Source organism: Rattus norvegicus, chromosome 3 (assembly GCF_021556685.1).
Source record: "Rattus norvegicus strain SHRSP/BbbUtx chromosome 3, alternate assembly SHRSP_T2T, whole genome shotgun sequence".
In the NCBI taxonomy this organism is placed as follows: domain Eukaryota; kingdom Metazoa; phylum Chordata; class Mammalia; order Rodentia; family Muridae; genus Rattus; species Rattus norvegicus.
In genome coordinates this window covers 95,449,532-95,510,479 of record NC_141536.1, presented here as the reverse complement: position 1 = coordinate 95,510,479, position 60,948 = coordinate 95,449,532, and the positions used below count along the sequence as shown (strand labels likewise).

At 40.9% G+C, this 60,948-nt stretch overlaps 1 pseudogene; it reads left to right on the top strand.

Annotated features, from left to right (window-relative positions):
• The first annotated feature begins 17,826 nt into the window (after positions 1-17,826).
• LOC147995627 (glyceraldehyde-3-phosphate dehydrogenase pseudogene) lies at positions 17,827-18,709 on the top strand (annotated as a pseudogene).
• The last annotated feature ends 42,239 nt before the right edge of the window (positions 18,710-60,948 follow it).

Here is a 60,948-nt window from a genome sequence, read left to right as displayed (position 1 = left end):
CACAGTGAAGTCAGTCTGCACCATAACATTCCCTGTCTCAAATAAAACAAAACAAGACAAATGCCAGCTGCTGTCTAGTCTTATCCAAAATTGATTCTGCCAATGGCATCTTGGCTTTCTTTTGATGGAACCACCTGTTCCCCTTTTTAAGTTCCTGTGGTCTCAGCTCACTTGACCCACCTACCAACCCCTCAAACCGAGGAATGAGTACATATCTCAGACCAGGCTAGTAAAAGATTCCCATCTTCTAAGGCAGTAGGACCAGATAATAAACTGTAGGTATGACAGTTCTGATCCAAATGTCTTCCACACGCTCATGTTCTAAGTGCTGCTCCTGGTTTAAGGAGATATTTGAGGAAAGGTGGACCTGGTGGAGGTGGCTGAGTGGAGTAGGTTACTCAAGTCTTTAAAGGTTATACCTCAGCCCCTGGTTCCTGGCAGCTCTCGTTTCCTGTTTCCTGTATATAAGAGGCCTTAGCCAGATTGCTCCTGCTGCCCCAAACCCACACAGTGTCTTCTCCCATGATGGCCTGAAATCTTCTGAAGTTGTGAATCAAAATGAATGATTTCTCCACTAAGCCGAACTGCCAGGCATTCTATCAGACAGTTGAAAAAGTAGAATGGTGTGTTCTCTTTAAGCTTGTTGAAAGATGGATTCTTGCCCTCCCTTCCTGGACTTTTAGGATCCATTTGAAGTTTTTTCATGCCCCAACACACACACACACACACACACACACACACACACACACACACACACACACAAGAGAGCTTGCCTGTGAATAGAGCGAACAAGAAGACAGAGCTGAGACACATACTGATACTGGAGTTCATCATAAAGGGGCTAGATTATCCCTGGATATTTACTATAGTAAAATTTGTATGTATGAGGAAAGTGGGATGGTGAGAGGAATGAACTTAAAATTACATGTTGTAATGCATTCATATTTACAGACATGTAGAGAGATAATGCAATATAAACCCTGACACTAATAAAGCATCACTAATCTAGATATTGGCCTTACTTCTGCACAACCTGTTCCACTCTCCTCAACTTAGAGTTTATTGTTTTAACCTTCTGTTTTCTCTTTTAAGATGTGTATGTGTAAGGCTAGTGAGACAGTCCAAAATGTAAAGGCATTTGCTCTTAGTGATATAATTCTGGCAATTTCCCTGGAAGCCCATAAAGGGAGAAGGCCAAACAACTGACTCTACAGTGTCATCCTGAAGTGGAAGTTGCTGGTCGTGTTGTTTGATGCAGACTCATGTGGTATTTTGCTTAGGCAAGATCCATGAGAAAATGTGTGATGATGGAGAGAATAGAAGTGGGACTCAATGAACAGCGATGGCACATTTGCATAGCTAGCCTTGCAATGTTTTGTTGGTCTTGAATCTTCACTTCATCGAGAGAAGAAAGGCTAAGAGCCTCTCCTGGCTTCCCAACTGGTTCTGGTCACTTTTGCTGACTCATGCCAATTTGGTGGAGGCCTGACTGTTTCTACTGGATCATGCTGATTCCTGTTTGGTATCCTGATACTGAACTGAACTGCTGGTATCTTGACAGAGATTGGAATTGCCTCAAAGAACTACTTCTAAATGGGCCTACATCTGCTTGTCCTAAAAGATGGATATCTTTTCTCTTCTACCTTGGGTCGGTGGGCTAAAAGAGGGGGGATCTAAGTGTTTGAAAACCCTTACTAAAAGTAGCTTTTTAAAAACAATCTAAGTCTATGTCATCCTCTGACCTCCACACATATGCATATATACTAACAAAAAAATTGAAAAGAAGATATTCATGTATTCATGAGATTTGTTGAGATCTATCCTTTCAAATTATACATTCAGAGGACTGGAGAGATGGCTCAGCAGTTAAGAATACTGCTTGCTCTCCTAGAGGACCTGAGTTCAACACACATGGCAGCTCACAGCCATCTGTAACTCCTTTGCAGAGGATCTGACACCCACTTTTGGCTCCTGTGATCACTAAACATGCACAGACATACATGTAAGCAAACCCTCATGCACATAAAATGTGCATAAAATGGAATTAGTGTGTGTATTATTTTATCACTTCCTTCCAATATTATAGTTGTGAATTATTTTTCTTCCAGTGTGTGCTTTTTAAAAAACAACTTTTCTTTTATTGGATTTTTTATTTACATTTTAAATGTTATCCCTTTCCCCATTTTCCCTCCAGAAACCCATTATCCTATCCTCATCCCCACTCTCTGCTTCTATGAGGGAGCTCCCTCACCTATCTACCACTCCCTCACCACATCCTCACCCTGGCATTCCCCTACAGTGGGGCATCAAGCCTTTGCAGGACCAAGACCTGACAAGGCCATCCTCTGCTACATATGTGGATGGAGCCACAGGTCCATCCCTGTGTTCTCTTGGGATGGTGGTTTAGTCCCTGAGAGCTTGAGGGGGGGTCCTGGTTGGTTGATATTGTTGTTCTTCTTATGGGGTTGCAAACCCCTTCAGCTTTTTCAGTCCTTTCTCTAACTCCTCCATTGGGGCCCCCATGCTCAGTTCAATTGTTGGCTCCAAGCATCTGCCTCTGTATTTGTCATGCTCTGGCAGAGCCTCTCAGGAGACAGCTATACCAGGCTCCTGTCAGCATGCACTTCTTTACATCTGCAATATTGTCTGGGTTTGGTGTTATTCACTCATTTTTCTTAGCTGTTGTGGTTAAATATTCTTGGCCTTTAGGGAGTGGTATTGTTAGGAATTGTGCTTTGTTGGAGGAAGGGTATCACTGTGGGAGTGGGCTTTGGAGGTCTCCTCCTATGCTCAGGCTCTACACGTTATGGAAGGGACTTTGTCCTAACTGCCTGAGGATAACAGTCCTCTCCTGGCTACCCTCAGATCAGGAAATGTAGAAATTTCAGCTCCTTCTTCAGCATTGTGTCTGACTGAATGCTGCTATGGTTTTTTTGTTTGTTTGTTTTTGTTTTTGTTTTTTGCCATGAACTGAACCTCTGAAACTGTAAGCCAACCCCAATTAAATATTTGCCTTTATAAGAGTTGCTTGGGTCATGGTGTCTCTTCACATGGTATCACTCCAACTAAGACAGAAGCATAACATTTCATTGTGTTCCCACACCACTGTTTATCAGTCCGATCTCTTGTGGATAGCTACTCAGCTTGTTACACTGAAATTTTCAGTGATCTAATAAGTTAGTCATTTGCCTAATCTGTTTTATCTGAGTATTCAGTTACTTGAAAGGTTTTTATAAATCCAAAAATGTTTGCACCTATCAAAAGCCCAAAATAAGGAATAAGGAACATAATTTTATAGCTTATAATTATATACAATGAAAAAAATATATCAAATGTTTGGTAATGGCACAGCAGGTTAAAATTTTGTTCTAATACTTTCTCTGTTTTCTCTATTAAATATGTGCTATCGCTATCACAAAAATAAGCTCTTATAAATAACTATTAGGAGGCAGTTGCTGCAAATTAACTTCTCCTGGGTAAAAATAGTGCAGATTCATTAGTGCAGAGCAAGGAAGAGGAGCCACAACACACCCAACATGAAAATACTATTTAGATACTGCTCCAAAAATCTCTTTTCTATGCCACACAGCTCCCTTAAGGCAAAAGCCCTCATGTATCAGGATCATGTATCATGTATCACTCAGAGGGTCTGCCTAGCTAGTCCTGCTTGTGTGTTCTATTGGAATCAGGTGCGACACAACTGTGGAAAGCTAATGTTCTTTGCTTTATTTCCTCTCAGCATCATAGCTTCCCCCTTACAAGTGAATATCTTCTTAGCCCCCAGCTGGAACCTAGCCCTGTGAGTCACTGCACTTAATAGTACTAAATCAAGGAAAAAATAACAGCGAAATACTATCAGTCTTTATATAGGTGCTGTGGAAGGTAGCGCTAGAATGAAAGTGGCAGGAAAAACTTGTTCCCTAAATTAGGGAAAAATTAGTTTGGATTCAGAAGTCTACTACCAAAAAAAGGCCTTTGAAAGTCACCTCATCCAACATTCTCATTTTATAGATGACAGAAGTCACTTATGTCCAAGATCATACACAAAACCATGATAGATCTTTGATTTGACTATGTGCTTTTGTCCACCATTTTAACTGAGGAATTGCAGTAAATCTATTGCTTCTGTAGTCATCTGTTATGAAGGCACCACTGTTCACATAAAGGATTCAGGTTGTGCTCCTTGCCCAATTCATCTGTATCTCGGTCTCTGTCTACCTGTTTATCTCTTTCCATCTCCACAGTCCCTACGATTTCTATCTCAATGGTAGGAGAGCAGTGCAGGCAGCAAACACATAAAATGTGTCTTTGGTAACAAAGACAACAGGACTGTGGGTGTAAGAGTTTCCCCTGAGATAAGAGAAGGTGAGTCTGTTGGCTGATGTTTTGTAATACCAATATGAATTTCCTTAAAACAAGGATGTAGTATTAAATACAAAAGTTAAAATTAGGACTCAATATCTTAGTTAAGGTTCCTTAGTGGGATAAGACACTAACACCAAAAAGCAACTTGGGGAAGAAAGGGTTTATTATAACTCTCAAGTCACATTCTATCATGGAGGGAAGTCAGGGCAGGAACATGAAGACAGGAACTGAAGCAGAGGCCATGGAGGAAGAGTGCTTATGGGTTTATTCCTCATGGTCTACTCAGCTTGCTTTTCTTTAGCACCCAGGACCACTAGCCTAGGAATGATACTACCTGAAGTGATATGGGCCCTCCTCCCTAGTGATTAATTAAGACAGTGCTTCCATGGACTTGCCCGAAGGCAATCTGGTGGGGATATTTTCTTAATGCTGGCTCCTCTTCCCAAATATTTCTGCCTGCTGTCAGGTTAAAAAACCAAACAGGACATTCTAGAAATTTCATATTTTGGGAAATTTTTTTCCTAACAGGTGGAGAAACATTAGGTAGACATCATTGTTTAATGAGAAATAAGGCTAACAATGAAAAATGTTTTTTTTTTTATTAACTTGAGTATTTCTTATATACATTTCAAGTGTTATTCCCTTTCCCGGTTTCCGGGCAAACATCCCCCTCCCCCCTCCCTTTCCTTATGGGTGTTCCCCTCCCAACCCTCCCCCCATTGCCGCCCTCCCCCCATAGTCTAGTTCACTGGGGGTTCAGTCTTAGCAGGACCCAGGGCTTCCCCTTCCACTGGTGCTCTTACTAGGATATTCATTGCTACCTATGAGGTCAGAGTCCAGGGTCAGTCCATGTATAGTCTTTAGGTAGTGGCTTAGTCCCTGGAAGCTCTGGTTGCTTGACATTGTTGTACTTTTGGGGTCTCAAGCCCCTTCAAGCTCTTCCAGTTCTTTCTCTGATTCCTTCAACGGGGGCCTATTCTCAGTTCAGTGGTTTGCTGCTGACATTTGCCTCTGTATTTGCTGTACTCTGGCTGTGTCTCTCAGGAGCGATCTACATCCGGTTCCTGTAGGCCTGCACTTCTTTGCTTCGTCCATCTTCTCTAATTGGGTGGCTGTATATGTATGTGTCATATGTGGGGCAGACTCTGAATGGGTGTTCCTTCAGTCTCTGTTTTAATCTTTGCCTCTCCCTTCCCTGCCAAGGGTATTCTTTATCCTCATTTAAAGAAGGAGTGAAGCATTCACATTTTGATCATCCGTCTTGAGTTTCGTTTGTTCTAGGGATCTAGGGTAATTCAAGCATTTGGGCTAATAGCCACTTATCAATTAGTGCATACCATGTATGTCTTTCTGTGAATGGGTTAGCTCACTCAGGATGATATTTTCCAGTTCCAACCATTTGCCTACGAATTTCATAAAGTCGTTGTTTTTGATAGCTGAGTAATATTCCATTGTGTAGATGTACCACATTTTCTGAATCCATTCTTCTGTTGAAGGGCATCTGGGTTCTTTCCAGTTTCTGGCTATTATAAATAAGGCTGCGATGAACATAGTGGAGCACGTGTCTATTTGTATGTTGAGGAATCTTTTGGGTATATGCCCAAGAGAGGTATAGCTGGATCCTCAGGCAGTTCAATGTCCAATTTTCTGAGGAACCTCCAGACTGATTTCCAGAATGGTTGTACCAGTCTGCAATCCCACCAACAATGGAGGAGTGTTCCTCTTTCTCCACATCCTCGCCAGCATCTGCTGTCACCTGAGTTTTTGATCTTAGCCATTCTCACTGGTGTGAGGTGAAATCTCAGGGTTGTTTTGATTTGCATTTCCCTTATGACTAAAGATGTTGAACATTTCTTTAGGTGTTTCTCAGCCATTCGGCATTCCTCAGCTGTGAATTCTTTGTTTAGCTCTGAACCCCATTTTTTAATAGGGTTATTTGTTTCCCTGCGGTCTAACTTCTTGAGTTCTTTGTATATTTTGGATATAAGGCCTCTATCTGTTGTAGGATTGGTAAAGATCTTTTCCCAATCTGTTGGTTGCCGTTTTGTCCTAACCACAGTGTCCTTTGCCTTACAGAAGCTTTGCAGTTTTATGAGATCCCATTTGTCGATTCTTGATCTTAGAGCGTAAGCCATTGGTGTTTTGTTCGGGAAATTTTTTCCAGTGCCCATGTGTTCCAGATGCTTCCCTAGTTTTTCTTCTATTAGTTTGAGTGTGTCTGGTTTGATGTGGAGGTCCTTGATCCACTTGGACTTAAGCTTTGTACAGGGTGATAAGGATGGATCGATCTGCATTCTTCTACATGTTGCCCTCCAGTTGAACCAGCACCATTTGCTGAAAATGATATCTTTTTTCCATTGGATGGTTTTGGCTCCTTTGTAAAAAATCAAGTGACCATAGGTGTGTGCGTTCATTTCTGGGTCTTCAATTCTATTCCATTGGTCTATGTGTCTGTCTCTGTACCAATACCATGCAGTTTTTATCACTATTGCTCTGTAATACTGCTTGAGTTCAGGGATAGTGATTCCCCCTGATGTCCTTTTATTGTTGAGGATAACTTTAGCTATCCTGGGTTTTTTGTTATTCCAGATGAATTTGCAAATTGTTCTGTCTAACTCTTTGAAGAATTGGATTGGTATTTTGATGGGGATTGCATTGAATCTGTAGATTGCTTTTGGTAAAATGGCCATTTTTACTATATTAATCCTGCCAATCCATGAGCATGGGAGATCTTTCCATCTTCTGAGGTCTTCTTCAATTTCTTTCCTCAGTGTCTTGAAGTTCTTATTGTACAGATCTTTTACTTGCTTGGTTAAAGTCACACCGAGGTACTTTATATTATTTGGGTCTATTATGAAGGGTGTCGTTTCCCTAATTTCTTTCTCGGCTTGTTTCTCTTTTGTATAGAGGAAGGCAACTGATTTATTTGAGTTAATTTTATACCCAGCCACTTTGTTGAAGTTGTTTATCAGCTTTAGTAGTTCTCTGGTGGAACTTTTGGGATCACTTAAATATACTATCATGTCATCTGCAAATAGTGATATTTTGACCTCTTCTTTTCCGATCTGTATCCCCTTGATCTCCTTTTGTTGTCTGATTGCTCTGGCTAGAACTTCAAGAACTATATTGAATAAGTAGGGAGAGAGTGGGCAGCCTTGTCTAGTCCCGGATTTTAGTGGGATTGCTTCAAGTTTCTCTCCATTTCGTTTAATGTTAGCAACTGGTTTGCTGTATATGGCTTTTACTATGTTTAGGTATGGGCCTTGAATTCCTATTCTTTCCAGGACTTTTATCATGAAGGGGTGTTGAATTTTGTCAAATGCTTTCTCAGCATCTAATGAAATGATCATGTGGTTCTGTTCTTTCAGTTTGTTTATATAATGGATCACGTTGATGGTTTTCCGTATATTAAACCATCCCTGCATGCCTGGGATGAAGCCTACTTGATCATGGTGGATGATTGTTTTGATGTGCTCTTGAATTCGGTTTGCCAGAATTTTATTGAGTATTTTTGCGTCGATATTCATAAGGGAAATTGGTCTGAAGTTCTCTTTCTTTGTTGTGTCTTTGTGTGGTTTAGGTATAAGAGTAATTGTGGCTTCGTAGAAGGAATTTGGCAGTGCTCCATCTGTTTCAATTTTGTGGAATAGTTTGGATAATATTGGTATGAGGTCTTCTATGAAGGTTTGATAGAATTCTGCACTAAACCCGTCTGGACCTGGGCTCTTTTTGGTTGGGAGACCTTTAATGACTGCTTCTATTTCCTTAGGAGTTATGGGGTTGTTTAACTGGTTTATCTGTTCCTGATTTAACTTCGATACCTGGTATCTGTCTAGGAAATTGTCCATTTCCTGAAGATTTTCAAATTTTGTTGAATATAGGTTTTTATAGTAAGATCTGATGATTTTTTTGAATTTCCTCTGAATCTGTAGTTATGTCTCCCTTTTCATTTCTGATTTTGTTAATTTGGATGCACTCTCTGTGTCCTCTCGTTAGTCTGGCTAAGGGTTTATCTATCTTGTTGATTTTCTCAAAGAACCAGCTTTTGGTTCTGTTGATTCTTTCTATGGTCCTTTTTGTTTCTACTTGGTTGATTTCAGCTCTGAGTTTGATTATTTCCTGCCTTCTACTCCTCCTGGGTGTATTTGCTTCTTTTTGTTCTAGAGCTTTTAGGTGTGCTGTCAAGCTGCTGACATATGCTCTTTCCTGTTTCTTTCTGCAGGCACTCAGCGCTATGAGTTTTCCTCTTAGCACAGCTTTCATTGTGTCCCATAAGTTTGGGTATGTTGTACCTTCATTTTCATTAAATTCTAAAAAGTTTTTAATTTCTTTCTTTATTTCTTCCTTGAGTAGGTTATCATTGAGTAGAGCATTGTTCAATTTCCACGTATATGTGGGCATTCTTCCCTTATTGTTATTGAAGACCAGTTTTAGGCCGTGGTGGTCCGATAGCACGCATGGGATTATTTCTATCTTTCTGTACCTGTTGAGGCCCGTTTTTTGACCAATTATATGGTCAATTTTGGAGAAAGTACCATGAGGAGCTGAGAAGAAGGTATATCCTTTTGCTTTAGGATAGAATGTTCTATAAATATCCGTTAAGTCCATTTGGCTCATGACTTCTCTTAGTCTGTCTACATCACTGTTTAATTTCTGTTTCCATGATCTGTCCATTGATGAGAGTGGGGTGTTGAAATCTCCCACTATTATTGTGTGAGGTGCAATGTGTGTTTTGAGCTTTAGTAAGGTTTCTTTTACGTATGTAGGTGCCCTTGTATTTGGGGCATAGATATTTAGGATTGAGAGTTCATCTTGGTGGATTTTTCCTTTGATGAATATGAAGTGTCCTTCCTTATCTTTTTTGATGACTTTTAGTTGGAAATTGATTTTATTTGATATTAGAATGGCTACTCCAGCTTGCTTCTTCTGACCATTTGCTTGGAAAGTTGTTTTCCAGCCTTTCACTCTGAGGTAGTGTCTGTCTTTGTCTCTGAGGTGTGTTTCCTGTAGGCAGCAGAATGCAGGGTCCTCGTTGCGTATCCAGTTTGTTAATCTATGTCTTTTTATTGGGGAGTTGAGGCCATTGATATTGAGAGATATTAAGGAATAGTGATTATTGCTTCCCGTTATATTCATATTTGGATGTAAGGTTATGTTTGTGTGCTTTCATTCTCTTTGTTTTGTTGCCAAGACGATTAGTTTCTTGCTTCTTCTAGGGTATAGCTTGCCTCCTTATGTTGGGCTTTACCATTTATTATCCTTTGTAGTGCTGGATTTGTAGAAAGATATTGTGTAAATTTGGTTTTGTCATGGAATATCTTGGTTTCTCCATCAATGTTAATTGAGAGTTTTGCTGGATACAGTAACCTGGGCTGGCATTTGTGTTCTCTTAGGGTCTGTATGACATCAGTCCAGGATCTTCTGGCCTTCATAGTTTCTGTCGAGAAGTCTGGTGTGATTCTGATAGGTCTCCCTTTATATGTTACTTGACCTTTTTCCCTTACTGCTTTTAATATTCTTTCTTTATTTTGTGCGTTTGGTGTTTTGACAATTATGTGACGGGAGGTGTTTCTTTTCTGGTCCAATCTATTTGGAGTTCTGTAGGCTTCTTGTATGTCTATGGGTATCTCTTTTTTTAGGTTAGGGAAGTTTTCTTCTATGATTTTGTTGAAGATATTTACTGGTCCTTTGAGCTGGGAGTCTTCACTTTCTTATATACCTATTATCCTTAGGTTTGATCTTCTCATTGAGTCCTGGATTTCCTGTATGTTTTGGACCAGTAGCTTTTTCCGCTTTACATTATCCTTGACAGTTGAGTCAATGATCTCTATGGAATCTTCTGCTCCTGAGATTCTCTCTTCCATCTCTTGTATTCTGTTGGTGAAGCTTGTATCTACAGCTCCTTGTCTCTTCTTTTGGTTTTCTATATCCAGGGCAGTTTCCCTGTGTTCTTTCTTGATTGCTTCTATTTCTATCCTCAATTCCTTCAACTGTTTAATTGTGTTTTCCTGGAATTCTTTCAGGGATTTTTGTGTCTCCTCTCTATGGGCTTCTGCTTGTTTATTTATGTTTTCCTGGAATTCTTTCAGGCATTTTTGCGATTCCTCTCTGTAGGCTTCTACTTGTTCTCTAAGGGAGTTCTTCACGTCTTTCTTGAAGTCCTCCAGCATCATGATCAAAAATGATTTTGTAACTAGATCTTGCTTTTCTGGTGTGTTTGGATATTCCATGTTTGTTTTGATGGGAGAATTGGGCTCCGATGGTGCCATGTAGTCTTGGTTTCTGTTGCTTGGGTTCCTGCGCTTGCCTCTCGCCATCAGATTATCTCTAGTGTTACTTTGTTCTGCTATTTCTGACAGTGGCTAGACTGTCCTATAAGCCTGTGTGTCAGTAGTGCTGTAGACCCGTTTTCCTCTCTTTCAGTCAGTTATGGGGACAGAGTGTTCTGCTTTCGGGCGTGTAGTTTTTCCTCTCTACAGGTCTTCAGCTGTTCCTGTGGGCCTGTGTCTTGAGTTCACCAGGCAGCTTTCTTGCAGCAGAAAATTTGGTCTTACCTGTGGTCCTGAGGCTCAAGTTCGCTCGTGGGGTGCTGCCCAGGGGCTCTCTGCAGCGGCAGCAACCAGGAAGACCTGTGCCGCCCCTTCCGGGAGCTTCAGTGCACCAGGGTTCCAGATGGTCTTTGGCTTTTTCCTCTGGCGTCCGAGATGTGTGTGCAGGGAGCAGTCTTTTCTGGTTTCCCAGGCTTGTCTGCCTCTCTGAAGGTTTAGCTCTCCCTCCCACGGGATTTGGGTGCAGAGAACTGTTTATCTGGTCTGTTTCCTTCAGGTTCTGGCGGTGTCTCAGGCAGGGGTCCTGCTGCTCCTGGGCCCTCCCCCACGGGAGCCCAGAGGCCTTATACAGTTTCCTCTTGGGCCAGGGATGTGGGCAGGGGTGAGCAGTGTTGGTGGTCTCTTCCGCTCTGCAGCCTCAGGAGTGCCCACCTGACCAGGCACTCTCTCTCACCGTTGGGTCTCTCTCTCACCGGGTCTGGGAGCAGAGTGCTGCTGCGGGCCGGGGTCCGCGGGTGTGGGACTTCTGGTAAACACAGAACGTGCCCGGTCCTAGAGGAATTCTGCTTCCGTGTGTCCCAAGCTCACCAGGCAGCTTTCTTGCAGCAGAAAAGTTGGTCTTACCTGTGGTCCTGAGGCTCAAGTTCGCTCGTGGGGTGCTGCCCAGGGGCTCTCTGCAGCGGCAGCAACCAGGAAGACCTGTGCCGCCCCTTCCGGGAGCTTCAGTGCACCAGGGTTCCAGATGGTCTTTGGCTTTTTCCTCTGGCGTCTGAGATGTGTGTGCAGGGAGCAGTCTCTTCTGGTTTCCCAGGCTTGTCTGCCTCTCTGAAGGTTTAGCTCTCCCTCCCACGGGATTTGGGTGCAGAGAACTCATGAAAAATGTTTATAAACAATTTGTGTGGGCATACATGCTTATTCATCTCTTAAATTGTTGTATGCCTGGTCAAGAGGTATAGAGATTTGATATGATAACTCTAGATTATAGGAAAGAAATGATCAATTGCCTTTGGTTCTCCCTCCCCTCCTCTCTGTCTCCATCTCTGTCTCTGTCTCTGTCTCTGTCTCTGTCTCTCTGTGTGTGTGTGTGTGTGTGTGTGTGTGTGTGTGTGAAATTCCAAGTATTTTCTTTGCTTCTGTCTACCTTATTTCTTGAGACAGAGTCTCACATTGATCTTGGAACTTGCCAACTGGCCAGGCAAGCTATCCATCAGTTTATGTCCACTCCCCCACTGCCCAGTGCTGATGTTGGAGATGCTCACAAATCTCAGATTCTCAAGTTTGTGTGGCATCCTTTTAACTGACTAAGCAATCTTCCTAATCTTATCTGTTATCCTTAGGCAGAAAACAAAAACATAAAATTAAGAAAGGCTTTTTATATATTTCTTCCAAGAATAAAAGTTTTCTCTATGATAGCCAGAACGTTAATTACTTTTCTTCAACCTTTAAGGCAGGTTTTGTCCACCTATACATAAAATGATAGAAACAACAATTTGTATAGATTTTAAAAGGGGGCTTTAAATGTAATTGCCAAAAGATTTAGAAAAAGATGGGTCTATAGACAGAAAATCTCTAACGGGCAAATGTACTCAACTACCCTATACTGTTTTCTCAGAAGCATCAATGTTCATCTATCCATTTAGGCAACATTTTAAATGAGTCACTGAGAACATGAACGGTGGAGAGCAGAGATCCAGAATTGTAAAGCAGAAGCTAAAGCAAATATTTGAGCTGTAAAATGGAGCCGGGCTGCTTTAGAGATCACTTACAGGAACAAGGATGATCCAACTGGGAGCAGGTGGCTGGTGTGACAACAGGCTCAGGGAGGATGTAACTAGTGATGCTCTGACAAAGGACATGGAAGGTAGAGGAGGGGACAACAAGGGACTAAAGAAAGACTTGATTTTTAAATGTGTTGTGCTAATGTGTTTCCAAGAGACTAATGAACACGTTTAAATGTGCTTGTTGCTTATCGTAAAGGACTCTGAATTTGGCATCTGTTTGACAATCATTGAGCACCTACTAGATTTTGGGACTCGATTATTCCTTAAGCCACTACTACCTGGTAGTAGTTCCTGGTGTTTTGTTCCTATATGAAATCATGATCCACGTTGTTGTCTGTCTTACCTCTACTAACAACTTGCTCACCTTCCTTACTACCCACTGAGCTAGCCTCTTGAAGACTTGCAAACTCAAGCCAGACAGCTCTGTTTCCCTGTTCTCAAGATCTCATGGCACCAAGTGGTCACTAGTCCCAGGCATTTGTTATTTAGAGTGTAGCTTGGTCATTTGTAGACATATCTTTGTTATCTATATTCCAAATCACCAGTATTAGTATGTTTATGAAAATGTCAGGCAGGATAAAACAGACAAACTGAAAAAACAAAAATCAAAACCAACAAAACAGAAACAAAACCAAAAAACCTTTCAAATTTGTAATGAGGAGGTCTGAAATACCAATATGATTGTGATTTCTTTTTGAAAAAGTTATTTATATGTGTATATGCCAAGTGCACAGATAAAGGTCACAGGACAATTTATAAGAATTGGTTCTCCCTTTTTATTACACGGATCCTGGGGCTGGATGAAAATACTGTCACAAACTGAGCCACATTCATAGCCTGTACATCATGATGATGGTTCTTTCCTTTCCTCTTCTTCCTCCTTCTCTTCTACCTCTACTTTTTCTTCCTCCTCATCTTTTTCTTCTTCCTCCTCCCCTTCTTCCCCTTCCCCTTCTTCTTCTTCCCCCTTCCCCTCCTCCCCCTCCCCCTCCTCCTCTTTCTTCTTCTTCTTTTTCTTCTTCTTCATCATCTTTTCTTCTCCTTCCTCTCCCTCCTCCTCCTCCTCTTCTTCTTGTTGTTCTTCTCCTTCTTTTTGTTTTTCAAGACAGGATTTCTCTGTGTAATATCCCTGAATGTCCTGAAACTCAATTTGTAGACCAAGGTGGTCTTGAAACTACAGAGATCTATCTGTCTCTGTCTCCTGAGTCATGGGATTAAAGGCATGTGCCACCATTATTATTTTTTCCCCCATCTTTTCATTGAATCTTTGAGAACCCAACACCATGCACCGCTGTCCCACTCATCTCCTCATCCTTCCATATATACCCTCTACCCTTGAAACCTCTTTCTGAAAAAACAAAGGTCTCACCACAGAAGTTGCCTTGTGTCATAGTGTGCCACATAGTATAATCTCCTTCCCAAACAATGCTACTTGCAAATGTTCATTTCAGTGAGTCCTTGTCTGTTTTGAGGCCTCTGGCCTCTGCTATACTATCAACACAGGATTTTCACTGAGACTCCTCTTGGACATCTGTTGTTGCCCTGTGTCATGGAGATCCTGCAACTTTAGCTTTGCATGACCTACCCCTTCATGTGTGCAAGCATTGCATAGATAGGGTAGATGTTGGGGTGGGCCAACTCAAAGTCTTGGATTTGGGCCCGAGTGGTGATGAGTTAGTTAGGCCATCAGCTGTCCTGCACCAGAACCAGCTCTCCTGCTTTGCCCAGGCCAAGGGCGGGACCGGCTCTCCTGGACTTATGCTCTCCAGCACTGTCCTTCTCAGGGCAAGGCCAGTTCACCCAAGTACCACAGCCAGCAAGTAGTGGGGCCAGATCTCCTGCTTTCACATACCCATACTACCCGAGCCAGCTCTCCTGTGTTCCCAGGCAGGACATGGCCTGGTATTCTGAGTGCTTCAGTTAGAGACAGGGGAGGGCCAGCTCTCCTGTGCTGCCCAGGCAGGACATGGCCTGGTATTCTGAGTGCTTCAGTTAGAGCCAGGGTAGGGCCAGCTCTCCTATGCTGTCCAGGCAGACATGGCCTGGTATTCTGAGTGCTTCAGTTAGAGACAGGGTAGGGCCAGCTCTCCTGTGCTGCCCAGGCAGGACATGGCCTGGTATTCTGAGTGCTTCAGTTAGAGACAGGGAGGGCCAGCTCTCCTGTGCTGCCCAGGCAGACATTGCCTGGTATTCTCAGTGCTTCAGTTAGAGACAGGGAGAGCCAGCTCTCCTGTGCTGCCCAGGCAGGACATGGCCTGGTATTCTGAGTGCTTCAGTTAGAGACAGGGAGGGCCAGCTCTCCCAGACTCATGCAATCAGGTCCTACTCTTCCATATGTCTGCCAGGGAAAAGGTAGCACCAGTTCTGTGCAGCTCTCAGACATGGGACATAACTCCAGACAGCAGCTAGACCAGGGGTATCCAAATGGCCTTTACTGGTAACATGGGCTACAGGCATCCACACAGATCTCCCCACCTCCACACATACTACAGGACCATGGCCCAGACATAGTCCTCAGTGGTAGCATGGACTGGGGCATCATCAGGAGGCAGTGCAGGCCACACACATAAAGCTGTTCCCACACTCAATCTTCATTGTGCACACACCAGTCCATTCTCTTTCTCTTCTATTTCTCCACCACAAACTTGCTCATCATAGTGTCACCCAGGCCTCTGGGTGTCCTCTGCCCTTCCTTTGCTACCTGGAAGTGGGTGGGGGTCCTGAGAATTATTATTGAATGTTATTAAATGTGATTCTTTTTTTTTCTACCCAAAGTGTCAGTATAATAACAATATACTCTTTCGCAAATCAATGGCTATCTCTGCCAAACTGGCTCATGCCCCAGTCTTTGTCATGTTATTGATGGATACTCTTTAGTTATTCATGGAATATTCTTGACAGCTATCTACACCCTACTTCCATTTTACCCAGTATCACCATATTATTAATTCTAAAATAGGATTCAAATCATTTTTTCTTTCTATTTCTTACTACTTTAAAGGCAGCACCCATCTTTATGTGGGATGTTCTGTTAACCTAACCCTGATTTGCCCTCTGTTATGCTTCCAAAATGATCATTCTAGAACACAGAGCTTATCAGGTCATGGGATTTTTTAAATATTCCTTCGGTTTCTAGTTGTTTCACTTTTTCAAACAACTTCAAAAACTCTCATCAACTCAATACACATGCTCTTTGACCTCATGGTAAACTTTCTTTCATTAATTTTTTGCATTCTAATTGCACGAGCTTTCTCCCTGTAGCATAGGATGTTATCACATATGGTCCTATCATCCCCATTTGATCCAACCACCTTTCTTGTTCTCCTCCTCTTCTTCCTCCTCCTCCTCCTCCTCCCTCTTCCTCTTCTTCTTCATCTTCCTCCTCCCCCTCTTCTTTTTCTTCATGGTGGTGGTGGTGGTGGTGGTGGTGGTGGTGGTGGTGGTAGTATCTTGCTTTGTAGGACTCAGCTGAAGTATTAAGTTCCTTGAGGGAAACTATGCTTTTATAAATCATACTAATTCCTTTCCTAGTCAGCTTCCATTGTACCTTCCCCTTTCCTCCTGCAACCATATGTGGTATCAAATGCTTCTTAATGGGGCTGACACACTCATGTCAATCATCTTTACTAGACTTTGAAGCCAATAAAGGAAGACCTTTCTCTTATTCATTTTATGTTTCCAACAATTATTACAGGATCTGCAGTATATAAGAGGTTCTTATTAGATAGCTGCTCTTAAACAATGAGACCCTATAATCTTCCTGTGTTTTCCAGCATATCTTTTTCTTTAAAGTGAAATTTATGATTATAGGATCTGCATATACCCACACTTCAAACAACCGCTTAGAACACTGTAAGTGTGAAGTAAAGGACTCCTTTGCCTGACAGAAAATCAAATTATAGTAAAATCACACATATTTCAGTATGTGAGTGTTTGAACACAAGCACACACGGTACAGGGCATTACACAACAGATTGACACTGGCATATGCATATGCACAAAGAATCATCAGAAATCTTACATATGTAAACTGATGCAAGTGTCAATCTCAAGCTACTTTTCACCACATAAATCCTTTAAATGGCATTCGACATTCAGTAGAGTTCTTTTCAAAAAGTTCAAAAGGCGTGTTACTTGTGTAGTAGTTTAATTCCTGGAAATCCATTACATATTAAGACTTTACAAATAAAATGAATTTACATGTATATTTAGTCATAGATAAATAGAAATAGGTTCCTTTTTAACACGGATAAATAATGGGCAGAGTATTTAAAAGTCTAATGGAACATGAGTAGTTTCTCACTAGAGAAGATGGCCCTACATTTGAAGGATTGCAGCATCCCTGCCCCTAATTTATCAAATACTGTCATTGTTTGCACTAAACATTGTGACAACTCAAAATGTCCACACTGTTTTCTGAAATATTCCCCAAGGGCTAGTCTTTTGAAAAGCATAATTTTCTATCACCCTTAGTTTAGACGTTTATTTTACATACAGGGACTTTAAGGAACAGTGTATGTTGGATATAACAAGGGGAATTTGGCATCAGACACTTGCTTCCATGCCCAAACAATAAATAATGTCTGCAAGGTCTGATTTGAAGTCAAGAATAGCAAACATGGGTAGCTGCCATGTTTCACAGGTGTAAAATAAGTAGACATTTATTTTTCCATATTTCTGAAATATGAATTTAGCATCATTAAGCCACTATGATTACAATAAGGCTGTGATACCCAAAGAGAAATGAACAAGACAGTTATACCAGGAAGGGATATGTGCTGAAAATGAAATAGGATATATTCAGCAGCCTGGCAGTCAACAAAACTCACAAAAATAACTTTATCTTAAAACAAGTTTTTATAGTGTTATGATTGTATTAAAAATCCTTTTTCATTTTTTGCTCAAGATAATCACTCTACTGGAGCAACCAGGAAAAACAAAGCTAAGTGGGTGGCTTCTAAGAAAATGACTTTGGTGTCTCTCTGCTCCTCCCTGTTCACATTTTCTTGTGTAGTGCCAGCCTTGTGCTGTAGATAAGATGGTGAAGGTCAGTGTGAACAGATTTGGCCACATTGGGCACCTGGTTACCAGGCTGCCTTCTGCTCTGCACCAGGCATATTGACCTCAACTACATGGTCTACATGTTCCAGTATGACTCTGTCCATGACAAATTCAATGGCACAGTCAAGGCTGAGAATATGAAGCTTGTGATCAACGGGAAGTCCATCACCATCTTCCAGGAGCAAGATCCCACTAAAATCAAATGGGGTGACATTTGTGCTGAATATGTCGTGGAATCTATTGGCATTTTCACCACCATGGAGAAAGCTGGGGCCCACTTGAAGTGTGAGGCCAAAAGAGTCATCATCTCTGCCTCTACGGCCGATTCCCCTATGTTTGTTATGGGTGTGAACCATGAGAAACATGACAACCTTACTCAAGATTGTCAGCAATGTATCTTGCATCACCAACTGCTCAGTTCCCCTGGCCAAGGTTATTCATGACAATTTTGGCATCGTGAAAGGGCTCATGACCATAGTCCATGCCTCTCTGCTTCTCAGAAGACTGTGGATGGCTCCTTTGGAAAGCTGTGGCGTGATGACTGTGGGGCTGCCCAGAACATCACCCCTGCATCCACTGATGCTGCCAAGGCTGTGGGCAAGGTCATCCCAGAGCTGAACTGGAAGCTCACTGGCATGGCCTCCTGTATTCCTACCCCCAATGTATTCATTATGGAGCTGACATGCCGCCTGGAGAAACATGCCAAGTATGATGATATCCAGAAGGTCGTGAAGGAGGCATCTGAGGGACCACTGAAAGGCATCTTGAGCTACACTCAGGACCATGTTGTCCCCTCCAACTCAACAGCCAAATCTCACTCTTCCACCTTTGATGCAGGGGCTGGTATTGCTCTCAATGATAACTTTGTAAAGCTCATTTCCTGGTATGACAATGAAAACAGCTATGGTTAACAGGGTGGTGGACCTCATGGCCTACATGGCCTCCAAAGAATAAGAAACCCTGAACCACCCACCATAGCAAGGACACTGAGAGCAAAAGAGAGGCCTTCAGTTGCTAAGGAGTCCCCATCCCAACTCAGCCCTCAACACTGAGCATGTCCCTCACAGTTTCCATCCCAGACCCCTATAATAATAGGAGGGGTCTAGGGAACTCTTCTTCCTCTCTTGAATACCATTAATTAAGGTTGCTTCACCCACAAAAAAAAAGAAAATGACTTTGGCACCATAACTTACATATCCTATGCCATAAATGTTGTCACTTCATGTAAAATCTTAAGAAATTTGTTAGCTGGGATTCATGTTAACATGGCTCGCTTTTACAGATGTAGACTAAGAGAAAAATCACAAGATATCAAAATGTAAACAGATTGCTGGATTCAATAGGAAGGATGACAGACAGTGGCCATTTCTATTAAGAAACATTCATACTTAAATCTTTCCACCTCTGGACTTCATACTGTCTTCAAGTATAGTGCTGGTGGGAGATATAGTGGTTAAGCAGCAGGTTGCCTCTGTCAGAGTGGCCAGTATCAGTCCAGTGATTGCAATCAAGACTAATGCTCCTCCATTGGCTCCATAAATACAAGCTATCTACTCTGAGCCATGTGCTCTTCAGCTGCTGAGTTATAACAGTAAGTAAGATTGAGCTCTTTTCATAGGCTCTTCCATGTCTGAAAGTAAGTACATGAGTAGGTGTTTATCTATTCAATAGCTACCAAGAAGGAAATGAAACAAAGACTCTGCTGATGTTTGACTGAAAGTGAGAATAGAAGCTGTCTGTCTGGGGGCTGTCAGTGAAGCTCTCCATTGGTTTCCAGAAGTCTTTTTTGTCTGATATGTTTACCTAGGAAAAGTGTTCACTTACTCTACATCTTCATCTCAAAGTGTTTGGGCCCAGTGGAGTAGGCATTCTATTACTGAGTTTCCTGATTCCTTCTAGGATCAGAAACTATGCAGAAGATGCCTATGTGTTTTCTTTCCCTCAGTGAATATATCCTATGCCCTCAGGAGACAACATAGCAAATTGCAAAGCTTGGGCTGGAAATTGGGTCCTAGTTCTCACTCACAGGAGATACACTGGTCATAGTTAAAGCACACACTGGCATGGGTTTAGTTCTTTGTAAGATGAAAATACACCATGTGCTCCATAAGAAAGGCCCATGTCTGAATTGTTCCTTACTGTCTTTCTAGAATCCAGAATCCAGAATCCAGATCTTAACAAAGGTAAAGTCTCAATAATATCTATTATTGTTGCTTCCTCATTAGCTGGGCAAGTTTCCTTCTATCCCTAATATTTGACTAATTTAATATGATCTTTTCATGGTAACGACAAATTCTTTTCCATTTCTGCCATGTCTGACTCTCCTATAGAGGATATATCTTCTTTCTGGAACTCATTTTTCTTATATTTAAAGTAAAGATGTTGATCTCAGAAATTTGTCATGGATCTAGAATTAGAGGCTTGTAAAGAAAGTTTGCAAATAAAATTGTATTTCCAGTACACTAGAGGGACCCTGTGGTGAATTTTAAAAATAAGCATGTAGTAGATTTCTTTCCTAAAGCTAAATGTATCACATTCTGTACTGTTTTCCCATCATGAGTCTTACTGCATGAGAATGGGTTAACTTTCTTAGAGGGAGGAATGCCACAGTTTTGAAGAATCACTATTGCTTGGTTGCACTGAATTGTCAGCGCCATCTCTTCACTCAAATAACAAGCAGAATGTTATGGGATATGTAAGCATATGAAGCTGAGACTCTTCTAGAATGGCATTCTCTTTTGGAATTAGACTATCACCTTGTTTCTCTTTTCTCTCGATTTTCTCCCTTCATATCATGTCTCCATTCACTTGTATGGTGTCTTTATGAGAAATAAGAAAGGTCTTTGTCTTCTAAGGTATTTTTAAACCCAGGGTACATTGCCTATTAAACATGGCTTGAGCACAAAATTGTTAGCTGACAATGAAAGGATAATATTAGTGAGGTGGTTGTATCAATTAATTTTTACTCTGCTACAAATAATAGAAAAAAGAATGAATTATGGCACAATTTTTGGTTATTAAGAAAAGGCTGGAAGTAGCTAAGTCAGTCTTCATGCAACAGTTCTGTGGTTTTTGGATGTTTGGGTTTGTCTTAGATTCTTAGTTTTTCCTTATGGTCAAAAGATAACCACTAAAGATCTGTAATATTTTCAAAAGGAAGATCAGGGCAGAGTGACAAAAGGTACTTGTCCTCATATACTCTCTGTTCTCATTCTATAAAACAGACCTGATAGGTTTCAGCATTGCTGTGCTGCTATTAGTTAAATTCATTGAAAGATTTCATTATGGAGGAAGGAGGGAGTCTCAGAAAACTACTGAAATGTAGGGGGTCCAAGGAGCTGCTGAAATTACAAAACTCACGGTACTAAGAAAGTTATAACTTTGAGAGGGGTACCAAGGCTATATACACAGTAAACTCTTGCTGTATAGGGCTTTTCTTTGTTAGAGCTGTCTGCTAGCTGCACAGAACTCCACAGAAACAGTTTTCATGACTTAGCAACAACATTTGAGTATCTTAATAATGCAGAGACTTTCGAGTCAAGCAGGTTTTTGTAAGTAACCTCTTTAAACTCATTGAATCACCCAGCCAGACTTAGGCAGGATTGTTCCTTATACCTGTCATCAACACCATATCTGATTTAGGTATACATTTGTTCATATATTGCAGGAAAAGTCACACCACACAATTTGTGAACAAATGTGTACCAACAGATCCAAAGGTGTTATGGAAACTGGCTGTTTTTCAGTTTGCAGTATATGCAGGGACCTTTCTCTGTTGTTGTATAGGTTGGTGGACCTCCTTGCTGTAGTGCACATTGTATTTTCCCTACTTTCAGTGATGAAGCACAGACCTGCAGCCACGGATGGTGTGTGTGTGTGTGTGTGTGTGTGTGTGTGTGTGTGTGTGTGTGTGTGTATGAAGCTTAACTCAAGCTAGAGTAACCTGGGAAGCAGAATGTCAACTGAGAAAATGACTCCATCATATTGCCTGTAGGCAGTCTTGATAAATTCTTGATTAATGATTGATGGGGATGGGACCAGACATCTAAGGGTAGTGTCGCCCTGATTAGGTAATTTGGGGTGTTATAAAAACACAACAAAACAACAGGTTAAGCAAGCAATGGGGAAAAAGCCAGTAAGCAGCATTCCTCCATGGCCTCTGCTTTGGTTCCTGCCTCCAGATTCCTGCTACACTTGGCTTCTTGCCCTTCTTTCTTTTGATGATAAACTGTTAAAGAGAACTGAGTGTGAAATAAACCATTTCCTCTCCCAAGTTACTTTTGGTCATAGTGTTTCTTCTCGGCAATTGTAACCCTAAGTAAGATACCTCCCTTCATGTTGGACTGTGGTTAGGATGTGCAAGTCAATCCAACTCTGTTTTTCCCAGTTTTTTTGTTCGTCACAATCTTTATTACAGCACTACAAGGCAAACTAAGACAGAATGAGAAACAGTTCATGAGCCCCTATCCCTAGACAAGTTTATCTGTGGTTCTCCCCAGTCTGTAGCTCTTACAGTTTTTTAGCACTCTGTTTCACATAGTCCATTTGCTGTGTAGAGTATATGGTGTAGAAAGATGCAGGGTTTTTTTTGTCTTTTATATATATATATTTTTATTAACTTGAGTATTTCTTATATACATTTCAAGTGTTATTCCCTTTCCCGGTATCTGGGCAAACATCCCCCTCCCCCCTCCCCTTCGTTATGGGCGTTCCCCTCCCAACCCTCCCCCCATTGCCGCCCTCCCCCCACCAGTCTAGTTCACTGGGGGTTCAGTCTTAGCAGGACCCAGGGCTTCCCCTTCCACTGGTGCCCTTACTAGGATATTCATTGCTACCTATGAGGTCAGAGTCCAGGGTCAGTCCATGTATAGTCTTTGGGTAGGGGCTTAGTCCCTGGAAGCTCTGGTTGCTTGGCATTGTTGTACATATGGAGTCTCGAGCCCCTTCAAGCTCTTCCAGTTTTTTCTCTGATTCCTTCAACGGGGGTCCTATTCTCAGTTCAGTGGTTTGCTGCTGGCATTCGCCTCTGTATTTCCTGTATTCTGGCTGTGTCTCTTAGGAGCGATCTACATCCGGCTCCTGTCGGTCTGCACTTCTTTGCTTCATCCATCTTGTCTAATTGGGTGGCTATATATGTATGGGCCACATGTGGGGCAGACTCTGAATGGGTGTTCCTTCAGTCTCTGTTTTAATCTTTGCCTCTCTCTTCCCTGCCAAGGGTATTCTTGTTCCCCTTTTAAAGAAGGAGTGAAGCATTCACATTTTGATCATCCGTCTTGAGTTTCATTTGCTCTAGAAGATGCAGTTTTTTAATGAGATAGGAGAGGCTCAGACACACTGAAATGATTTAGAGTAATATGTAAATTGGATTTATAAAGTGCGAGTACATTCAGGAGGAGATGAACAAAAGGGAAAGAAAATGATGGGAAATTTCCAAATCACTCAAAAAAAAAAAAAACAAAAAAACAAAAACAAAAAAAAAAAACCTGTGGCAAGATTTGTGTAGTCAGAGTTACAGGGAAAACAAAACGGGAGCCAAAGGCTGGGATGCAGAGTTGTAGAGGGAAGAACTGAAGCTGAAGGGGTTTGCAATCCCATAGGAAGAACAACAATATCAACCAACCAGACACACCAGAGCTCCCAGGGACTAAACCACCAGCCAAAGAATACACATGAAGTAACCCATGGCTTCAGTTGCATATGTAACAGAGGATGGCCTTATCTCTAATCAATGGGAGGAGAGGCCCTTAGTCCTGTGAAAGCTTGATGCCCCAGCATAGGGGAATGTTAAGGCAGTGAGGCAGGAGTGGGGTTGGGTCTGGGGGAAGAGCACCCTCATAGATGCAGGGGAATGGGGAGATAGGATAGACACTTTGTGGAGGGGAAACCAGGAAGGGGGATAAGATTTGAAATGTAAATAAAGAAATGTTCAATAAAAATTAAAAATGAAACTTAAGTAACAACTGTAAAGGGGATGAAAAAAAGACTGAATGGCAGAGTGATACAGATAAAAAGTTCATTAGCCCAAGGGATTAATAATTATCTCCTCCCTAGAGTACTATGTGTACATTTCTCCACTCTAAGAAAGTCTACTGGGGGTAGAAATATCCAAGAGCCTTTTCATATCTACATGCATCTAATTCATAAATCTTTCACAGACTGCCAAAACCAGATAGCCTGTTACCATACTAAGGCAGACAAGATCATATCCTTTGCCTTAATTCTGAGCCAGGTAGAGCAGTATAAAATGCCACCATCAAACCTTTAAGGAGTGGGAAAATGATTGTCGGAGTCATGATGGTACTTCAGGATTAGGAATCAGAATAGCTTATGGGGAATGACTGTGAGCTATGGAGAATTAAATGAAATAGTATTTCCTGTCCATATCCAATCAAGATTGATTGATGAAACAACTGACAGAAGTCATGGGACCTCTTTATGCTTTATTGACTCTTACTAATACATTGTTTATATTATGATCCTAGCTATGGAACACTGAGACCAACTGGCACTTACATGGAGTGGATAGGGTGGACCTTCCATAAAAAGGCTTTCATTATAGAATGCCAACTCATGAGTGCTTTACAGATTTGGAAAAGCATCTGAAAGGGAAACAAAAGAATTCAAATGAAGGCATCCTGTATAAATAGAAAAGAACACTTCCAGGGGCTAAGAGGTTTTGGATAAACAGACTGTTATAACAACTCCTCCAAAACTCAGGAAACATTGTAGAAGAGGGAGTGAAAAAACAAACAAACAAGTAAACAAAAAAAAATCCTAAGCCAAGGAAAGGGTGAAGTGTTGGGTAGTCATTTCCATGGAATTGAATATTCGCTCGGGGAGGGAAGAGGGATATTCATAAGAAGCAGGAAGTTCATGGAACTTACAAGGCTCAAGAGTTCAGAAAGTTATGATTCACCATACCCCTCTGTGATGGTTTGTATATGCTTGGCCCAGGGAATGGCACTATTAGGAGGTGTGGTCTTTTTGGAGTAGGTGTGTCACTGTGAGCATGGGCTTTAAGACCCTCATCCTAGTTACCTTTGGAACAAGAGGTGGAACTCTCAGCTCCTCCAGCCCCACATCTGCCAGGAAGCTGCCATGTTCCTGCCTTGATGATAATGAACTGAACCTGTAAGCCAGCCTAAATTAAATGTCATCAAGAGTTGCATTGGTAATGGTTTCTGTTCACAGCAGTAAAACCCTAACTAAGACAACTTCTCAAAGGTTATATAAGCAGTGAATAGTTGTTGATTTTATTAGTTACTAGTCTCATTGCTGCAGCAAAATACTTAATAAAAACCTTAAGAAAGGAAAGGTTTATTTTGGTTTACAGCTCAAGGGATGTATCATGGTAGGGAATGTATTTTGGCAGGAGTTGGAAGCAGGTAGTAATGTGGTAATGGCACCTATAGCCAGCAAACACAGCGATAGATGTTCCTGTTAGCGGCTTATTTTTATGCAGTCTGGGAATCCCACTTCATGTAATGATGCTGTTTATATTTATTGTGGATCTTCTCATCTCAATTAATATAATCTCTATAATCCTTTACACTTTTGTCCAGAGGTTTGTTTTCATGATGATTCTGGATCTCATGAAGCTTTTCATCATGATTAACCACAGGTTAGATTCTCAAGTTGAGCAGAGATCTTGACAGATATTGGTCTCATGAGTCAGTACTCATGCTAGGGCAAGTCTTTTCATGATATAGCTGTCTTTCAGTCACTTATGATCCTACAAGTAATCCCAATCAACTCCTTGATTCACCAAGTTAGACTAGATTGGGATTGTTCTGTTTATGTTTTATCTTGTCATCATTCTACCTGGAGTCAAGAGGAATTTGCTAGTATTTCCTCAAGAGAAGTTATACATCATGGACATATTATAACTCAGTATTAGTTCACAAGATTACTGTGAAAACTAATCCAGAAAAGCAAGATGTGTCCCTTTTAAACTTCAGAGAAGTTCTGTGGAATAAAAGAAGTTTGAAAGTGTTTCTTAGTTCAGACAATTCAGAGTCGTATTTCCTAACTCAGGTTCAGAAAGTGTGAAACATTTTTGTAGGAAATTAACAGTTTTATCTGAGTCCTGTAGGATTAGTTAACTCTGGGAGAGAGTGGAGGGAGGAGCCAAGTGATGGAGACCTTAGGGAACCATGGAACTTGAGAGGATATGGCAGCAAAAGTTTATGCAAGATGTGGTAAGAACATAGGGAAATTTACAAATGTATAATGAAAGAGGGGTGGGAGAGTAAGGTTTACCTAGCTATGAAGGGAATTGTACACTATATGAAATGGCAAATTGTACATTGTATTCTGATAATAAATACTATAATTCCTGATATGCCCATAAGATATGTAAGTTTTTGAAGTGCGTGTACTCATACATAATGGCAGCTATGTGAAAATGTTCTAGGATATCACAAGAGTGAGTTCATGACCTAAACCCTTTGAGCATTATTGCTATGTCTGGTTTAGAAAACTCACACCTTACAGAACACTTGATGATGGCAGCATCGATAATGATAACAGCAATGAAGACAATGTGCACTGGGTACTTGTTAGACAGAAAGTAGCGTCTATGAAGATTACATACAGGAAATCGTTAGCTCTCTCAGAAGCTCTACAAAGCAAGTAGTACTTTCTCTTTGGCAAATGGGACAAACTGAGTCAGAGATAGGGTGGAGTATCTTGCCTATTCTCAATGCAGTGTGTTTCAGTCAGAAGACTGCTCTGCATGTTACTGTTTAAAGACTCTCTGAGGTGCTGGAGAGAGTTTTTAGCTGGCTTGGCTATGAAGAGCAGCTGATGCTCTTGTACAAGACAAAGATTTAATTCATAGCATCAACATAGTAGCTTACAATTCCCTACAACTCCAGGGCCATGTAAGTTGATATCTACTTCTCGCTTTCATAGACACTAGGCACACACATGGTATGCACACATACATGAAAAACCTCTCTCACACACATATATTAACAAATAAACTGTTACAGTTCTTTGTGTCCACGACACCTCTGTCTGTCTGTCTCTGTCTCTGTTTCTGTCTCTCTCTGTCTCTTTCTCTGTCCTCTGTCTCTGTCTCTCTCTCTCTCTATGTGCGCGTGCATGCGTGCGTGCGTGCATGTGTGCGCGTGCGTGCCTGTGTGCTTGCGTGTGCGTGTGTGTGCGTGCGTGTGTGTGTGTGTGTGTGTGTGTGTGTGTGTGTGTGTGTGTGTATGAATGTGTTCACTGGCTGTATTACTAACTAATCCAGTAGTCCTAGGGAGACAGAAGTAGGAGCTGACTGGTGCTGTACTAAGGCTTGCTTGCTTTGCTAGGGAGAACAGCCTGAGAGGAGCAGGGTTCCTGGTTGAGAGAGATCAATATGTCAATGTGAATGTTTTATTAAAACCTTAGCCTTGGTTTCTGGCCCAATAAAGTGTTTGTTTAGAGCCTAATCAGAGCTATTGCTGCCACCCACATGCTGTGGCTGACAATAGACTTGAGTCAGTTCAGGTCATTGATTTCATCTCTCTCCCCCTTTTATTTCCCACCATGAATCTTACATTAAATGCCTGGAATATGATGCATCCTATAAGAGGCCTTGGGGATGGCAAGATGAATAAAATACAATCTTTGTCCTTGGGGAATCAGGCAGTCATGTTTGTTTCCTTGCCTTCTTCCAATGTGCTGCATAGCTCTCTGTATTTTTATTGAAAACAAATTAAAGAAGGATATTGTTCATTAGATTTGGCCCAGGTACCAGGGGACTAGTCCGGGATGATGTAAAGCACAGGAGGCCAAAAGTTAGGAGACTAAGCCTCTGGTGAGAAGTCTGTATCTGTGAGGCCACAGAACTGACTGGAAGCTTCACATTAGACAGGTGGTGTGAGATGAGCATCAAACTCAGAGATGTGGATTCCATTAAACTATCGATTGGCTGGTTGTTTGCCTCTGCCTCTAAGCGGCATGCAGAAGGTCTCGGCACTGGCTTAACCCCGAGGAGAAGCTGTGCTTCTGGTTCCTAGCCATGTTTTCCAATTATTACTGTCAAACTCCCAGAGGTCTGGGGAGGTTGTAGAATCAAGTAAAGAAATTAGTGGGTCTGCAATCACACCTCTGGGAGATATGAACTCTAATACTTCTTTGGTATAGGAACTGATCGCCAGTGATAAGGAACCCCCCAAATAACTATAACCTAAACAAAATAAAAATGTCCCTACCAAAGATGTGTTTCCTCAAAATAGGCCACTGAGGGTGAGTGAGCTCATTCAGATATATTGGGGGGACACTGACTCTGTTTATTTGTTATTCTACCGTTTCCAACATGGAGATTCTGACTTATGGTTCAGATTGATTTTCCCAGCTACATCCAAAATGGAGAGAAAGGCTGACAAGAAAGAATTTTCTTCCCTCCATTTGAAAATGCTAAGTGCTGTATTAGGATTTTGGAAGGTGAGAGGACATATTCATATCAATATAGCCAGCATATGACACATGTTCAAAGGATGATGATAAGTATGACTATGACTGTGAAATGTTACACAGTAGGTGTCACTCAGTTTTTCTGATTTTATATCTGTTGGATAACATCCATGAATGAAGCCAATCGATGTCAATTGACAAGTGTAGTCCCCACTATACCCCCTTCCCTCCCATGTTTCATGTCTACAGGTATGATGACAAAGAGATCATTAAAAAAAAACTTCTTAGTGAATTAGCTCTCAATGAAATCTATTTTGTAGCAATTTTAAAAGTAACTTTTGTCATTGTTTGGGGTGGGGAAGTAAAGGTGAGTGGGGACTCCTTTAAGAATCAGAAATTCTTTCTCCTAGGTATAGGCTACATAGGTAAATCTAAGCCGTTAAAACAATGAAGCGCTCTAGCTATGAGGCAGGCCAATGTTGGGCTCCTTCTGTGGGAACAAGTTTTTGGCTGTCATTGATCATATCCAGGCAAAGCCCTCCTAGATCCTATAGAGAAAAGAGAACTGGAGGGCAGGCCTACAGAGTAGACTTCCATTTCCTAACCAGAAGATGCAATGCCATCCCCAAAGACCACATGCAGCTACCAGCTGGAAGATACTTTAGTTCAAGCACAGTTGGGATCTCAAAAAGACATGATTCTATGAAAATCCTCCCTCTACGCTCCTGTGAAAAGACTGAGTCACAAGAGTGAAAAGGGTAGGAGACTCAGGGTTGAGTCCATTTCAAGTAGGATTATGAACATGGCCACTGCTTGAGATACATTTTCCTTATTAATTAGCACATTTATTCATTCATTCATTCTTTCAATGGTGATTATTAAATGAATATTGAATGTAAGATACTGGAAATGATAAATACATCCATGAAGGGCAGTAAGCATTATGGTGCAGGTCAAGGTGGAAGTGGAATTTGGCAAAAAAAAAATGGAAAAAGAGTGGAGAGACAGTTCAGTGGTTCGCTACGTACACTGTTCTTACAGACTCTATAAGTTCAGTTCCCAGCGAACTGTGTTGGGTGGCTCCAACTGCTAGTAACTCTGGTAGTAATGGCTCTGTTCTGGTCTCCTCAAGCAACTAGATTTATGTCCATTAAAATAAAATTGAAAAGAAATCAAAAGAAATGTAAAATCAGGACAAAGGAATGCAGTCTTCCACCTCCGTGTACTATTTACTAAATTACCAATTACTAATTAGCACTAATTTACTAATTAACTACTACTCTCATGTAGTAACTATTAAAAATATAAATAATATCAAAACAGTATTTAATTATTTAATTTATTTATTAAAACTACATTGTTAAGACAATTAATATGACCACTTTTTTCCAAATAATTTTTTATATGTCAGATGGAATGAATATTCATTCGAGAAAATTTAGAAGTTGTGGAAAAGCAAAGAGAGGAAAATGAATGTTCCACACATACCTTTACAGGAGAGAGAAGCTCTTCTCAATTTGTAGCTTAGAACCATCTCTTTCCACATTCAACTTCCCCCTTTTCCTTGCAACATGGGAATGGTGCCAGAACAATTCTCAGCAAAGTATGGGGAGGTGGGACAATATTGTGTAGGAATGGGTTTTACTCTGTATTTGGTAATTGGAAACAGAGACAGCCCATAATCCACTTAAAAGGTTTGAAAGGTAAATTACCTATACTTAAAGCACATAAATTTGGAGTCATGGAAATCAGCAGGACATTACAGACTGGGTTTTAACCTGTAGAGTGCTGAAGGGTTTTGAACAGATGATGCTCATGTGTATAGATAAGGTGAAGCTATTGCAAAAGTTTAGGCAAAAGTAGGAGCCTTGAAGATGACTAAGTGAATAAAGCATTTCTACACAAGCATGGAGAACCAAGTTAGAATCCCCAGGACTTAGATAGCACAAGCAACTCTATGTAATTGCTGTGCTCCAAAGGTCAGACAGGAGGTAGGGACAGGAGAATCTAGCCTGGAGCATCAATGGGATGAAAACAAAGAGGTTCTGCTTCAGACTGCATGTGGGGGAGGGCTGACAGGGAAGATTGTCTTCTGTCTTCCATGTGGGTGCTGTGGCATGACATATGTGGACCTCCATTCATCCACTGTGTGTGTATGTGAACTGAAGCAAGGACACACACACACACACACACACACACACACACACACACACACACACACACACTGAGAGTCATAGACTGAATATAGACTGAATAACAGCTCTCCAAACATTTCCTAATTGGTTCTCCCAGAACAATGTATCAATGCTATCTAATGGAAAGAAAAGGCTTAGAAGATGTGATTTAGATGAGAAGATTATACTGTTGAACAATAGACATCCTTAAAAATCGGTAGGCACAAATGTTCTTTCAGGAGGAAGCCATATGAAGGAAGAGGTTCTGTGAAAATGAAGACAGAGTTTGGAATAAGCCAAGGAATATAATCACCCACCAGTATTTCCACTAGAAAAGGCAAGGAGTTGGTTCTTCCTTGGTGTTGCAAGAGAAAGAATAGCCTGGTGACCTTTTAATTTCAACACACTGACACTGTGACTTCTGACCTTAAGCATTGTTAGATAATACATTTCTGTTGTTTGAGCCATTCCTTTTGTGATCTTGTGTTATTGCACAGATCAGAAACTAATAGACATACGGTGCTGGGAAGGGCTGTTGTAGCAAATACATAAAGACATGAAATTGACTTTGGACTTGAGTAATGGGTTGCAGGTGAAAGAATCCTCAGGGACATGATGGTAACAACTAGATGTACTGAAACATCCCTACTAGCAAAACCGTAGCCATCAATGGAAGTTTTGAAGAGGGGTGCAAAAGAAGAATATGGCAGAGAAAGGCTGCTATATATACACTCATCAGAGAGTATATGTGTCACCATGAAAGAATTATACTAGAAACATGAACATCTACGGTGCTTTTATGTATAGGTACTGAATGAAAACACGGAGCAAATTATTGAGAAAGAATGGAAAAGCAACCTTGTTGCACAGTGGCAGAAAACTTAGCAGAACTGTGTCCTGTAGTTATAGAAAAACTGTGTGAGTGATGAACTTGGTTATTTACTTGAAGAAATCTTAAAGACACATTTCAATTTGTGATGTAATTTTTTCTGGATACTCATGCTATGATGTTCTGAGAAGGAAGGAAAAAGTTGACAGAAAATTACTAAGCAAAAATGAACCAGGACTGGAATCTTTAGAAAGTTCTTAGTATCCACTAGATTGTAAGAGATGCTAAAATCAGGAGATTCTCCTTTAGAAAAGAGTGCTCTGGTGGAATTCCAAGACTGTGGCTAGACAATTGTTTTGCTAGTACTAAAAAGAACATCTTGAAGATGATTAGAAAAAACTTTTGCAGATACTTCTTAAAAGTATGACTCTGTGTGGCTCACACTAAACACACAAAGGCATATTTTAATAACGCCATAGCCACAAATCTACTAATATAGACAGACAGATAGATAGACTTAGAGAGAGAGGGAGAAAGAGACAGGGAGAGAGACAAAGACAGAGAGAGACACACACAGAGATAGAGACAGAGAATGGGAGAGTTATTGGACTTTCTGTGTTTCTGTTTTTTTTCCCAATCCAATTGATAAGATATAATTGCCCACTTAGACACAAAAAGCTCTATACGTATACATCCCTTAAGGGATGCACCCGTAAAGGTGCAGAGTGGAACCTTAACATCTGCCTCCATGTCATCTTGGTGGTTTCTCCCTGTTTTTCTTTTTTAAATTAATACTGTAACTATAAAGAATTTGAAATTTTTAAGACACACAGGAAAACGACCCAAAGTCCATATATCTTAAAGAACTTCTGTAGAATTGCAGTGGCCGTTTTGAAGCTGATATGATACTGGATATGACACTTACACTATTTTTAATTGCTCACCCACTATTAGAAAGTGAAACATCGGCAGCAGCTCTCTGCTCCCAGACCCGGTGAGAGAGAGACCCAACCGCCTGGTCAGGTGGGCACTCCTGAAGCTGCAGAGCGGAAGAGACCACCAACACTGCTCACCCCTGCCCACATCCCTGGCCCAAGAGGAAACTGTATAAGGCCTCTGGGCTCCCGTGGGGGAGGGCCCAGGAGCGGCAGGACCCCTGCCAGAGACACCGCCGGACCCTGAAGGAAACAGACCGGATAAACAGTTCTCTGCACCCAAATCCCGTGGGAGGGAGAGCTAAACCTTCAGAGAGGCAGACAAGCCTGGGAAACCAGAAGAGACTGCTCCCTGCACACACATCTCGGACGCCAGAGGAAAAAGCCAAAGACCATCTGGAACCCTGGTGCACTGAAGCTCCCGGAAGGGGCGGCACAGGTCTTCCTGGTTGCTGCCGCTGCAGAGAGCCCCTGGACAGCACCCCACGAGCAAACCTGAGCCTCGGGACCACAGGTAAGACCAAATTTTCTGCTGCAAGAAAGCTGCCTGGTGAACTCAAGACACAGGCCCACAGGAACAGCTGAAGACCTGTAGAGAGGAAAAACTACACGCCCGAAAGCAGAACACTCTGTCCCCATAACTGACTGAAAGAGAGGAAAACAGGTATACAGCACTCCTGACACACAGGCTTATAGGACAGTCTAGCCACTGTCAGAAATAGCAGAACAAAGTAACACTAGAGATAATCTGATGGCGAGAGGCAAGCGCAGGAACCCAAGCAACAGAAACCAAGACTACATGCCATCATCGGAGCCCATTCTCCCACCAAAACAAACATGGAATATCCAAACACACCAGAAAAGCAAGATCTAGTTTCAAAATCATATTTGATCATGATGCTGGAGGACTTCAGGAAAGACCTGAACACACTTAGGGAAGCACAGGAAAACATTAATAAACAAGTAAAAGCCTACAGAGAGGAATCGCAAAAATCCCTGAAAGAATTCCAGGAAAACACAATTAAACAGTTGAAGGAATTAAAAATGGAAATAGAAGCAATCAAGAAAGAACACATGGAAACAACCCTGGATATAGAAAACCAAAAGAAGAGACAAGGAGCTGTAGATACAAGCCTAACCAACAGAATTCAAGAGATGGAAGAGAGAATCTCAGGAGCAGAAGATTCCATAGAAATCATTGACTCAACTGTCAAAGATAATGTAAAGCGGAAAAAGCTACTGGTCCAAAACATACAGGAAATCCAGGACTCAATGAGAAGATCAAACCTAAGGATAATAGGTATAGAAGAGAGTGAAGACTCCCAGCTCAAAGGATCAGTAAATATCTTCAACAAAATCATAGAAGAAAACTTCCCTAACCTAAAAAAAGAGATACCCATAGACATACAGGAAGCCTACAGAACTCCAAATAGATTGGACCAGAAAAGAAACACCTCCCGTCACATAATTGTCAAAACACCAAACGCACAAAATAAAGAAAGAATATTAAAAGCAGTAAGGGAAAAAGGTCAAGTAACATATAAAGGGAGACCGTTCAGAATCACACCAGACTTCTCGCCAGAAACTATGAAGACCAGAAGATCCTGGACTGATGTTATACAGACCCTAAGAGAACACAAATGCCAGCCCAGATTACTGTATCCAGCAAAACTCTCAATTAACATTGATGGAGAAACCAAGATATTCCATGACAAAACCAAATTTACACAATATCTTTCTACAAATCCAGCACTACAAAGGATAATAAATGGTAAAGCCCAACATAAGGAGGCAAGCTATACCCTAGAAGAAGCAAGAAACTAATCGTCTTGGCAACAAAACAAAGAGAATGAAAGCACACAAACATAACCTCACGTCAAATATGAATATAACGGGAAGCAATAATCACTATTCCTTAATATCTCTCAATATCAATGGCCTCAACTCCCCAATAAAAAGACATAGATTAACAAACTGGATACGCAACGAGGACCCTGCATTCTGCTGCCTACAGGAAACACACCTCAGAGACAAAGACAGACACTACCTCAGAGTGAAAGGCTGGAAAACAACTTTCCAAGCAAATGGTCAGAAGAAGCAAGCTGGAGTAGCCATTCTAATATCAAATAAAATCAATTTCCAACTAAAAGTCATCAAAAAAGGTAAGGAAGGACACTTCATATTCATCAAAGGAAAAATCAACCAAGATGAACTCTCAATCCTAAATATCTATGCCCCAAATACGAGGGCACCTACATACGTAAAAGAAACCTTACTAAAGCTCAAAACACACATTGCACCTCACACAATAATAGTGGGAGATTTCAACACCCCACTCTCATCAATGGACAGATCATGGAAACAGAAATTAAACAGTGATGTAGACAGACTAAGAGAAGTCATGAGCCAAATGGACTTAACGGATATTTATAGAACATTCTATCCTAAAGCAAAAGGATATACCTTCTTCTCAGCTCCTCATGGTACTTTCTCCAAAATTGACCATATAATTGGTCAAAAAACGGGCCTCAACAGGTACAGAAAGATAGAAATAATCCCATGCATGCTATCGGACCACCACGGCCTAAAACTGGTCTTCAATAACAATAAGGGAAGAATGCCCACATATACGTGGAAATTGAACAATGCTCTACTCAATGATAACCTGGTCAAGGAAGAAATAAAGAAAGAAATTAAAAACTTTTTAGAATTTAATGAAAATGAAGATACAACATACTCAAACTTATGGGACACAATGAAAGCTGTGCTAAGAGGAAAACTCATAGCGCTGAGTGCCTGCAGAAAGAAACAGGAAAGAGCATATGTCAGCAGCTTGACAGCACACCTAAAAGCTCTAGAACAAAAAGAAGCAAATACACCCAGGAGGAGTAGAAGGCAGGAAATAATCAAACTCAGAGCTGAAATCAACCAAGTAGAAACAAAAAGGACCATAGAAAGAATCAACAGAACCAAAAGTTGGTTCTTTGAGAAAATCAACAAGATAGATAAACCCTTAGCCAGACTAACGAGAGGACACAGAGAGTGTGTCCAAATTAACAAAATCAGAAATGAAAAGGGAGACATAACTACAGATTCGGAGGAAATTCAAAAAATCATCAGATCTTACTATAAAAACCTATATTCAACAAAATTTGAAAATCTTCAGGAAATGGACAATTTCCTAGACAGATACCAGGTATCGAAGTTAAATCAGGAACAGATAAACCAGTTAAACAACCCCATAACTCCTAAGGAAATAGAAGCAGTCATTAAAGGTCTCCCAACCAAAAAGAGCCCAGGTCCAGACGGGTTTAGTGCAGAATTCTATCAAACCTTCATAGAAGACCTCATACCAATATTATCCAAACTATTCCACAAAATTGAAACAGATGGAGCCCTACCGAATTCCTTCTACGAAGCCACAATTACTCTTATACCTAAACCACACAAAGACACAACAAAGAAAGAGAACTTCAGACCAATTTCCCTTATGAATATCGACGCAAAAATACTCAATAAAATTCTGGCAAACCGAATTCAAGAGCACATCAAAACAATCATCCACCATGATCAAGTAGGCTTCATCCCAGGCATGCAGGGATGGTTTAATATACGGAAAACCATCAACGTGATCCATTATATAAACAAACTGAAAGAACAGAACCACATGATCATTTCATTAGATGCTGAGAAAGCATTTGACAAAATTCAACACCCCTTCATGATAAAAGTCCTGGAAAGAATAGGAATTCAAGGCCCATACCTAAACATAGTAAAAGCCATATACAGCAAACCAGTTGCTAACATTAAACTAAATGGAGAGAAACTTGAAGCAATCCCACTAAAATCAGGGACTAGACAAGGCTGCCCACTCTCTCCCTACTTATTCAATATAGTTCTTGAAGTTCTAGCCAGAGCAATCAGACAACAAAAGGAGATCAAAGGGATACAGATCGGAAAAGAAGAGGTCAAAATATCACTATTTGCAGATGACATGATAGTATATTTAAGTGATCCCAAAAGTTCCACCAGAGAACTACTAAAGCTGATAAACAACTTCAGCAAAGTGGCTGGGTATAAAATTAACTCAAATAAATCAGTTGCCTTCCTCTATACAAAAGAGAAACAAGCCGAGAAAGAAATTAAGGAAACGACACCCTTCATAATAGACCCAAATAATATAAAGTACCTCGGTGTGACTTTAACCAAGCAAGTAAAAGATCTGTACAATAAGAACTTCAAGACACTGAGGAAAGAAATTGAAGAAGACCTCAGAAGATGGAAAGATCTCCCATGCTCATGGATTGGCAGGATTAATATGGTAAAAATGGCCATTTTACCAAAAGCAATCTACAGATTCAATGCAATCCCCATCAAAATACCAATCCAATTCTTCAAAGAATTAGACAGAACAATTTGCAAATTCATCTGGAATAACAAAAAACCCAGGATAGCTAAAGCTATCCTCAACAATAAAAGGACTTCAGGGGGAATCACTATCCCTGAACTCAAGCAGTATTACAGAGCAATAGTGATTAAAAACTGCATGGTATTGGTACAGAGACAGACAGATAGACCAATGGAATAGAATTGAAGACCCAGAAATGAACCCACACACCTATGGTCACTTGATTTTTGACAAAGGAGCCCAAACCATCCAATGGAAAAAAGATAGCATTTTCAGCAAATGGTGCTGGTTCAACTGGAGGGCAACATGTAGAAGAATGCAGATCGATCCATGCTTATCACCCTGTACAAAGCTTAAGTCCAAGTGGATCAAGGACCTCCACATCAAACCAGACACACTCAAACTAATAGAAGAAAAACTAGGGAAGCATCTGGAACACATGGGCACTGGAAAAAATTTCCTGAACAAAACACCAATGGCTTATGCTCTAAGATCAAGAATCGACAAATGGGATCTCATAAAACTGCAAAGCTTCTGTAAGGCAAAGGACACTGTGGTTAGGACAAAACGGCAACCAACAGATTGGGAAAAGATCTTTACCAAACCTACAACAGATAGAGGCCTTATTTCCAAAATATACAAAGAACTCAAGAAGTTAGACCGCAGGGAAACAAATAACCCTATTAAAAAATGGGGTTCAGAGCTAAACAAAGAATTCACAGCTGAGGAATGCCGAATGGCGGAGAAACACCTAAAGAAATGTTCAACATCTTTAGTCATAAGGGAAATGCAAATCAAAACAACCCTGAGATTTCACCTCACACCAGTGCGATTGGCTAAGATCAAAAACTCAGGTGACAGCAGATGCTGGCGAGGATGTGGAGAAAGAGGAACACTCCTCCATTGTTGGTGGGATTGCAGACTGGTAAAACCATTCTGGAAATCAGTCTGGAGGTTCCTCAGAAAATTGGACATTGAACTGCCTGAGGATCCAGCTATACCTCTCTTGGGCATATACCCAAAAGATGCCTCAACATATAAAAGAGACACGTGCTCCACTATGTTCATCGCAGCCTTATTTATAATAGCCAGAAAATGGAAAGAACCCAGATGCCCTTCAACAGAGGAATGGATACAGAAAATGTGGTACATCTACACAATGGAATATTACTCAGCTATCAAAAACAACGAGTTTATGAAATTCGTAGGCAAATGGTTGGAACTGGAAAATATCATCCTGAGTGAGCTAACCCAATCACAGAAAGACATACATGGTATGCACTCATTGATAAGTGGCTATTAGCCCAAATGCTTGAATTACCCTAGATCCCTAGAACAAACGAAACTCAAGACGGATGATCAAAATGTGAATGCTTCACTCCTTCTTTAAATGAGGATAAAGAATACCCTTGGCAGGGAAGGGAGAGGCAAAGATTAAAACAGAGACTGAAGGAACACCCATTCAGAGCCTGCCCCACATGTGGCCCATACATATACAGCCACCCAATTAGACAAGATGGATGAAGCAAAGAAGTGCAGACCGACAGGAGCCGGATGTAGATCGCTCCTGAGAGACACAGCCAGAATACAGCAAATATAGAGGCGAATGCCAGCAGCAAACCACTGAACTGAGAATAGGTCCCCTATTGAAGGAATCAGAGAAAGAACTGGAAGAGCTTGAAGGGGCTCGAGACCCCAAAAGTACAACAATGCCAAGCAACCAGAGCTTCCAGGGACTAAGCCACTACCTAAAGACTATACATGGACTGACCCTGGACTCTGACCCCATAGGTAGCAATGAATATCCTAGTAAGAGCACCAGTGGAAGGGGAAGCCCTGGGTCCTGCTAAGACTGAACCCCCAGTGAACTAGTCTATGGGGGGAGGGCGGCAATGGGGGGAGGGTTGGGAGGGGAACACCCATAAGGAAGGGGAGGGGGGAGGGGGATGTTTGCCCGGAAACCGGGAAAGGGAATAACACTCGAAATGTATATAAGAAATACTCAAGTTAATAAAAAAAATAAATAAAAAATAAAAAGGAAAAAAAAAAAAAAGAAAGTGAAACATCTCTGACAGGGTTGAAACCAGAAGAACATTTGTCTTTATAATCTGTCATGACTCATGTCTGTTATTCATCCCCTAATATTTACCCTTTCTTGTTCCCCTTTATATTTGCTGTACAGTACCCACAGGTACACTTCTTTTATACCTATATGTATACATTATAGGCTAGGATTTGCATGTAAGGGAGAACAGCCATTTTTTTTTTCTTGAGATTGTGTGAATTCTATTAATTTTATACATTCTAAGTTCTTTAATTTTTTTTCCACAAGCTTTGTGATGTCAATTTTCTTTAGAGTCAAATAGTATTCCACTTTATATATGTACCAAATGTTTGTTACCCATTCATCCATTTGTGGAAAATTACGTTGGTTCCATTTCTTTGCTATAATGAGTAAAACAGCAATAAGCATAAGGTATAAGTATATCTGTGGTTGTGTATAGAGTTCTTTGGGTGTATGTCCAGGAGTGAAAAACTTTTATCATATGATCCAAATTTTCTATAGCCAGGACACAAGCTGCTAAAAGTACTTAGCTGAAAGATGTAATGTCCTTATCTGAGGCATACCTCATGAAAAATGTCACTTTGAGAAATTATCAAGACTGGTGGATAACAGGGTCTTCCAGTATGGTGGCTAATATTGCCAATTTGAAGGGATCTGAACAGTGCTTCTTAGTCTGTGAATTGAGACTTTTTGGGGGGATTGAAAGATACTTTCACAGGGGTCACCCAAAACTATGGAAAACTACAACTATTTACATTATAATTCATAACAGTAGCAAGATTACAATTATGAAATAGAAACAAAAATATTTTTATCTTCGGGGGTCACCAGAACATGAGGAACTGTGTTTAAGGGTCAAGTCACATCATTAGGAAGGTTGAGAACCACTGGCCTAGAATCACTTAGGACATCTGGCTGTGAGGGATTATCCAGGTTAGCTTAGATGCGGGTTCATCTGTGAGGGATTGTAAAATTAGATTAATTAAGATGGGTGGGGTTACCCTAGAAGCAGGTGCATCGTTCACTGGGTTGGGTTCTAGACTGCACACAACCGAGCTGGGCATAAGCTTGTGCCCTTCTCTCCTCTTTGACTGTGGATGAAGTATGACTAATCTCTGTGCCATCCCCTGCTGTGATGGACTGGCTGGACCTTGGAACCCTGAGACCAAATAAAGTCTTCTCTCCTCAAATTGTCTTTGTCAGAGATGTTGTCACTTCAACAAGGTAAGTAATTAATCCTTGCAGTAAATTCAAAGACTAGAATCCAAGTTCCTGAATATCATCTACTTCAGAGCCCATACAGTTTTAGGTCTATGGCCCTGCTTCAAAATATTATCATGCTGGGCTGAACAATTCTCATATTACACTCATTTTCCCAGAGAGCTGCCTGCAGTCCTCTTAGACTAATTCAAATCCTAAACCTCATTTTACCAGTGACAAATAATTTCTTAGGTTTCTCCTGCTGATACCTTTGAAGTAGGTAGTATTGATTGGGCTCTTTCAAATGCTAATTGAGCAATTCTAGAATGCAGATTCTCATTAGAGACCTTCATTCCTTTTACCTACTTCATTAATCACCTAGTATGTGTTTTGTTTATGCTGGTGCATTTCAAAGTAAACTATGCTTAGAATACTAATTTTGAATTTCCCACCACTCTGGTACGTTAGTTTTCCCACCCATAACCAATCAATGAGGTCCCTGCTTCATTATTGTTATCGGCAGTAGAACAGTGCCTGACATGTGTCTGACAAAACCAGAGATAGGACTTTGTAAGTGGTTTATTAATGAAGAATTCCCAAAGGAAAAGCACTGAGGGAAGGAGAGAAACTGGAAATGGGAGAGGAAGTAGCTAAACAAGGGGGTAGCCTTGGACGGAGCACCCCAGCAAGCAACTGTAGTGTGATTCTGTAGAAGCTCTCTGCACTCCTTACTGTGCCTCTTTCCAACCTTCAACAGAGCTGGGCCACCATAGCTTGAAGGAATCTAGTACAGCTGACACTGGAAGAAGGCACTGACGTTCGGAGGAAGAACACTTGGAGATGGCAAGCAGAATCTGAGACTGTTAAAGAAGTAGCCACTTGCTTATGGGAAAGTCAGAGTTTTTCCTGGCTCAGTGCTGTCTCCGTGCTCATCTTCAACAAGATAATCATGGACATTAACATAATGCACTTAGGAAAATGCACAGGAACCTGACAGTAATTTGAAGTCTGTTGAATCTATGTTAATACAAACTGGCTTTATTTTATTTTTTTTAGTAGTTTTCTTAACTGGCTGCAGAACACATAAAAGTGCTGATATTGCTAAAATGGAAAAGCAACTCCATAACTCTGGTTGAAATTTAACATCCATAGTGTGGTACCATGGACTAGAAACTTATTATGACTATGGTATTTATAAGTACATAATTTCAAGTGGTGTCAATTACAGAAGGTTTGTCATGGTGGAGTCTGAATGAATACTGATGGCCTTGCAGGAAGAGAAATATCAAAAGAGATACATGTATAGATTCCTTCTCTTTTGCTTTTTTGTCATTGGAATCTGTGGTCCTTGGACTTTGCTAGTAAGAAAATCACCACTAAAAGAAGCCCCTATGCATGTGCCTCTAGAACTGTGAACCAAGGTAAAGGTATTTTCTTTACAATGTAACTTGTCTCTGGTATTTGATTATAGTAATGGGAAATGGGCTAATACACTATTTTAAAAGTATCAAGTTTTAGAAACCAAGTTGTAAATCAGCCATAACATTTTGTTTGATTTTATGTTTTAGCTGAGAATCAAGATCATAAATATCCAAGTTAAATTTAAATATCAGATGGGGCAACTGCATATTATCGAAAAAAGTGAGGGAAAACTAGATAACGCGGAAGGAGGATTTTTTTTTTTAGGATGGCTTTGTTATCCATTAACACAGACTTGATGGCTTACAAGACTTAACTCCCTGATTCTGTGAGTAAAGATACTGGCACCATTTGTTTGGCTCAGGGCTTCGGATGTTATAAAGTTATATAGTCAAGGAGTTGAGTGAATTGTAGTCCCCCTTCATTGCTCAAATGGAGAGCAATCTAATTTTCTTCTGTGGTGTATGAAACTGAATGCAGGGCTTTGCACATGCTAATGATTTTCTGCTTTTACTTTTTTTGAAACAGAGTTTCATGCTTGCTTTGAACTTAGCCCAAGCTGTTCTTAAACTCAAGCTTCTCTGCATTCAACCTCCATGGTCCAGGATTACAAGCTTGAAGTACCATGCCTGGCCCAGGACGACACACATCTAAGGTCATTCCAGTGGTTTTGTAAAACAAGGACATCTAGTTTCTTGCAGTTGTTACTCAAAGGTCATCTTTATTTCTAAAGGACCCTCACTCCATGTCAGTAGATGTTCTACCATGGACACTTACTCCTTCAAAGTCAACAAAGGAGAACATCTTTAAAATGACTCTCATGGCAAGAGAGTCATAAATATAACATAATTAGTGGGTGATCTTCCATCATCTTTCCTAACATGTGTCCTGCAATATTCTATGGTAAAGATTATATAAAAGGACAAACATGAGGTGGGGATTTTGTTAGCTACATTAGAGGTATCCATCACAGTGGTCAAAGAAGGTACAAATGATGCAATATCTAAACAATGAAAAGAAGAAACAAAAAGTTGGAAGATAGCTGGTAGAAGGTTGTGCAGTGTAAGTTTAAAGTCTGGGAGGGCAAACTTGGTTGATGAATCCTTGGTCACGGATATCATGAGCAGAAGTAAATGAGCTTAGAAATGAGCTTAGAGAAGTACTGGGGAGCCAGACTATTTAGGGCTTTATAGATTTATCTTAGAATGTCAAATTTTACTGAGTGAGATGGGACAATGGATGGGTTCTGAACTAAGAGCTAACATGATCTGATAAAGTCTGTCTGCCTCTGGTATTAAAGAGAGAGAGAATTAGGGACTCAGTAATAGATACACGCACAGTGGTTTCTCAGACTAGGAGAGTGAACGTATGACTTGTATTCAGACAGTAGATGTAATCAGCAGGGAACACTGATGGTTAGATACGTGGCAAAGAAAAAGAAAAGAGCCAAAGATGACTTCAGAGTCTTTGGCTGAAGCAAGTGAAACAATGAAGTCAGTGTAACCGAGACCAGGATGATGGTGACAGAGATGATGTGAGAAGAGGCATTCAATGTACAAGGAAGTACAGAAGTTTGATTTTGGGTATGTTATTTTGGTTTGCTTATGCATTAGACTAGTGATAAATAAAACATTGAGTGTGTGAATCAGAGATTCGTCGGTGAGGTCAGGATGAACAACAGACCTCAGCAGAGCAGTCATCAGCACACACAGTGATGGCATAAGACTGTGAGATGTGATCAGTGACCTGATGGAGAAATGTGGGGACTCAGCCTCCCACTGGAAAGAAGACCCTCCTCCCCCACCCCCACCGGATATAGAAAATGACCTGTCTGTGTGAGAAAGGAAAGTGACTAAGAGTGTATTCTTGGAAGTCTGGAAACTTAGGGGTTATGAATAAGAGAGACAAATTTACATTTTCAATAAGAAAGACAAGGAAGCAGGATTGACTACTGGTTTTAGCCACATGGAGGTTACCAATAACCTTGACAAGGGTTGTGTTTAGCACAAAATGTGATAGTATAGGTTTGATGGAAAATGGAGGGGAGGAGCTGGAATAGAAAATGCATGCAACTCTTTAGAGCTATTATCCAGGGAATAGGAAGAAGAATAGATGCTGGTCGGAGAAGCCTATGTCACAAGGTCATCGGAGCTGGTAAAGTACTTACTTTGCAAATGCAAGGACCAGAGTTCAGATCTGCAGTACTCATATAAAAAACTGGCATGATGGCAATTCTCTGTAATCCAAGTGCTGGGAAGGCAGAGACAGAAGGATTCCAGGAGCTCATTGGCCAGACAGTCTAGCCAATCCGTGAGATCCAGCTTAATGAGAGACCCTGTCTCAAAATATAAAGTGGAGAGTGATAGGGGAGGATGTATATGGTGTTAACCTCCAGCCTCCGTCAGCTGTGTACATACACAGAAACATGCACAGATAGAGGATACGAGGTTATGCTTGGATGCTGGGCTGATGAGCATGGCCCACATAAATAAGAGAAGCTGAAAATTCAGAGATGGAAAAGAACAATTAGAGTTAGTATAACAATGGGTAGTGATACTGTATTTGATTGAGGGGATAAGCTAAGATTAGAATTAAGATAGGTTAGTCATGACTAGTGTGAAATGTGCAAGCCAGAAACATATCGCTCCGTGGTTCAGGTGTGATTTATCTAACTGAGATAAGTGAGAACTTCTGGGCTCAAATGCAAACAGCCTTGAGGGAACTGTGTGCTCTCTCCTCAGGGAAGCCTCATCACAAGGAGCAAATCCCTGAATTACTGTGTGTCTCCATCCTTTCTTCCATAAGAATAGGTTTCATTATTTTGATTTGGAAGTTAATTCTATAAAAAAAATTTGAATGAGCTAATCAATCTGTCAACTAGCTGTGTGCATGTGCATATGCATGTGCACATGTGGTTTCAGGAGTCATGGGGGAAAGGTAGAGAGGTTAGATGACAACTTGTGGATATTGGGATTCTTAACTCAGGTCATCAGGTTTGACAGCAAGCACCTTTACCTACTGAGCTATCTTGCTGGCCCTGGAAGTTAGGTCTAAGAAGGCAGCAAGAGTAAGCTGGAGAAAGTTGTGTATGCAACAGAACAGCCTCTCTTCAAGTGAAAATTGGAGCTGTCTCCAATAGCAGAGAAGTGGGGATTCCAAAGACTCCCTGGGATTAGAAAAACAAATACTGTACTGTACACAATAGTGCTTGAGTCAGAAGGGAGGGAAAAGGGAGAAGGCACAGCAGTACCCCGGGATCAGGAGTCAAACAGCAATTAAGGGAACAAAGGTCAGCAGATAATAATTACAGGCGGTTAGGGAGGGAATTAGAGCTAGAGAGGTGCTAATTATATGAGCCATTTAGACAAGGGTGGGGCTTTTCTGAGAACAACAAAATGAGGGTTGATTACCTGCTAAAAATAAAGGCAGGCCCTCTGAGCCAGGCTTACAAATCTGGCTCTGTCCCAGGCAGGGAGAAGTCCTGTGCTGCTTTAGTTACTCTGTGGATCCTGTGGGAGTGGCCTGCCTCCAACTTCTTCCAAGTTTTCATGCTGGATCTGGGTTTATGGAACACACCAGCTCCAAAAGGAGTGGCAGAGTGGAATGGAGTTTGAGGATACAAAGTCAGAATATGAACACCTAGCAATCCATGTAATCATTCTAGGAGCTGCCTGGGTCCTGTAGAAGGATGCTGACCAAACAGGGAGTGAAGTCCTAGCTCCTTCTGTTCTTGGTTAAGTTGTCCACAAGGAGGCCGCAGAAGGAGAGATGACTCTCTTAGATTTAAATGCCATCAATTTTCAGACTATTCCATCTCTGTAAGCAGTGCAGGAATGTTGGTCGAGCTTTCCCAGTGGCTGACACAGTATCTTTATTTCTCCTGTCCCTTGGTGGCAGCACCGTTTCCTACTGTGAGTTGTGGGAATTATTGAAAGGTACAGCATAGGCAGGAGAAGCGTGCTCAAAGCATTTCTGCTTGTCCAGCCAGCATCTCACTATACCAGTATCCACGAGGCTTCATTTGTACCCACTTTCTGACTTTGAACAGTTTTTGTTGTGAAGATTTTCTGTTATGACGGATGACATGGTTTACCAGGGAGGCCTCTCTGTGTTTTAGTATCTATGTTTACCTTTATTGGGCTTTTGTTTGGTAAGTTTTTCTGTGGTTGAATGTCAAACTGAAGACTTAAGGACTTCAAGTAGCAACGTGGTGATATCATCTGGTGCTGCAGTCATCTGAGGGTACGATACACTAAAGTGAGGTGTACAGTCACAGGGCTGATATATGTGTATTTCACGTTGGTTGGAGGTCTCAGTTCCCCTTTATGTAGCTCTTCAGTTGTGTACCCATATGAGATAGAGGGTGACTTATTCTAGAAGGAGCAATACGTAAGTCCAAGAAGGAAGCCCCTCTGTGGTGACGTTTGTGGGGTATCTAGTCTTGAATGTGACACATCACACACTGAAACCTTCCCAATATTAAATTCACTCTACATTTCATTCCCAATTCACAAGGATGAGAATGATACCGTCTTATACATTTTTATTAAATTTGATCTTTAAGCAATGTATAAGCATTGCTTAAATTCATTCATTGATTTATCAATGCCAAATATGTGTTGGGTCACTATTATAGGGTAGGCACCATTTCTAAACCCCTGATAAATGGCAAGTGAAGTCTGAGTGAGCTGTTTGAGACTCCCAGTGACAGAAAGAATGGAAAGACTGCAGGAAGCTTCCATTGAGAACTTGACCAATAGTTGAGGACTCAGAGTTGAGTGGAATCTAGTGGAAGACATTATATTAAGGAGACCTTCACATAGAGATAATAGTTCAGTTAATACACATACACACACACACAGAGAGAAACAAAGAGAGACAAAGAGAGAGACACAGAGAAACTTACCACAGAAGTATACAAAGTATAGTAGTATATACTTACCTGCATCCAGTTAGCAAGCAATTATTTTATTGCATTTTTTGAGGGTAAATGAGGTGTTTCCAAGTTGTATTTCTAAAAGGAGAGGCATACTGAATTTAGGAGTAGTTTTCCAAAGGGCAAGGGAGGTATGGTTTGAAAAGATAGTAAGAGAAGAAATGTGGCACCAAATGTGAATTGAGTATATGTGCTTTCCTGGAAATATTTAAATGAGAAAATGTGGATTTATAATTGAGCAATGTAGCACACAAACACTTAAGCATCTTGTCTTTGCCTTTGCCAGCTGGGCACATCTATAGCTGGAGTCAAAGCAGGATGCCAGGAGGCCTTTCCAAGAATAGAGACATGATTCCACGGTTTTGAGGAGGGGAAAGAATAGACTTCTAAAATAGTATAGTTTACATACAATCACATGCCCAAACACTATGTGTACATACAAGCCCTTACTCAGTGTCATATATACTCTGCCGCAATAACGCAAATGTGTTTGAGTCTGGATATAATTATATTGAAAATTGGAGCAAATGTGTCTAGATATAATATTTGTTATAGGAAAATTCCTCTCTTAATCAATATCAGAACACTTTCAGGGCTTGGGTAGGAAGAGAGCTTGGTTTGCATACAATGAACTACCGCTAATGTTCTGCCATGTCTCCATGAGCTGAGAAGCAATGGCTCCATTTACAGAAGGGAAAACCCAAAATATTCACCCTATATACTCTGTTCCAAAGTCATTATTTTATGACTCTGTATGAAACATAAAACCATACTCTTTCTTTCTTAGCCTTAATTGTAATTTACTAAAATTCAACCTATATTCTTTTTTTATTGGATACTTTTTATTTACATTTTATGTTATGCTCTTTCCTAGTTTCCCCTCCAGAAACCCGTTATCCCATCCCCCCTTCCCCTGTTTTATGAGGGTGCTCCCTCACCCACCAACCCATTCCCTCCCACCTCCCCACCCTAACATTCCCCTACACTGGGGCACCGAGCCTTCACAAGACCAAGGGCCTCTCCTCCCATTGATACCCGAGAGGGCCATCATCTGCTACATATGTTGCTGGACCCATAGGTTCATCCCTGTGTACTCTTGGGATAATGGCTTTGTTCCCGGGACCTCTGGAGGATCTGGTTGGTTGATTATTGTTATTGTTCTTATGGGGTTGCAAACCCCTTTAGCTCCTCCAGTTCTTTCTCTAACTCCTCCATGGGAGACCCTGTTCTCAGTTCAATGCCAACCTATTCTATTGTAGAGACACCAACACTAATTTATTACATGTTTTGATTGAGAAACCTCATCTGTGGCCAGTACTGCCCCAGATGCTAAGGAAGAAAGCAGAAAAGATCTTGATGTCAGCTTTTAATTGTTATGAACACTCTGGAATGTGTCCAAATGAAATAAAATCCAAAAGTAAATATTGTTCAACTGTTAATAATTTTTAATCATACTTTGAATTAATGAGGAAGTACTAATAGAATGAAATGTGTGAATAAGGCTTAGCAGCACCGAGAGACTACTAGATTAGACATAGAAGGCAGAGAGAGAATGAGAGACAAAGATAAAGAAACACAAAGGCAGACAGAGACAAAGGGAGGACTGCTGACAGTATAGATTGTCGGGGTCTATGTCTGCTCCGATGCAGAACAAATAATCCTTCTAATCAACACTCATGCCCCTCTCATTGGAAGATGGCAGGATCTTTGATGTCATCAAATTTGGGGTACTTATAGAAAATTGTCTTAGTTACTTTTCTGTTGCTGTGAAGGGAAAATATAGCCAAGGCAACTTACAGAAGAAAGACTTTTATTGGGGCTTACAGTTCTAGAGGGCTAAATTCTATGACCCTCATGGTAGAAAGGCAGCAGGCAGCAGGCAGCAGGCATAGTGCTGGAGCAGTAGCCGGGAAATTACCTTCATATCTGCAAGTAGGGAGCAGAGAAAACTAACTGGGAATTGCAGGAATTTTGGAAACTCAAAGCCAACCCCCAGTGACCCACCGTATGTCCTAATCTTTCCTCAACAATTTCACTGAGGACTAAGTATTCAAATATACAAGTCAATGGGAGCAATTCGAACTACAACAGAAGTCTATCTAAGAAGTTGTTAATTAATGAAGGCCATTCAGAAGTATGATGAAATACATCTTCACAAGAGAAGAAAAGGATTAGGATCAAGGATAGGAGATGGAAAGATAAAATTTCCTTTACAAGGCTCAAAGAATAGCTTGTGAGACTCCATGAGCTGTTATTAGAACCTTCATCTATGGTGTTCTAATCAAGTTACTTCTCCCTCTTTCCCTCCCTCTCTCTGTCTCTCTCTCTCTCTCTCTGTCTCTCTCTCTGTCTCTCTCTCTCTCTCTCTCTCTCTCTCTCTCTCCCTCTCATACACACACACACACACACACACACACACACACACACACACACACACACACACACACACACAGCTTCCTTAATGAAATATATTTGTTTCTGTTGGAAGCTTTGAAAAGGCACTTTGTGTTTGCATTCACATGTATTTTAGAGAATGCAGTTCATTAATGGGTTAACTGTCTTCACTTGGGCCCACTTTAATTTTCCCATTTTAATCTCCTTTCTTAAGAAAGTGGTCCATGTCTCAAAATGACAAGGGGAATGAGCCCAGTAGATGAGACTCCAGATGATAGGCAGACACATGGTTCAATGTGCTGAAGATGTTCTTTTTATTTAGCAAATATTTATAGGTACTCTTCTTTATACAATATCTCATGATTAGTCATACAACAGTGAACAAGATAGTCTTTGCCCTTGCAGACCTTAGCCTGTGATGTTTACAAAAAAAATATCATAGGAAAGTATGGGACAAGGACCTCCAATCTAGTGGTTCTGTTTCTTAAGTTAATTTCACCTTCAACTCCTCATTTCCATGTCCCTTTGATGAAGACTTTCCTCACGTATTTACAATTAGATGTATTTATTTGTACACATATCATATTACCTTTAAGAGAAAGAGCTAGAGATGGAGGGAATAAAAATAATTTCAGAATTTGGCTACATTGGTGTGTCTTGGGTTATTATTTCACTTTATTCATGTTAGTAATTTTTTGATAGCAACATTCTGGATTTCTCTCATGGAACAACCAGTGCCATATTCTCAGTCAATTTTCTTTTGTGACAATAGCTCTACCCAAAGGCTTCTGAGTTCAGATATACCAACAGGGCATATCATTTTTACAATTACGGTCCTTTTCAGCATGAGGATTTGAATAGGGATGGGACATTTACATCCAATAAGAGCCAAGGACATTTGTACAGAGACAGGCAGATAGATCACTGGAATAGAATTGAAGACCCAGAAATGAACCCACACACCGATAGTCACTTGATCTTTGACAAAGGAGCCAAAACCATCCAATGGAAAAAAGATAGCATTTTCAACAAATGGTGCTGGTTCAACTGGAGGGCAACATGTAGAAGAATGCAGATCGATCCATGCTTATCACCCTGTACAAAGCTTAAGTCCAAGTGGATCAAGGACCTCCACATCAAACCAGACACACTCAAACTAATAGAAAAAAAAAGTGGGGAAGAGTCTCGAACACATGGACACTGGAGAAAATTTCCTGAACAAAACACCAATGGCTTATGCTCTAAGATCAAAATTTGACAAATGGGATCTCATAAAACTGCAAAGCTTCTGTAAGGCAAAAGACACTGTCATTAGGACAAAACAGCAACCAACAGATTGGGAAAAGATCTTTACCAATCCTACAACTGATAGTGGGCTTATATACAAAATATACAAAGAACTCAAGAAATTAGAATTCAGGGAGCCAAATAATCCTAGAAAAATGGGGTACAGAGCTAAACAAAGAATTCTCAGCTGAGGAATATCCAATGGCTGAGAAGAACCCAAAGAAATGTTCAACAACCTTAGTCATCAAGGAAACGCAAATCAAAACAACCCTGAGATTCCACCTCACACCAGTCAGAATGGCTAAGATAAAAAACTCAGGTGACAGCAGATGCTGGCGAGGATGTGGAGAAAGAGGAACACTCCTCCATTGTTGGTGGGATTGCAGACTGGAACAACCATTCTGGAAATCAGTCTGGAGGTTCCTCAAAAAATTGGACATTGCACTACCTGAGGACACAGCTATATCTCTCTTGGGCATATATCCAAGAGATGCTCCGACATACAACAAAGAAAATGCTCCACTATGTTCATAGAAACCTTATTTATAATAGCCAGAAGTTGGAAAGAACCCAGATGTCCCTCAACAGAGGAGTGGATACAGAAAATGTGGTACATCTACACAATGGAGTACTATTCAGCTATCAAAAGCAATGACTTCATGAAATTCATAGGCAAATGGATTGAACTAGGAAATATCATCCTTAGTGAGATAACCTAATCACAGAAAAACACACATGGTATGCACTCACTTTGTGGATATTAGCCCAAAAGCTTGAATTACTCAAGATGCAATCCACAGACTACAAGAAGCTCAAGAACAAGGATGACCAAAATGGGGATGCTTCACTCCTTCTTAAAAGGGGAACATAAACATCCATAGGAGGGGATAGGGAGGCCAAGTTTAGAGCAGAGACTGAAGGAACACCCATTCAGAGCCTGCCCCATATGTGGCCCATATATATACAGTCAAAACTAGATAAGATGGATGAAACTAAGAAGTGCATGCTGACAGGAACCGGATATAGATCTCTACTGAGAGACACAGCCGGAACATGTCAATACAGAGGCAAATGCTAGCAGCAAACCACTGAACTGAGAACAGAACCCCCTTTGGGGGAATTAGAGGAAGGATTGAAAGAGCTGAAGTGGCTTGCAACCCCATAAGAACAACAGTGCCAACCAACCAGAGCTTCCAGGGACTAAACCACTACCCAAAGACTATACATGGAGTGACTGATGGCTCCAACTGCATATATAGCAGAGGATGGCCTTGTTGGGCACCAATTGAAGGAGAAGCCCTTGGTCCCACCAAGGTTGGGCCCCCAGTGCAAGGGAATGTCTGCGGCGGGTGGTAAGGGTGGTTGAATGGGGAGGGGACCACCCTTATAGAAGAAGGGGAGGGGGAGTCGATAGAGGGCTTATGGACAGAAAACCAGGAAAGGTAATAACATTCGAAATGTAAATAAACAAATATCCAATTTAAAAAAAAAAGAGCCAAGGGCAGTACTTTTGCTTGAGCATAGGTGCAGGGATATCGTCTTTATTGAGTGTGGAAATCGAAGTAGAAGCTCACTGTTCCATCATCTTCTACTTGCCCAACCCAAAATCTGACCCTGGAGGCTTGAGAAGAAGCAACAGAGAAGGGCCCAATGGAGAAAGGTGCAATGGGAAGTGAGTGCTTACCACACAGTTAAGTCTCCAGAACCATGTTTTTTCTAAAGCCATCACTTGCCATGAGTATTTCAGGAATATGAACCAATATATTATATATTTCATTCTTCATTTTCAATCTTGAAACACTTTAATAAAATTAAAAATTCTGCTTGATAAGTGTAATTGGAGGCCTTTGTGAATGAATGGTTCTGTAATGCAAGAGTGATTCTAAAACTAATAGTCTTTGGATCGTTAGCAAAGAAAATAGATTGGGAGGTATCCTCAAATCAGTAAGACACATTGTTATTGTTTTGTCCTCTTGGTTGTTAGTGTTTTCTCTCCTCTTAGGACAGGGCCTGGACCAAGTGAGAACAGATGCCCCCTCCTTGCTCTAATAATGGCCCAACAGGAAATTGGCATCTATCCCGGACTCAACTGATAATGGAGTTGGTTCAACAGAGAAGAGGGAGATGTACAGATGGCGTCTTTCCTTATTAAGGTGACAAAGCCTGGTCAGAAAATCCCATCTAGCTTAGAGATTTTCCCTGGTGAGTTTGTATTTGTCAACATTCCTGAAAAAGTCATGAGTCTGATTACAGATAAGTAAGTGCACAGGAATGTGGTCAAAGCAGCACAGAGAAGGTCATGAGTGTCTTAGTTTTAGAAAATGATGTCAACTCTAGGTAAGTCCAGAATTCCTGTCACATTTTCAGCCTGCACTCACTCTTCATACCAAAGTCTTACAGTGTTAGGGATACTGCTGTATGATGCATTTAAGTATTTAAGATGATTATCTTAAATAATCAAGATGTCTAAATTGTTTGCAAATGTCATATGCTTCTTGACCACCACACTGAAAATAACCAGAATCATAGAGACCCAACCAAGGGTTATGCTCTAAATTGTAGGAATGGAAGGCATATTTTCCTATGATCAGGGGTTCAAACCAGACTTGCTGAGGAAACAAAAGAAAACAAAACCCCTGACCACTTTAAGCTTTGATATCATACACATACAAGCAACATTAAACGGTCTCTGCAAGTTGCATTTGCATACTTAGATGTTTGTATGCACAACGACAATAATAACTAAAAGAAAAGAAGACATTAGTTTGAGAGGGAGCAAGTGAGGAAGGGACACGGGAGTGGCTTAAAGAAGGGGACCTGAGTGGATTTGGAGGGACAAAAGATAAAGGGAAGTAATATAATTATATTTTAATTAAAATTTAAATGAAAAAAGAATAATGTTTAAAAACCCTGATTGTCTATTCTGTGCTATGCCAATTTTATATTAAAGCAGCGTAATGAAAGAGAAACTCCAGAACCTGTTCCTACTAACAAGACAGCAAGCACAGGATTCTCTGCCAGCTTTTTCGAGAACATATAGATAATCCTCTGATGTAGTGGCTAAGGAAGACGTCCTCAAAGAAACGAGGCAAAGCATATAGAAAAATAATGAAGTGGACAGAGAGAACCCTGAAACACAACAGAGAGCACACCCAGAGACTCAAGTCTGAGAAGCTACTAGCATTTCATGAGAGCGGGATTAAAGCCCAGAAGAGTAAGGGGTTGATAAAATACATGCAGGTCAGGCTTGGAAGGATTTTGTGAGCTATGTAGATAAGTGGATATCTACCTTGAGGGTAGTCAACATTTAAATGGAAAGGTACCCTCTTTACATTAGAGTTTTGATTTTCACGTCAGAAAGCTTCCAGGATTTATGGGATTCCTTCAGTTGCCCAGACTAGGTGGCATTTACTAGAGGGAGATGGCCAAGAGACTAAAGTATGAACTGTAGGGGTGCATTGGCAACTGCCCATCTGTCCCATTGTTTCCCACTTTGACCACGGTGCTCCGTTGTACCATGCTTGCAAAAGTAAGCATCCTTCTAGATCTCCAGGTCACTGTTGAGTATCCTCAGACCTGAGATTGTAACAGATCTGAGATACTGAGATTTTAAGAAACACCATGCCAGCAACAGATAAGGATTTAGGGGAGCTTCCAAGAGGTGCTGTATTTGAGCTCACAGATTTGTTTCATCATTGGAGAGCCAACCATAAAAATACTCCCAGGGAAAGCCCTTCTGGTAGTTGTTACTATATTTGCATTGGATCTTATATGGGAGAGGAATCCACAAAGTACTTTTAGTTTTTTATTTAATCTCCAAAGCTGACGTCACAGCTAGTCTTCCTTTCACACTTAACAGATGAAGAAACCATCGCTCTGGGTGGCTTGCCCAGACTCACAAAGCCCATTTATAATGAAGGTTGATCGAGCATTTGCTATAATTCCTGGCAATAAGCTAAATATACTATGAAGGAAATGGCAGGTTTGGTTTGTCCCTTAAAAGGTAAATATTCATTCATTTAATTTGTGACAGATGTTTATTTATTCAAAAACTTAATGTTTTCTATGTGGTAATGACTAATGATTAAATCAGTTTTTGTTAATTTAGTAGACACAATTTAAGAACAACAGAACTCATTAGCTTTCCCAGATACTTCTTCCTTTGAGAAATGGTTTGCTACTTGTTTTATTATGATATGGGCCTCCTAAAGTATGGGCTTACTGTTTTCCCTGTAAATCCACTGAACTCAGAATGCGCATGTTGTCTGCCAGTGCCCTCTGGCCTGAGAGACTTATTTGAAAATGCCTCATGATCCAAGGCTACAGTGTGTCTAAGAATTTACGGAAGCAGTTACCAGAGACAACTGACTTCTCCCACTCTGGGATGTTGGTCAGTCAAGAAGTATAATACTGGAAAATTATCCTATGGGGCAAGGAAGGGTGACTGGTCAAATACCTTATTAAAAAAAGATAGTAACACTGAATACATTTGATGCAATTTAGACATTAGGAGGTAAAGATTGAAAGAGCCCCCATAAGTGGCAAGGGAATGTGTGGATCTGGAAATGATCTGGGATTATTTAGCTTTAAGTTTGCTTGATTTTCTGTTCCACTTGAGGTATACACGACTAAAAATTGTGAAAATCTTTAGGAAGAAAATGGTCAAGAGAGTAGGAATGGGGAGTTACAGTGAGGATATGAGTGCCAGCTGCAATCAGATCATGTGCAGCATCACAGAACATCTGGAGATGTCCACCGGAAGTACACTACCTCTCTTCTTTGGATGCTCTCAGGGTCAGGAGTGCTGTTGCCTGACTTTTCCCAGGGAAATATAAAAGATGTCTGCTCACCTCAGATAGGTTCCAGGAAGACATCGGTCTAGTTGGTGATTCAGTGAATTTATTTGGGTTATTTCTAAAGCTATGGGTGATTCAAAGCGGTTAAATCACCAGAAGGCCATGCATGCTTCAGGGATAACTTGTGAATAGTGTATGCCTGGAACTCCATGTCCAACTTGCTGGCTATCCCATAGAAAACTCTCTTTCCTAGTAATTATTTATGTATATAAATTTGGGAAGGAGCTTTATAAGTCTTGTAACCTTCTGAGTGTCCTAAGTCCTAAGTCTTATAAGTTTTATGTATTATCTTTCTAGGAGGAAATATGTATGAGTATTCACATGCATGCACATGCACACGTGTGTGTGTGTGTGTGTGTGTGTGTGTGTGTGTAGGTTAGAGACCAATCTCAGGTGTCCTTGGTCAGGAGACACACACTATTTGTTTGATTATTGATTATGATAGGGCACCTCATTAACCTGAGGTCACCAAGCAGAGAAAGCTGGATGGCCTCTGAGCCCTAGAGACTTACCTCTTTCCACTTCCCCAGTTCTGGGGTTAGACCTACATATCAGCACGCTCATCTTATTTTACCTGAGCACTGGGGCTTGAACTCAAGTCCTCGGGCTTGTATGGCAAGCATTTTTATCAACTGAGCTATCTTGCTAGCCATAGAATGTTTCAATTCTAAGAAAGTAGCTGCATAGTAAATGCTTAGTTCCTGACTTGTATGGAACTGCTTTGGGGGAGATTTTGTCATTCTCCCCTAGACTGGGGAGACATGATTCAGCCTAAAGCCACTAACAAGTAACAAGCTCATAGACAAAGGGAGGCCTGGGTTCTGGGAATTGTGATAATGAGGCTGCTAAGGGCCTCTGGGCCGAGTCAGCTGCTAAGGACACAGGCCCTGGCCAGCTTCTACCTCGTGTGGGCTTTGACTGGAAACTGTAGAAGCTCATTAGGGACGAATGGTTTTAAAAATAGTACCATCTTCTCTAATCAGGTGGTGGGTTAGCATTCAGACCCTCTCAATAGGAAATGTGGGCTGAGAGGGGAAGGCTGGGCAGGCACTGAAGAACATGGTAAGACAGCTGTAGCCATCTGCCACCAGCTATAATTCTGGTCATACCGTCACCCACCTCCAAGGCAAGTGCTTGAAGGGCTAATTAGACACCCCCTATAGTACTACAATGGATTCCTTGGGAAACACTGCCAACCACTGCCTGAACCAGCCTTCCAGAAAGAGGAGACATTATTAGGCTTGGGCTTGGGTTCGGGCAAGGCAAGTCTAGTTGGAAGTAAGAGTAGAGAGCAGTGTCTCACCCACACACGCCTGGCCTTGCCAATAGTTCCTGGCTTGTGCTTCTGGGATTTCTGATGGGAATGCTGAGAATGGATGAGAGGAAGGCTCAGACTTCCTCCCCACACAGACACTGCTTATTGGAAGGATGTTGGCGCAAACCACACTGCTGGCTGTTCCATGCTTCCCCTCAGCTCAATTAAGGCAGCAATCGGTATTTCTTAATTGCAGCTCCAATTCCACCTCCTGCCCCTCCCCCCTCCTTGTCCACTGCAGTGTAGTACCAGGAGACCAATTTGTCCTTTGGGAATGCCCAGGAGGGAAAAGGAAGTGACTCAAGGAGGCTGAAAAGCCTTACCACCCGGAAGAGTCTTGCAGAAGTAGTTGACAAGTCAGAACTCTGTCTGGTCAACCTCACACCCAAATCTGAGGCACCCTCCAGCAGCAACCAGAGTAACACATGGCCCAGCACTTTGATTTATCTTTGCCATGCCTCTCTTTCCTATATCTAATTTCCTAGTTCCCTAGTTCTTATTGCATGTGTCTTATTTTAATCCTAGCAACTTTGTGAGGTGAGATCTTGTATAAATATTAAAAGGAAAATTGAAATTATTTTTTTAGAAAGAAAAAACAAAAACATGAGTAATGTGATAGTAAGGGATTGTGTGTGTGTGTGTGTGTGTGTGTGTACATGTGGGCACACATGCGTGTTTGTGATATGTGTGTGTCTGTATCATTTATAAACTTTAAAGAGGTCGACTTGAGTCTTTCAAATTGAGCTTGTATGGTCTTTAAGCAGATACTGAGGAAATTACTTGACATAAAAGAAATTCCAGAAGTTTAGTGGTTAATTCTAACTGAAGCACTCGGGGAATTTTAAGTAGTTCAGTGGATGGTCTGGGGTTCTCAGACAAAGATTTCCTAACTACTGTGTTTCTCAGCCCTTCTGTTCTTTCTTCTCTTCTTCACTTTCTTCTCCCTATGTCCTTTTTCCATTTTCCTCTTCCTTGCCTGCATGTCTATCTTTCTCTTACTTCCTTATATATTTATGGAATATTAAAGTTTAAAGTTCTATATCAAATGATAATGCCACAACTAATCTGATGTAAATCTTTATTAGAAGCTTCTTAGTATAATTCCTAGAGATCAGATACATTCCCATGACCATCTGACCATCATAAATGATGTACGAGTGTGTGAGTATGTTTGTGTGTATATGTGCGTTTGACTTGATACAGTCAAAGGCCTATGGAATTTATTTTTCTCTCTTCCATTGTCTGGGCTGTTTCTATGTCCCTTACTATGACTAGTGGCTCTATTTTAGTATTCAATATGTTACTATTCAATATGCTTCCTTTCTTGAATGATCTTGTAAACAGAAATTCTTTAATTCAAGGCAAATACCTTTTGAAGTCCCTGAGACCAGTAATCTGTTCATCTTACTTCTTGGATATACACAGTTGGTTCAGACACCCTAATTGGCACTTAAATTGACAGTCCTATTGTGTCTGTGCAGTGTGGATAGAGTGTGAGAATGGACGGTATGACACCAAAGTGCAATCTGAAATGGTTAATTCCGATTAGTGCTTTCTCTGAACTTAGGTTTGGATTCTGTCTTTTATTCATCATCTCTGGCAAAAGCCCAATTGAGTATGTAAGTAACAAGAAAGGTCATGCTGCCACAGTCTGAAAATTCAGTTAGGCAACTACCCCCTTAAAATACTAACTGGGCATTGTATAAAATAGTCAGTGACTCCATACAACTGTTGGGCATTAAATTGATTGATTAAATTAACTGATTCTGAAAAAAGAAAGGCTGAAAAAATGGAATAGTTCCATGTTTCATTCAACCATTGGGTCACGATGTCTAATAGAAAAACGTGTAAAACACAAATGTACCCTAGTATGTAATTTAAGAATTTCTAGTGGTGGACATATTTTAGCAAGTGGAAGAAGTTTCAGTGATTTTAATGGAATATTTTATTAATTTCAGTGTAACAAATGCCATTTCAGTGTGAACCAAGGCAAAAATAACACACACACACACACACACACACACACACACACACACACACGTGCTTGCGCTTGTATTGAGTGTGTGCATGTGTGTGATGTATTAAAGACTTGGCTTCTAGCCTCTATGGGTGTTAGATAGTGATTGGATCATGGGGATTCTGGCTTCATTAGTAGATGGGTTCACTCATGGATTCATAATCTGATGGCATTATTGGGAAATTCAGTAGGAGGTGGGAGGAATTAGGTATCTGAAGGGTATTCGACCTGTTTGGTTTGTCTTTCTCTGCTTCCTGGCCTCCATGCCTCTTTGTGGTGATCTTTGTTTCTGTCCACATTCTGTCCAGCATAACGCTTTGTCTCCTCATAAGTCCAGAAACATACAATCATCCTTCGTGGACTAAAATATACCCTTTGTTCTTTAAGTAGTTTTCTCAGATAATTTTTAGAGCAACAGAAAAATCTAACAACTAAGTCTTCAAAATTTACTATGCAGTTTGGTTGATAGCCACATGTCAAGTGTAGCCACCATGTAAGACAGCATAGATCTGAAGGGTTGAGAAAATTCTTGTCACCACCAAAGCAAAGTGGGAGGAAATGGCAGCACTAATTTTTCCTTTTATCCCATATATTCACATATCATTTCTGCAAAGTACACTTTATCCATGTTACAAGTTAGAAACTGTGTATTTTGTCCCTGTTTTGTGTCCGAAAGACATAAAGGTCAATGAAATGAGGTCATTGCATTACAAATGACCATGGCAAGTCACAGAATTGAGAGCCAATTCAGCTTTATTTGATTCCAAATCCCCATACTCCCCCTCCCGCCCCAGCCAACATTCTGTAATATGTACATGGCAGCAATACAAATTGGACTAGGTAATATTTTTACTTTTTGTAGGGGTGGATGGGGGTGTGTAATACCTGGAAAGACTGGGAAGTAGATGTGATCAGGATCCATTATGAGAAATTTCCAAATACTCAATAAAAATATTCTGTTTGGGGGAAAATCTGTATACTCCCCAATAGAATGGTTTAGGGTCAAGAATATTGGAAGAGTAGGCTGAACGACATCTCAATTTTGGAGATCTACTACATACATCACCATTTTAAAGTCTCAGAAGAGTTCTGTGGTTAAACATGAAGAGTGGGCTTGTTGTCCCTGGAATGTTTATTAAGTTCTAAGGAAGCAGTGTTTCCCATATCTGACTGTGTGATACACAGTGCCCGTGGGATTCTGCTTTGTGAACGAAGTCTCCAAGTGCCAAAAGAGGGCAGTTCACAAATAATGACAGGATTTTTGAATGTCAGACTCAGATATTCAAAGGAGGTATTGTCTGGAGGCTCCAGTCTAGCAATAACATTGTTCCCATTTGGCCTCTGTAGTGTCAGATTAAAATCAGAGAGAGTAACCTGCAAGGTTCATCTCATGCACCCTGAATGCACGCAAGAATCCAGATAACTACTGCTGCCTGCACTTCATACAATGATGGTTTATGTTCACAATGCTAGCTAAGCACTTATGAGAGTTTAAGGCAACCTTTGAACCAAAGCAGAAAGACTCACACTTGCATGGTGCAGTTTTAGCATAAGGAAACGTGATCAAATGTTTATGTTTTTGAGGATTAGGGACATGTACACAATAATCACTTCAGCTAATTAAGTCCTAAACAAGACTAAAAGACATCTCACCAATAGGCAGGAGCTACCATCATCACCATCAATTTTTTTTTGCATTTTCAGCGTTTATTTTAAACAAAATTGCACTTCTTTAAAAGATCACTTTGCATTTTATATAACAAAGCAGAAATGTGAGTTATGGAGACCCCATGACTGTGGAATGTTAATTGTATTTCAGAGTTGATGTTTCTTTTTTTCTCCATCTTTATTAAATTGGGTATTTCTTATTTACATTTCAATTGTTTCACCATCAATATTTTAAGATGTCGAAATGGCCCCAGCTGCATATGTGGCAGAGGATGGCCTTGTTGGGCACCAATGGGAGGAGAAGTCCTTGGTCCTGTCAAGGCTCGACTCCCCCAGTGTAGGGGAATGTCTGGGCGGGGAGGCAGGGAGGGGTGGGTGGATGAGTGGGAGTACACCCTCACAGAAGAAGGGGGAGGTGTATGAGATGGAGGGGGATTGGATGGAAAACCAGGAAAGAGGATAACGTTTGAAATGTGAATAAAAAATATCCAATAAAGAAAAATGATGTTGAAATGGAGTCACAGAGAGGATAAGTCATATTAGAAGTCACTCAGATAGAAACTAACATTAACTCTCCTTCCGGTCAGTGGACCACTGAGCCTGAGCGTTCCGTAGTCACCACTTGATCATAAGTGGATAAATCTAGAGCAGCCCACTTTGAAGCCCAATTGGACAAGGGTGCTGGGTAAGTTTGTTTATGTATGTTCAGAGAGACAAAGAAAAACTTAAAGAACAGAGAGCAGATGAAGATATGTTAGATATTAGGAGAGAAGCAGTAATGGGACTTGCTTCCATATAGTACTTCATTAAAAGAGCTTGTATGCAACATTGCAGCTGATGACCATAATAATTTGTTTGAGTTAGGTGCTGATAGTGATAATGGTGTCCAAGTGGGAGGGGATGCTACCTATTTGATGTTATTTTTCTACCCTTTCTAGCATTTAATTATTGTTTTCAGAAATCAGCCTCATGTCTCTTCTAGTCTTTCCTCTTTGCCTTCTGGACACTTTTTTTTTCTTCCTGTGGTGACTGGTATCAAACTTAGGACACTGCACGTTTGAGACAAACACTCTAGCATTGAACTAATAAACCAGCCTAGACACACTTTACAAGCGTGTATGTTCCATGTCCCTCTTTTATATCCTGTGGAACATTCTGCAAGTTCTAAGTCCAGACACCACCCAGGCTGCACTCCACACGTTTCTACGGCCCCAGTGAGACTGACCAATGTTGTGTGGCAAGAAGCCAACACTCTTATTTCCTGAGGTTGGATGGCTGGGAGG